The 67548-nt window shown below is 49.7% G+C and overlaps 1 protein-coding gene across 6 annotated transcripts; it reads left to right on the forward strand.

Moving 5' to 3' along the window:
• The first annotated feature begins 24903 nt into the window (after nucleotides 1–24903).
• On the forward strand, nucleotides 24904–45380 carry LOC132805487 (mothers against decapentaplegic homolog 6-like). 6 transcript variants are annotated; one of them, XM_060820593.1, is made up of 5 exons: nucleotides 24904–24958; nucleotides 31348–31807; nucleotides 38240–38299; nucleotides 39871–39945; nucleotides 41536–45380. In XM_060820593.1, the coding sequence occupies exons 2-5, from the start codon at nucleotides 31384–31386 to the stop codon at nucleotides 42072–42074; spliced, it is 1098 nt and encodes a 365-aa protein (XP_060676576.1). In that variant the 5' UTR covers nucleotides 24904–24958; nucleotides 31348–31383; the 3' UTR covers nucleotides 42075–45380. The 6 variants fall into 6 exon arrangements, with proteins under 6 accessions (XP_060676576.1, XP_060676573.1, XP_060676577.1 ...); XM_060820590.1 differs by lacking the exon at nucleotides 24904–24958 and adding an exon at nucleotides 29616–29713; XM_060820589.1 differs by lacking the exon at nucleotides 24904–24958 and adding an exon at nucleotides 29626–29820.
• The last annotated feature ends 22168 nt before the right edge of the window (nucleotides 45381–67548 follow it).

Consider the following 67548-nt stretch of genomic DNA (forward strand, 5'->3'; position numbering starts at 1 on the left):
CCACATGAGCCCGCGACTCAACTGTGTTCAATTCTCCCACCCTCCTCTTCCAATTCTCTGCAATACAGTGGTAGTGCCCCTGACTCTGAGACAGGAGATCTATGTTCAACTTCAGTCTGCTCCAGAGGGTTGTCATGATATCACACAATAGACTGATTCATATTCAGAATGTATCTCCACTCTTTTCACCTCCCCCTCCCTATCTCTGTCACCCCCTCCAGCCCCTACACCCCCTCCCTATCTCTGTCACCCCCTCCAGCCCCTACACCCCCTCCCTATCTCTGTCACCCCCTCCAGCCCTCTACTCCACCCTCCCTATCTCTGTCACCCCCTCCAGCCCCTACACCCCCTCCCTATCTCTGTCACCCCCTCCAGCCCTCTACTCCACCCTCCCTATCTCTGTCATCCCCTCCAGCCCCTGACACCCCCTCCCTATCTCTGTCACTCCCTCCAGCCCCTACTCCCCCTCCCTATCTCTGTCACCCCCTCCGGCCCCCTACACCCCCTCCCTATCTCTGTCACCCCCTCCGGCCCCCTACACCCCCTCCCTATCTCTGTCACCCCCTCCAGCCCCTACTCCCCCTCCCTATCTCTGTCACCCCCTCCGGCCCCCTACACCCCCTCCCTATCTCTGTCACCCCCTCCGGCCCCCTACACCCCCTCCCTATCTCTGTCACCCCCTCCAGCCCCTACACCCCCTCCCTATCTCTGGCACCCCCTCCAGCCCCCCACACCCCCTCCCTATCTCTGTCACCTCCTCCAGCCCCTACGCCCCCTCCAGCCCCCTACCCACTCCCTATCTCTGTCACACCCTCCAGCCCTCTACTCCACCCTCCCTATCTCTGTCACCCCCTCCGGCCCCCTACACCCCCTCCCTATCTCTCACCCCCTCCAGCCCCTACTCCCCCTCCCTATCTCTGTCACCCCCTCCGGCCCCCTACACCCCCTCCCTATCTCTGTCACCCCCTCCAGCCCCTACACCCCCTCCCTATCTCTGTCACCCCCTCCAGCCCCCCACACCCCCTCCCTATCTCTGTCACCCCCTCCAGCCCCTATACCTCCTCCCTATCTCTGTCACCCCCTCCAGCCCCTACACCCCCTCCCTATCTCTGTCACCCCCTCCGGCCCCCTACACCCCCTCCCTATCTCTGTCACCCCCTCCGGCCCCCTACACCCCCTCCCTATCTCTGTCACCCCCTCCAGCCCCCTACACCCCCTCCCTATCTCTGTCACGCCCTCCAGCCCCTACACCCCCTCCCTATCTCTGACCCCCCTCCAGCCCCTACACCCCCTCCCTATCTCTGTCACCCCCTCCAGCCCCCTACAACCCCTCCCTATCTCTGTCACCCCCTCCGGCCCCCTACACCCCCTCCCTATCTCTGTCACCCCCTCCAGCCTCTACACCCCCTCCCTATCTCTGTCACCCCCTCCAGCCCCTACACCCCCTCCCTATCTCTGTCACCCCCTCCAGCCCCCTACACCCCCTCCCTATCTCTGTCACCCCCTCCGGCCCCCTACACCCCCTCCCTATCTCTGTCACCCCCTCTGGCCCCCTACACCCCCTCCCTATCTCTGTCACCCCCTCCGGCCCCCTACACCCCCTCCCTATCTCTGTCAACCCCTCCGGCCCCTACACCCCCTCCCTATCTCTGTCACCCCCTCCAGCCCTCTACTCCACCCTCCCTATCTCTGTCATCCCCTCCAGCCCCTGACACCCCCTCCCTATCTCTGTCACTCCCTCCAGCCCCTACTCCCCCTCCCTATCTCTGTCACCACCTCCGGCCCCCTACACCCCCTCCCTATCTCTGTCACCCCCTCCCTCTCTCTGTCACCCCCTCCGGCCCCCTACACCCCCTCCCTATCTCTGTCACCTCCTCCAGTCCCTACGCCCCCTCCAGCCCCCTACCCACTCCCTATCTCTGTCACACCCTCCAGCCCTCTACTCCACCCTCCCTATCTCTGTCATCCCCTCCAGCCCCTGACACTCCCTCCCCATCTCTGTCACCTCCTCCAGCCCCTACACACCCTCCCTATCTCTGTCACCCCCTCCGGCCCCCTACACCCCCTCCCTATCTCTCACCCCCTCCAGCCCCTACTCCCCCTCCCTATCTCTGTCACCCCCTCCGGCCCCCTACACCCCCTCCCTATCTCTGTCACCCCCTCCAGCCCCTACACCCCCTCCCTATCTTCACCCCCTCCAGCCCCTACACCCCCTCCCTATCTCTGTCACCCCCTCCAGCCCCCCACACCCCCTCCCTATCTCTGTCACCTCCTCCAGCCCCTACGCCCCCTCCATATCTCTGTCACCCCCTCCAGCCCCCTACCCACTCCTTATCTCTGTCACACCCTCCAGCCCCTACACCCTCTCCCTATCTCTGTCACCCCCTCCAGCCCCTACACCCCCTCCTTATCTCTGTCCCCTCCTCCAGCCCCTCCCTATCTCTGTCACCCCCCTCCAGCCCCTACACCCCCTCCCTATCTCTGTCACCCCCTCCAGCCCCTATACCTCCTCCCTATCTCTGTCAACCCCTCCAGCCCCTACACCCCCTCCCTATCTCTGTCACCCCCTCCAGCCCCCTACACCCCCTCCCTATCTCTGTCACCCCCTCCAGCCCCTACACCCCCTCCCTATCTCTGTCACCCCCCTCCAGCCCCTACACCCCCTCCCTATCTCTGACCCCCCTCCAGCCCCTACACCCCCTCCCTATCTCTGTCACCCCCTCCAGCCCCTATACCTCCTCCCTATCTCTGTCACCCCCTCCAGCCCCTACACCCCCTCCCTATCTCTGTCACCCCCTCCGGCCCCCTACACCCCCTCCCTATCTCTGTCACCCCCTCCAGCCCCTACACCCCCTCCCTATCTCTGTCACCCCCTCCAGCCCCTACACCCCCTCCCTATCTCTGTCACCCCCTCCAGCCCCCTACACCCCCTCCCTATCTCTGTCACCCCCTCCAGCCCCCTACACCCCCTCCCTATCTCTGTCACCCCCTCCAGCCCCCTACACCCCCTCCCTATCTCTCACCCCCTCCAGCCCCTACACCCCCTCCCTATCTCTGTATATGAAATTAATCTAATCCCATTTACCAACATTTGGCCCATATCCTCATTCAGGGAGAATGGGGGACTCGCTCCCACGGGGGAGTGGGGGGAGAATGGGGGGGTTCGCTCCCACTGGGAGTGGGGGGAGAATGGGGGACTCGCTCCCACGGGGAGTGAGGAAAGGGGGGAGCTGGATAAACAGATGATGGCGAGAGGGTGAAGAAGGAAAGGGGAGGAACCTCAGAGAGGTTGACCGGAGTTGGGGGGACAAGGGGGGAGCGGTGGAGAGGATCCTTTATTGGAAGAATTTTGATCCAGTGTTTAAAAATGGTTGGGGGTGGGGTGCACAGATTTGAGACAGCAGTGAGGAGACATTCTCTAATCGCTCGAACGGATGAGGCGCTTTGGATGAAGAGGGGACTTTTGGAGGAGCAACTGGGGTGGGCTTAGGGGGGAGCACGTTTGCTGATGATACTAAGCTGGGTGGCAGGGTGAAATGTGAGGAGGATGTTAGGAGATTACAGGGTGACCTGGACAGGTTAGGTGAGTGGGCAGATGCATGGCAGATGCAGTTTAATGTGGATAAGTGTATGGTTATCCACTTTGGTGGCAAGAACAGGAAGGCAGATTACTATCTCAATGGAGTCAAGTTAGGTAAAGGGGCAGTACAGAGAGATCTGGGTGTTCTTGTACACCAGTCAATGAAGGTAAGCATGCAGGTACAGCAGGTAGTGAAGAAGGCTAATAGCATGCTGGCCTTCGTAACAAGAGGAATTGAGGATAGAAGCAAAGAGGTGCTTCTGCAGCTGTACAGGGCCCTGGTGAGACCACACCTGGAGTACTGTGTGCAGTTCTGGTCTCCAAATTTGAGGAAAGACATCCTGGCTATTGAGGGAGTGCAGCGTAGGTTCACGAGGTCAATTCCTGGAATGGTGGGATTACCTTACACTGAAAGACTGGAGCGACTGGGCTTGTATACCCTTGAGTTTAGAAGACTGAGAGGGGATCTGACTGAGACATATAAGATTATGAAAGGATTGGACACTCTGGAGGCAGGAAACATGTTCCCGCTGATGGGTGAGTGCCGAACCAGAGGACACAGCTTAAAAATACGGGGTAGACCATTTAGGACAGAGATGAGGAGAAACTTCTTCACCCAGAGAGTGGTGGCTGTGTGGAATGCTCTGCCCCAGAGGGCAGTGGAGGCCCAGTCTCTGGATTCATTTAAGAAAGAGTTGGATAGAGCTCTCAAGGATAGTGGGATCAAGGGTTATGGGGATAAGGCAGGGACAGGAGACTGATTAAGGATGATCAGCCATGATCATATTGAATGGCGGTGCAGGCTCGAAGGGCAGAATGGCCTACTCCTGCACCTATTGTCTATTCCACACATGCATCACCCTCTGCATGAGAAAACAGCCCCAGCCTGTTCAGCCTCTCCCTGTTGCTCAAACCCTCCACCATCCTTGTCAATCTTTTCTGAAACCTTTCAAGGTGCACAACATCTTTCCGATAGGAAGGAGACCAGAATTGAACACAGTATTCCAGAAATGTCCTGTCCAGCCACAACATGACCTCCCAACTCCTGTACTCAATACTCTGACCAATAAAGGAAAGCATACCAAATGCCGCCTTCACTATCCTATCGACCTGCAACTCCACTTCAAGGGGCAATGACTTACACTCCAAGGTCTCTCTCTGTTCAGTAACCCTTAACAGAATAAGAGATTATTTAATTATTGTTCCCCAATCTAGTTGCATCCCATAAACACGCCCTTAGCAAAGGCAGATTCAGCGAAACAGGTTGTCTCCCGGGTAATTTAGATTAGATTAGATTCCCTACAGTGTGGAAACAGGCCTTTCAGTCCAACAAGTCCACACCGACCCTCCGAAGAACAGCCCACCCAGACCCATTCCCCTACAATTACCCCTTTACCTAACACTATGGGCAATTTCCCATGGCCAATTCACCTGACCTGCACATCTTTGGACTGTGGGAGGAAACCGGAGCAAACCCACGCAGACACGGGGAGAACATGCAAACTCCACACAGACAGTCGCCTGAGGTGGGAATTGAAGCTGGGCCTCTGGCGCTGTGAAGCAGCAGTGCCAACCACTGTGCCGCCCAAATTCTCCAGCCCGGGTGGGAAATACTCAGAGAGAGAGAGACAGACAGAGAGAGAGAAGCAGGGAGAGATGTCTTGCAGTCTCTAAACTGTAAGACCCCAGCAACTGAACAACTAAAGCTAAAGATCCTGGTTCTGTGAGAGCTGACCCCACCCGGCCTGGCTGCTTCTATTGTTTCAAGTTTAAAGCACCAAGGCCACACTGCTCGGAGACGGCTTGTAGATTGCTTGGTGTCGACTCAACAGCAAACACCCGAGGTGCAGGAGACAGCTAAAGACACACGTCAGCATGTGATCCTCACGTGATGTTGTTAAAGAGGCTGGATGTCAGTGTGTACACCGCAATGGCCCGTAGCTTTGTGTGGTTATTTTTGCCCTGTTTTTGTTTTGAACAGAGATTGTAAGGCAGAGTCACCAAACAATCTATCCAAAGCCACTAGAGTAAAGAGCTTTTACAGGGTTGCCTCTCTGAAAAGTTGCTACAATACATGCAGCCTGAACGGGCGTGACCGACATTCTCAGTTTTTGATGGTTTGTTTTATTCAGTTCTTAGAGTTAGGTCTGAGAGATTGCTATTAGGGTCTGGAAGAAGCTGTTCCACCCTTCTCTCAATAGAAGGAGCCAATAGCTGGATTGTTGTGGGGTTGGGGGTAGGGGTTCTCTTCTGAGACCGCTGGATTCCCTGTGAGGCAACCATCAGGAGCAACTTTCTCTACACAGAGGGTGGTTTGTGGGTGAAATGAACTTCCAGAGGAAGGGTGGATGCAGGTACAGTTACAATGTTTAAAAGACATTTGAATAAGTCCGTGAACAGGAAGCGTTTGGGGTTGTCTGGGTCAGGAGCAGGCAGATAGGACAAGTTTATATTGGGATGATGGACTGTTTGGACCAAGGGTCTGTTTCCGTGCTGTATGACTCTATGACTGGTCTGTGACTGTCTGAATTTGCATTGGGGTGTGTTTATGAACTGTGATTACATTAGAACAGTCAATACTTCTACAGGTTAGGGTGGATTGGCCATGCTAAATTGTCCCATAGTGCTCAGGGATGTGCAGGTTAGGGTGGATTGGCCGTGCTAAATTGTCCTCTAGTGCCCAGGGATGTGCAGGTTAGGGTGGATTGGCCATGCTAAATTGTCCCGTAGTGCCCAGGGATGTGCAGGTTAGGGTGGATTGGCCATGCTAAATTGTCCTCTAGTGCCCAGGGATGTGCAGGTTAGGGTGGATTGGCCATGCTAAATTGTCCCATAGTGCCCAGGGATGTGCAGGTTAGGGTGGGTTGGCCATGCTAAATTGTCCGGCAGTACCCAGGGATGTGCAGGTTAGGGTGGATTGGCCATGCTAAATTGTCCCGAAGTGCCCAGGGATGTGCAGGTTAGGGTGGATTGGCCATGCTAAATTGTCCCATAGTGCCCAGGGATGTGCAGGTTAGGGTGGATTGGCCATGGGGAAATGCAGGGTTTCAGGGAGAGATGAGAGGCATGAGTCTGGATGGGATGCTCTTCGGGGGGATTGGCATAGACTCAATGGGCTGAATGGTCTGCTTCCACACTCTAGGGATTTTATTTTTAAAAAGTTAGTAAGAGTTACCGTATCGGTAGTTGTGTTTGCATTTTAATAGTTGAGTTATTCTAAACATCTCTTCTTTTGGTTTTGTGTTAACTCGCCAGCTTTCTTAAAATAAACATCTTCGTGTCCAGCAGTTTGACCCGTGAAGATTACGTGAGGGTCTTCCTCAAGTATTCTGGGGTTGGGCGGTGGGTCGGAGGGAATCTGGTCAGAGGGGTGGTCTCAAGAGTTTGTGACGGTCTCCCCTTTTCCGTTGTAGCCCGCTGGAATGTAAGTGACTCCCGTCCACCTTGTCAGCCCTTTCCCATCCAGGTCCCGGAGGAAGGGGGAGGGAGATCGCATCTGACGGAGCGACTTTGGCGATGCTGGAGAGGATGGTGTCCTTCTACGATAGTGGTGGAATAAAGCATTGCCGTGACTGACTGACTGTTTGTCTGTCTCTCTCTTTTAGCCCCTCTCCTTTGGCCGGTACTGCTCAGCGACGCGCTGCCCGCTCTGATTTACTCTGTCCCCACCTCCTCCAGGAGACTCAACACGGTCAGGAATGTCAGGGGGTGTGGGTGAATCCAAGTGGGACTTGAGTTCTGTGATGTCAGCCTCCCTGCTGGTCAGGCCTCAAGGGATTACCTGGTCTCAGGTGGGAAGGAGAGAGAGAGAGAGAGACCACGTAACCTGCAACGAGGAGGTGTCTGAAAGGAGCCCAAGATGATCTAGGATGTTGCCCGGCTCCATCGCTGGCCCGTCTCCGAGACAGTCAGGGTGACCACATTGGTTCCACGGTCCAACACAATTGTCCCACATATCCCACTCCCTCAGTGGTGACCCTCCCACAGCACCCACTCCCTCAGCACTCACTCCGTCAGCACTGACCCTCCCACAGCACCCGCTCCCTCAGCGCTGACCCTCCCACAGCGCCCGATCCCTCAGCACTGACCCTCCCAAAACAGTCACTCCATCAGCGCTGACCCTCTCACAGCGCCCACTCCCTCAGCACTGACCCTCTGACAGCACCCGCTCCCTCAGCACTGACCCGCCGCACCAACCGCTCCCTCAGCACTGACCCTCCCACAGCACCCACTCCCTCAGCACGGACCCTCCGACAGCGCCCGCTCCCTCAGCACTGACCCTCCCACAGCACCCGCTCCCTCAACACTGACCCTCCCACAGCGTCCACTCCCTCAACACTGACCCTCCCACAGCGCCCACTCCGTCAGCACTGACCCTCCCACAGCGCCCGCTCCCTCAGCGCTGACCCTCCCACAGCGCCCGCTCCCTCAGCGCTGACCCTCCCACAGCGCCCGCTCCCTCAGCACTGACCCTTCGACAGCACCCACTCCCTCAGCAGTGACCCTCCCACAGCGCCCACTCCCTCAGCGCTGACCCTCCCACAGCGCCCGCTACCTCAGCACTGACCCTCCCACAGCTCCCACTGCCTCGGCGCTGACCCTCCCACAGCGCCCACTCCCTCCGCACGGACCCTCCTACAGTGCCCACTCCCTCAGCAGTAACCCTCTGACAGCACCCACTCCCTCAGCACCAACTCCCTCAGCACTGACCCTCCCACACCACCCGCTCCCACAGCACTGACCCTCCCACAGCACCCACTCCCTCCGCACGGACCCTCCGACAGTGCCCGCTCCCTCAGCACTGACACTCCCACAGCGCCCGCTCCCTCAGCACTGACCCTCCGACAGCGCCCACTCCCTCAGCACTGACCCTCCCACAGCGCCCGCTCCCTCAGCACTGACCCTCCCACAGCACCCACTCCCTCAGCACTGACGCACCCACTCCCTCAGCACTGACCCTCCCACAGCACCCACTCCCTCAGCACTGCCCCCCCCACACCACCCACTCCCTCAGCACTGACCCTCCCACAGCGCCAGCTCCCTCAGCACTGCCCCTCCAACAGTGTCCACTCCCTCAGCACTGCCCCTCCAACAGTGTCCACTCCCTCAGCACTGACCGTCCGACAGCACCCACTCCCTCAGCACCGACTCCCTCCGCACTGACCCTCCAACAGCGCCCACTCCTTCAGCACTGACCCTCCGACAGAGCCCTCTCCCTCAGCACTGACCCTCCGACAGCGCCCACTCCCTCAGCACTGACCCTCCGACAGTGCCCGCTCCCTCCCTGAAAGACCTGGTGTTGCAGTATAAGAGCAGGGGAGGGGGGCTGAATGGCCACTGTCTCTTTGGCACTGTGTGCTGGGAACAGAGGAGAAACCGTCTGTCTCTGTCTCTGTCTCTTTCTCTTTCTGTCACTCTTCTCGTCCCCCACCCCACTCTCTGTCTTTCTGTTCATCTCTTTCTCAGTTTCTCTCTCTCTCTCTCCCTCTCTCTTCCTTTCTGTCTCTCTCTCTCTCTCTCTGTCTCTCTCTCTCTGTCTCTCTCTGTCTCTCTCTCTCTCTCTTTCTCTCTCTGTCTCTCTCTCTCTGTCTCTCTCTGTCTCTCTCTCTCTCTCTTTCTCTCTCTGTCTCTATCTCTCTCCCTTTCTCTGTCTCTGTCTCTCTCCCTCTCCCTCTCTGATTCTCTCCCCCCCTCTCTCTCTCTGTCTCTCTCTCCCTCTCTGTCTCTCTCTGTGTCTCTCTCTCTCCCTCTCTGTCTCCCTTTCTCTCTCTCTCTCTCTCTCTGTCTCTCTGTCTCTCTCTCTCTCTTTGTCTCTCCCTCTCCCTCTCTCTCACTCTGTCTCTCCCTCTCTCTCACTCTGTCTCTCCCTCTCTCTCTCTGTTTGTCTCTCTCTCTCCCTCACTCACTCTGTCTCTCCCTCTCTCTGTCTCTCTCTCTCTGCGTCTCTCTCTCTCTCTCATTCTCTGTCTCCCTCTCTGTCTCCCTTTCTCTCTCTCTCTCTCTCTCTCTCCCTCTCTCTCTCTCTCCGTGCTGGGGAGCTGGAGCTGCTGTGAGTCACAGACTTGGATTGCATTCAGCATCTCCCTCACCCATCCCCAGGACACAGCAGGCACCTCCCGTACAGTCACGTTCCCAAACACTGAGAGCACAGTCAGCTGCCCCTTTCTCTGAGCCGTCTGGCTCCAGAGCTTTCCTGCTGACTTCCAACTTTGTTTGGTTTGCTGCATTTATTTGTTCCTGGTCAATGGAAGCAGAGTTTCCCTTCTCCAGGGGTGGGGGGGAGCTGTGTTCCCAGGGAGAGAGATAGAGAGAGAGAGAGATAGTCTGCAGGCACACACCGGGATTAGATAGAGACAGAGGGAGGAGGACTGGGGACAGACAGTGACTCCTGTCTGGTATTTAATCTCCCCTCTCTCTCCCACCCCGGGGGTCGCTCAGTCAATCGCACACAGCCTCTGCGGCAGCACTCAATCCTCCCGCCCCTTGGGATGCAGCTGCATTTCAGTAGCGCCCCATTCAGCACATCCCTCAAGGTGACACAGTGATAGGGAAGGGGGTGCAGGGGGCTGGAGGGGGTGACAGGGATAGGGAAGGGGGTGTAGGGCGCTGGAGGGGGTGACGGAGATAGGGAGGGGGTGTAGGGGGCTGGAGGGGGTGATGGAGATAGGGAGGGGGCTGGAGGGAGTGACAGAGTTAGAGAGGGGGTGACGGAGATAGGGAGGAGGCTGGAGGAGGGGGACGGAGATAGGGTGGGGATGTAGGGGCTGGATGGGGGTGTAGGGGCTGGAGGGGGTGACAGAGATAGGGAGGAGGTGTAGGGGCTAGAGGGGGTGATGGAGATAGGGAGGGGGTGTAGAGGGCTAGAGGAGGGGGGTGACAGAGATAGGGAGGGGGTGTAGAGGGCTGGAGGAGGGGGGTGACAGAGATAGGGAGGGGGTGTAGAGGGCTGGAGGAGGGGGGTGACAGAGATAGGGAGGGGGTGTAGAGGGCTGGAGGAGGGGGGTGACAGAGATAGGGAGGGGGTGTAGAGGGCTGGAGGAGGGGGGTGACAGAGATAGGGAGGGGGTGTAGAGGGCTGGAGGAGGGGGGTGACAGAGATAGGGAGGGGGTGTAGAGGGCTGGAGGAGGGGGGTGACAGAGATAGGGAGGGGGTGTAGGGGGTTGGAGGAGGTGACAGAGATAGGGAGAGGGTGTAGGGGGTTGGAGGAGGTGACAGAGATAGGGAGGGGGTGTAGGGGGTTGGAGGAGATGACAGAGATAGGGAGGGGGTGTAGGGGCTGGAGGGGCTGACAGATAGGGAGGGAGTGTAGGGGGCCGGAGGAGATGACAGTGATAGGGAGGGGGTGGAGGGGCTGGAGGGGGTGACAGAGATAGGGAGGGGATGTAGGGGGTTGGAGGAGGTGACAGAGATAGGGGCGGGATGTAGGGGGCTGGAGGAGGTGACAGAGATAGGGAGGGGGTGTAGGGGGCTGGAGGAGGGGGTGACAGAGATAGGGAGGGGGTGTAGGGGCTGGAGGAGCTCCATGTTTCCTGAAAGTGAGAGACCCTCGATGTTCAGTTGGGTCCCTACTTCTTGGAAAGGGGGGGACGGGACAGCGTACGGTTTCTGTGCACCCGCTGTGACAGGACGGAAGTTCTCTCCTGCTCGGCCAGGACAGTCATCTTCAAAGATCGCTCTCCTCTGTCACTAATCTACCCCATCCACCCCCCCCCCCCCCAACCCCAGCTCTCTTCCGCCTCTCCCCTTACCCCCTGCTCCCTCACCCTGCCTCCGGTCACCCCTCCTGTTCTCTCCTCACTTTCCACACTCTCCCGCACATTAACATCACCCGCACATAAAGTCCGACAGAATAGAAACAGACCCTTCGGCCCATCACAACCTAACCTAATCTAGTCCCATTTGCCAGCGCTTGGCCCATATCCCTCTAAATCTTTCCTATCGTTGTCCCCATCCAGATGCCTTTTAAATGCTGTCATTGTACCAGCCCCCACCACTTCCTCTGGCAGCTCATTCCATACACGTACAACCCTCTGTGTGAAAAAGTTGCCCCTCGGGTCCCTTTCCCCTCTCACCCTAAACCTATGCCCCTCTAGTTCTGGACTCCCCCACCCCAGGGGAAAAGACCTTGCCTATTTACCCTATCCATGCCCCTCATGATTTTGTAAACCTCTATAAGGTCACCCCCTCAGCCTCCGACCCTCCAGGGAAAACAGCCCCAGCCTGTTCAGCCTCTCCCTGTAGCTCAAACCCTCCAACATCCTTGTCAATCTTTTCTGAACCCTTTCAAGTTTCACAACATCCTTCCTATAGCAGGGAGACCAGAATTGCACGCAATATTCCAACAGTGGCCTAACCAATGTCCTGTACAGCCGCAACATGACCTCCCAACTCCTGTACTCAATACTCTGACCAATAAAGGAAAGCATACCAAACACCACCTTCACTGTCCTATCTACCTGCGACTCCACTTTCAAGGAGCTATGAACCTGCACTCCAAGGTCTCTTTGTTCAGCAACACTCCCTGGGACCTTACCATTAAGTGTGTAAGTCCTGCTAAGATTTGCTTTCCCAAAATGCAGCACCTCGCATTTATCTGAATTAAACTCCATCTGCCACCCATTGGCCCATCTGGTCCAGATCCTGTTGTAATCTGATGAATTGTCTCAGTAAACCAGTCACCGTGTTGCGGAAATGTATTGTTACCCTCACCAAGTCCCACGGTGCTGTTCCCCAAGGGACACGGCAGTGACACGCCCATCCCTGCAGCGTCCCCGGCTGGCCTGTGCTCCAACAAAAGGCCATCTTGAGGGAAAAGAGTTCAAATCCTGGACGAATTCGATCCTTGGCCCGTTCTGTTCCATCTCTCCGTGAACCGATGCAGATGGAATGGTCACGTATCTCTCCTGCATACCCCTCACCGTCAAACCCAACAGATTAGAGCGTGCAAACGATTGGCTGTTACATTCCGGCGATGAAGGTAGTCTGGTCAATATTGAGGTGGGCTGTGTGCTCCTAATCAGATCCAACCAACACAGAGCCCAGCAGTTACCAGAAGATTGGTTTCTCTCAGTGAGCAGATCTGGGCAGCTCCACATTTCCCACGGGATTACACACCGTGATAATTCCCTCATGACCACCTCCCCCCACCACATACACTGGACACAAACACTTCCAGAGAGCCAGGCACCCCCTTTTAGTTTCACAGACCATCTCACAAGACAGAAAGACCCGGGATATCGGAGTTATTTCCTACATCTCGCAGTGCAGGGTCAGTGCTGAGGGAGTGGGTGCTGCGGGAGGGTCAGTGCTGAGGGAGCGGGTGCTGCGGGAGGGTCAGTGCTGAGGGAGCGGGTGCTGCGGGAGGGTCAGTGCTGAGGGAGCGGGTGCTGTCGGAGGGTCAGTGCTGAGGGAGCGGGTGCTGTCGGAGGTTCAGTGCTGAGGGAGTGGGTGCTGTGGGAGGGTCAGTGCTGAGGGAGTGGGCGCTGTCGGAGGGTCAGTGCTGAGGGAGCGGGCGCTGTGGGACGGTCAGTGCTGAGGGAGCGGGCGCTGTGGGAGGGTCAGTGCTGAGGGAGCGGGTGCTGCGGGAGGGTCAATGCTGAGGGAGTGGGTGCTGCGGGAGGGTCAGTGCTGAGGGAGCGGGCGCTGCGGGAGGGTCAGTGCTGAGGGAGTGGGTGCTGCGGGAGGGTCAGTGCTGAGGGAGCGGGTGCTGCGGGAGGGTCAGTGCTGACGGAGCGGGCGCTGCGGGAGGGTCAGTGCTGAGGGAGCGGGCGCTGTCGGAGGGTCAGTGCTGAGGGAGCGGGCGCTGTGGGAGGGTCAGTGCTGAGGGAGCGGGCGCTGTCGGAGGGTCAGTGCTGAGGGAGCGGGCGCTGTGGGAGGGTCAGTGCTGAGGGAGCGGGCGCTGTGGGAGGGTCAGTGCTGAGGGAGCGGGCGCTGTGGGAGGGTCAGTGCTGAGGGAGCGGGCGCTGTCGGAGGGTCAGTGCTGAGGCAGAGGGCGCTGTGGGAGGGTCAGTGCTGAGGGAGAGGGCGCTGTGGGAGGGTCAGCGCTGAGGGAGTGGGCACTGTCAGAGGGTCAGTGCTGAGGAAGCAGGCACTATTGGAAGGTGAGTGCTGAGGGAGTGGGCGCTGTCGGAGGGTCAGTGCTGAGGGAACGGGTGCTGTGGGAGGGTTAGTGCTGAGGGAGTGGGCGCTGTCGGAGGGTCAGTGCTGAGGGAGCGGGTGCTGTCGGAGGGTCAGTGCTGAGGGAGCGGGTGCTGTGGGAGGGTCAGCGCTGAGGGAGCGGGTGCTGTGGGAGGGTCAGCGCTGAGGGAGCGGGCACTGTGGGAGGATTCTATGACATTGGGACAGGCTGGGGGAGTGTCAGTGGTGGGTGGTAGAGGTGGCGAAACGAGGATACCCTGTGAGGCGGCCGTCAATCTACCCTGCGACCCTTGACCCAGCCATCTCTGCCCCCACAAGGCCAAGGGAAAGCCACCAGCGGTTTCACGTCTGGGACTTGGTGCCGGGCTGGAGAAGCAGACAGGAAGTGGCTGAGGCCGGAGATGGATCTGTTTACGACTGTAAAAAGAAAATAGATTGCTCCGTTGAGGAGAGAGATTGGAACACATTTTTCTCCGAGGTTCATCCGCCTGTCTGAGGTCATTCGCCAGAGATTGTCGCTGTTTGTAAGCTGATGGCGGGATGCCAGGGGGCACTCAGAGCTGCACGTCAGAGCCTCTGCCTGCTCCCTCGGCCAGAGACAACTAAAACAACGACCACCACGGCCGGGCACTCCTGCCCCTCACCCTCGGAGGCTGGAACCACCCCACTCTCTGCTCACCTCCCCCCCCACACCCCACACACACCGCCCCCACACCCACCAATTCCCCCCCCCCCCCCCAGGGCTTCCTCAACTCCTCGCCCGTGTCGGGAGGGACGTGGTGGCTCGATGGTCGGCACCGCTGCCTCACGGCGCCAGGGAGACGGGTTCGATTCCCTCCCCCACGCCGTGCAGTTGGCACATTCTCTCTCCACCCCCACCACTCTGCATGGTTTCCTCCCATAGTCCGAAGGTGTGTAGGTCAGGGTGGATTGGCCGTGCTAAATTGTCCCGTAGTGCCCAGGGATGTGCAGGTTAGGGTGGATTGGCCATGCTAAATTGTCCCATAGTGCCCCAGGGATGTGCAGGTTAGGGTGGATTGGCCATGCTAAATTGTCCCATAGTGCCCCAGGGATGTGCAGGTTAGGGTGGATCGGCCATGCTAAATTGTCCCGTAGTGCCCCAGGGATGTGCAGGTTAGGGTGGATCGGCCATGCTAAATTGTCCCGTAGTGCCCAGGGATGTGCAGGTTAGGGTGGATCGGCCATGCTAAATTGTCCCGTAGTGCCCAGGGATGTGCAGGTTAGGGTGGATTGGCCATGCTAAATTGTCCCAGAGTGCCCCAGGGATGTGCAGGTTAGGGTGGATTGGCCATGCTAAATTGTCCCATAGTGCCCAGGGATGTGCAGGTTAGGGTGGATTGGCCATGCTAAATTATCCCATAGTGCCCCAGGGATGTGCAGGTTAGGGTGGATTGGCCGTGCTAAATTGTCCCATAGTGCCCCAGGGATGTGCAGGTTAGGGTGGATTGGCCATGCTAAATTGTCCCATAGTGTCCAGGGATGTGCAGGTTAGGGTGGATTGGCCATGCTACATTGTCCCGTAGTGCCCAGGGATGTGTAGGTTAGGGTGGATTGGCCGTGCTAAATTGACCCATAGTGCCCAGGGATGTGCAGGTTTGGGTGGATTGGCCATGCTAAATTGTCCCGTAGTGCCCAGGGATGTGCAGGTTAGGGTGGATTGGCCATGCTAAATTGTCCCAATGATGCCCAGGGATATGCAGGTTAGGGTGGGTTGGCCATGCTAAATTGTCCCAGAGTGCCCCAGGGATGTGCAGGTTAGGGTGGATTGGCCATGCTAAATTGTCCCAATGATGCCCAGGGATGTGTAGGTTAGGGTGGATTGGCCATGCTAAATTGTCCCATAGTGCCCCAGGGATGTGCAGGTTAGGGTGGATTGGCCATGCTAAATTGTCCCGTAGTGCCCAGGGATGTGCAGGTTAGGGTGGATTGGCCATGCTAAATTGTCCCATAGTGCCCCAGGGATGTGCAGGTTAGGGTGGAGTGGCCATGCTAAATTGTCCCAATGATGCCCAGGGATATGCAGGTTAGGGTGGGTTGGCCATGCTAAATTGTCCCAATGATGCCCAGGGATGTGCAGGTTAGGGTGGGTTGGCCATGCTAAATTGTCCCAATGATGCCCAGGGATGTGCAGGTTAGGGTGGGTTGGCCATGCTAAATTGTCCCATAGTGCCCCAGGGATGTGCAGGTTAGGGTGGATTGGCCATGCTAAATTGTCCCATAGTGCCCAGGCTGTGTTCGGAACAGGAAGTGCTAGGTTGGGGGCGGTGAGTCTGGGTTGCACGCCCTTCGGAGGGGCTCGATGGGCCGAATAGCCTGCTTCCACGCTGTCGGGTCTCTGTCTCCAACATCTCCTCCCGAAACACTCGCAGTGATCCAACCCAGAGAGGTCCAGATGCTCATGACACTGCGGGAGAGGCGACATCTCCATCATTCCCCCCTCATCCCGGGGAAACAGCCCATCGGATCTCAGTTGAATTGGCCTCAGAGCTGGGGTGTCTTTTCTCGAACTCAAGGCACTGCCGGGCCAGCCTCACCAAAGCCCTCTACGCTGGCGAGTCCTTTGTCTGAGATTCCACTCCTTCACCGCCTGGGCCAAAATTCCGCTCGCTTTCCTATTGCAAGGATGCATGTGCCAGAAAAATTAGCCCGATGAATTAGAGCCTGCAAAGCACAGCTCAAAGTGAAATCGATAGTTTATGTAGAGTCATAGGGATGTACAGCATGGAAACAGACCCTTCGGTCCAACCTGCCCATGCTGACCAGATATCCCAACCCAATCTAGTCCCACCTGCCAGCACCCGGCCCATATCCCTCTAAACCCTTCCTATTCATATACCCATCCAAATGCCTCTTAAATGTTGTCATTGTACCAGCTTCCATCACTTCCTCTGGCAGCTCGTTCCACACACGTACCACCCTCTGTGTGTGTGTTTCTGTGTGTGTGTGTGTGTATAGATCTGTGTGAGTGTGCGTGAGTTTGTGTGTGTGTGAGAGAGAGAGTGTGTGTGTGAGAGAGAGAGTATGTCTGTATGTCGGTGTGTCTGTGTGTATGTGAGTGTGTCTGTGTGAAAGTGTGTGTGTGAGAGAGAGGGTGTGTGTGTGTGTGTCTGAATGAGTGTGTGCACCCACGCGTGTGTGTCTGTATCTGTGTATATGTGTGTGTGCATGGGTGTTGTGTGTGTGTATGTGTCTGTGTGTGTGAGTCTGTGTGTGTGTGAGTCAATGCATGTGTGGGTCTGTGAGTGTGAGTGTGTGTATCTGTGTCTGTGGGTGTGAGTCTGTGTGTGTGTGAGTCAATGCATGTGTATGTCTGTGGGTGTGAGTGTGAGTCTGTGTGTGTGTATGTGAGTGTATGTGTGAGTGTGTGTCTGTGGGTGTGTGAGTGTGTGTGCATCTGTGAGTGTGTGTGTGAGTGTGAGTGTGTGTGCATCTGTGAGTGTGTGTGTGTCTGAGTGTGAGTGTGTGTGTGTCTGTGAGTGTGTGTGTGTGTCTATGTCTGTGTGTGAATGTTTGTGTATGTGTGTGTGTGTGTCTGTGAGTGTGTCTGTCTGTCTGGGTCTTTGTGAGTGTGTGAGTGTGTGTCTGTGAGTATAAATGTGTGTGAATGTGAATATGTGTGAGTGTGTGTGAGTCAGTGTGTGAGTGTGTGTGTGTCTGTTGTATGAGTATGTGTGTGTATGTGTCTTTGCGTGTGTGTCTGTGAGTGTCTGTGAGTGTGTGAGTATGTGTGAGAGTGTGTGTGTATGTATGTCTGAATGAGTGTGTGTCTGTGAGTGTGTGTGTGTGTGAGTGTGTCTGTATGTGAGTGTGTGAGTGTGTGTCAGTGTGTGAGTGTGTGAGTGTGTGTCAGTGTGTGAGTGTGTGTGTCTGTGAGTGTGTGTGTCTGTTTGTGTCTGTGAGTGTGTGTGAGAGTGTGTGTGTCAGTGTGTGAGTGTGAGTGTGAGTGTGTGTGTCTGTGTGTGTGAGTGTGTGTGTGTCTGTGTGTGTGAGTGTCTGTGTGTGTGAGTGTGTGTGTGAGTGTGTGAGTGTGTGTGTGTGTGAGTGTGAGTATGTGTGTCACAGTCCCTTCCTGCAGCAGCCTCCCTCCCTCCCTCTGTGACCTGTTGCCGGTCTGCACTGTGCAGGGGCTGAGTGTCTGACCCTTGTGTTTCAAGCCTCTGCCCCACAACACATCCCCTGAGGAGCTGGGGGGGGTGGGTGGAGGGGGAGAGGCGCTGGTGCTTTCAGGAGCTGCTGCTACCCCTCCACCACCCCCCCAAGGGCCACAGCTGAGCCTTTGAACAATTTCAGTCCTTTCCAATCTCCCTCCATCTCTCCACTGGCGCCACACCAACAGCCCCGAACAATAAAACAAAATCTTTTGATTTCCACAACGCACATCTCTCCCAGACCCCGGCCAGCTCTCTCTCTCTCTCTCACACACACACAATTCAGAAATACAGAGACACAAGAGAGACACACAGACAGTTTCCACCCTCCTGTCGGTACGCATTGTTAAAAAAGTAATCCTTCTGACCTTCCAGAGTTCGGTGCTTCCTGAAAGTGAGAGACCCTCGATGTTCAGTTGGCTCCCTGCTTCTTGGAAAGGGGGGGCCGGGACAGCGTACGGTTTCTGTGCACCCGCTGTGACAGGACGGAAGTTCTCTCCTGCTCGGCCAGGACAGTCATCTTCAAGGATTGCTCTCCTCTGTCACTAATCTACCCCATCCGCCCCCCCCCCCCCCCCCCTTCACCCCAGCTCTCTTCCGCCTCTCCCCTTTACCCCACCCCACTCCCTCAGCGCTGAAAATGTGTGGCTGGAAAAGCGCAGCATCCAAAGGGGCCGGAGAATCGACGTTTCGGGCAAGAGCCCTTCTCCATGCCCGGAACGTCGACCCTCCTGCTCCTCGGATGCTGCCTGGCCTGATGCTGCGACACATTTTTCAGCTCCGACCGCCAGCATCTGCAGTCCTCACTTTCTCCCCCTGCTCCCTCGCCCTGCCTCCGGTCACCCCTCCTTTTCCCCCCGCGCGCTCTCTCCCCCTCCACACTATCGATGGTTGACCCAGACGACGTTCCAGGGACCTGGGCAAATGTCTGGAATGAACAGTCCGATGATCCCATTGTCAGAAAACCCCCCCATCTGGGTCACTGAGGGAAGGATACCTGCCCTCCTTACCTGGTCTGGCCTACACGTGACTCCAGACCCACAGCGATAGGGTTGGTTCTCAGTTGCCCTCTGGGGCAGTTCGGGATGGGGCGGTAAATGCCAGGCCTGGCCATTGATAACCTCATCCAGTGAATGAATGAAAATCTCCCCCATGATTCCACCTCCACTCAGAGTCATACCGCCCAGATATAGACCCATCTGGTCCACGCTAACACAGATATCCCAAACCAATCTAGTCCCATTTGCCAGCACTTGGCCCATCTCCCTCCAAACCCTTCCTACCCATGTCCCCATCCAGATGCCTCTTAAATGCTGTCATTGTACCAGCCTCCACCACTTCCTCTGGCAGCTCATTCCACACACGTACCACCCTCTGTGTGAAAAAGTTGCCCCTCAGGTCCCTTTCCCCTCTCACCCTAAACCTATGCCCCTCTAGTTCTGGACTCCCCCCACCCCAGGGGGAAAAGACCTTGTCTATTTACCCTATCCATGCCCCTCATGATTTTATAAACCTCTATAAGGTCACCCCTCAGCCTCCGATGCTCCAGGGAAAACAGCCCCAGCCTGTTCAGCCTCTCCCTGTAGCTCAAACCCCCCAACATCCTGGTAAATCTTTTCTGAACCCTTTCAAGTTTCACAATGTCTTTCCGATAGGAAGGAGACTAGAATTGCACACAATATTCCAACAGTGGCCTCACCAATGTCCTGTACAGCCGCAACATGACCTCCCAACTCCTGTACTCAATACTCTGACCAATGAAGGAAAGCATACCAAACGCTGCCTTCACTATCCTATCTACCTGCGACTCCACTTTCAAGGAGCTATGAACCTGCACTCCAAGGTCTCTTTGTTCAGCAACACTCCCCAGGACTCATTCACTCACTCACACACTCACTCTCTCTCTCTCTGTCTCTCTCTCTCTCTCTCTCTCTCTCATATTGCTATTCTAATTGAATGAGCAGTCCTGACGAGCCTTTCTTGTATCATGTAATCAAACAGTGCAGAAGAGACCCTTTGGCCCATCAAATCTGTGCAACCCACTCTAGATATTCTACTCTTGACGTTCAATGGTGTTACCGTCACTGTATCCCCCCACTATCAACATCCTGGGGTTCCCATTGAGAGAGAATCTAACCATCGCCCCCTTGACGTTCAATGGTGTTACCATCACTGAATCCCCCCACTATCAACATCCTGGGGGTTCCCATTGGGAGAGAATCTAACCATCGCCCCCTTGATGTTCAATGGTGTTACCGTCACTGAATCCCCCCACTATCAACATCCTGGGGGTTCCCATTGACCAGAAACTGAACTGGACCCAGCCCCATATAAACCCAGCGGCTCCAAGAGCAGGGTGAGCGTTTGTAAATCCTGCAGCGAGTAACTCCCCTCCTGACTCCCTCCTCCCCAAAGCCTGTCCCACCATCGACGAGGCAGGAGTCAGGAGGGTGAGGGAATACTCCCCACTCGCCCCTGGACGGGGGGCAGCTCAGACAACACTCGAGAAGCTCGACACCGTCCAGGGACAAAGCAGCCCCACCCCCCCTCGATTGGCACCACACCCACCAACACCCCCCACCTTCCCTCCCACCCCCTCAGTCACAGCAGGGTGTACCGTCTACAAGACCCACTGCAGCCAGGCTCCTTAGACAGCACTTTCCCCAAACCCTGTCACCTCTACCCCCCCCCAGAGGGGGGATCAACAGATACATGGGGAACACCAGAGCCTACGTGCCCCCACCCCCCACACACCATGCCAAAATATATTGGCCACTCCTTCGGGGTCAGAATCCTGGAATGCCCTCCCTCAGGGCCATTGTGCGTCAACCCACAGCAGATGGAGTGCAGCGGTTCAAGATGGCGGCTATTCCCCTCCCCCCACCATCACCCCCATCTTCTCAATGGGGGCAACCAGGGACTAGGCAGTGAATGCCGGGCCCAGTCAACAACACCCACGCACCGGGAATGAATTGGAGAAAAGAATTCAGGAAAGCCCACCCCAATCCAACACCCGGCACCTCCCCCATCCTACACGGACGGGATTATAGTTGTCGACGGTTGTAATCCAACTGGTTTCTTTGGAAGCACTAGCTTTCGGAGCGCTGCCCCCTTCCTCAGTGGGGCAGGAGCCCAGGGCAAAAGATCACAGTGTTAACCAACGGGGTGTGACCTATTGACCAATCCAAGATGGCTGCCGAGTCTTAGTTAGCAAAGTGAGCCGGATTGGGGCGGAATTGACGAGCTGTTTATTCCGAGCGATGTCACCGGAAGAGAAATTGGCGAGGCAGACATAGAACTGGCAGTCTGCGTAGCTAGATCAAGGGCTCTCCTCCTTGAGCTGAGAATCAAGACAGATTTTACAGGCATTTAAGAGGCATCTGGATGGGGATGTGGATAGGAAGGGTTTGGAGGGAAGTGGGCCGGGTGCTGGCAGGTGGGACTAGATTGGGTTGGGATATCTGGTCAGCATGGACGGGTTGGACCGAAGGGTCTGTTTCCGTGCTGTACATCTCTATAACGGGTTGGGCTGAAGGGTCTGTTTCCATGCTGTACGTCTCTATAACGGGTCGGGCCGAAGGGTCTGTTTCCGTGCTGTACATCTCTATGACGGGTTGGGCCGAAGGGTCTGTTTCCGAGCTGTACGTCTCTATGACTATGAATACTGCGCAATGATGGGAATTATAAATGGTGAAAATAGAATGGTCTTGATCGTCAAGTAATTAAGTGGCGATGGGGATAATCACGAAGCAGTTCATAGAACATAGAAAAGTCCAGCACAGAGCAGGTCCTTAGGCCCACACTGTTGTGCTGAGGATTAATCCAAACGTAAAATATAGTAACTTAACCTACGCACCCCTCAACTCACTGCTATCCATGTGCATGTCCAGCAGTTACTTAAATGTCCCCAATGACTCTGACTCCACCAACACAGCTGGCAACGCATTCTATGTATTCACGACTCTCTGCCTAAAGAACCTACCTGTGACGTCCCCTCTATACCTTCCTCCTAATATCTCCAAACTATGACTCCTCGTACCTGTCAATCCTGCCCTGGGGGAAAAGTCTCTGGCTATTGACTCTATCTATTCCTCTCATTACCTTGTACACCTCGGTCAGGTCTCCTCTCTCCCTGGAGAACGTGAGGTCTGCAGAAGGAGGGCTTATGCCCGAAACGTCGCATCCCCTGTTCCTTGGACGCTGCCTGACCTGCTGCGCTTTTCCAGCAACACATTTTCAGCTCTCCTCTCTCCCTCCCTCACTCCAGAGAGCAAAGTCCGAGCTCTCTTCACAAGGCAAGCCCTCCAGTCCAGGCCGCATCCTGGTAAACCTTCCTTGCACCCTCTCCAAAGTCTCTGCACTATTCCTACAGTAGGGTGACCAGAACTGGACACAGTATTCCGAGTGTGGTCTCACCAGGGCCTTGCAGAGCTGCAGCAAAACCTCGCGGCTCTGAAAACTCGATTCTCCCTGTTAATGAAAGCCGAAACGCCAGGATTTGGAGGTGCTGGTGTCGGACACAACACCAGGTTATAGTCCGACTGGTTTAATTGGAAGCACTAGCTTCCAAAATACCATGTGCTTTCTTAACAGCCCTATCCACTTTGAGGGATCTTGAATCCTTTGTCCTTGTCAGAAGGATGTGTTGAATGTGGACCAAGTAAAGCACCTATCAGTTTTTGAGGGGCTTAGGAGATTCGTCGAGGGGAGGTGACGATGTCTTTTTTAAAGCAAATGGGTGTTTCCAACATTTCTCTCCCGTGAGCGAAGTATTTTGGTGCCTCTCCGTCTGACCTGTCCTTTGTGCGGTTTTGGTATCACTGGGGGTAAGAGACTGCCCTTAACGCTGTGTTCTTCAGGTCCAGGGAGCTCACCGTGAGATTGTCTTGAGAAATGTACTCCCTGGTCTGCGAGTGACTGTGGGACAGCGAGGCGCTGGAGATCAGGGTCGAGAGGGTGGCGCTGGAAAAGCACAGCAGGTCGGGCAGGGGAGTCGACGTTTCGGGCAAAAGCCCTTCGTCAGCTGGGAGTCTCTGGGCGGTGGAGAGGTGAATGCGAGGGGCCGGGATGGGGCTGGGGCGGGGGGGGGGGGGCAGGTAGCTGAGGGTGCGATTGTGGATGGAGGTGGGGTTAAAGGTGATAGGTCGGAGGGGAGGGCGGAGCGGATGGGTGGGACGGATCATGAGCTCGGTGCTGAGCTGAGCTGGGGAGGGGGGGCAGGAAATGATGCCATGGAAGATGAAGCGTTCTTCCTCCAGGCGTTGGGTGGTGAGGGAGTGGCGGTGGAGGAGGCCCAGGACCTGCATGCCCTCGACAGGACAGGGAGGGGGGAGTTGAAATATTGGGCCACGGGGCGATGGGGTTGATTGGTGCGGGTGTCCCGGGGATGTTCCCTAAAGCGCTCTGCTAGGAGGCGCCCAGTCTCCCCAATGTAGAGGAGACCGCATCGGGAGCAACGGATACAATAAATGCGAGTGACTGCGGTGATGTCTGGTCTCCCTCGTCAGCCTGTTTGGTCAATTCTGAGGCATTCTGGGTATTCCTTGTATGGTTTGGATTTCTATGTTCTGTGTGGGCTATGCTGTGGGTAGGCAGATCTTTCCCCACAGTCTTTAATCACTTGGAACAGGGGTATGACTGATTAATAGGTAAATCCCAGAATTTATTTCAAGTCAGTTACCTCCCACAGTCCAAAGATGTGCAGCTCAGGGTGAATCGGCCATGCTAAATTGCCCATAGTGTTCGGTGCATTAGTCAGAGGGAAATGGGTCTGGGTGTGTTACTCTTCAGAGGGTCAGTATGGACTGGTTGGGCCGAAGGGCATGTTTCTACACTGTAGGGAGTCTAAACAAAAGTACCAAAGTTTTATTAAAAAAAAGCTCAGACAACGCATTAAAGGTGTGAGGTTAGAGTCTATCTGTATCCCAGTCTTGAGTCAGACTGGTTCTAGTTCCAAAGCGGGCATTTATCAAGGTTAGATTAGTATAGATTCCCTACAGTGGGGAAACAGGCCCTTCGGCCAAACCATTCCACACCGACCCTCCAAAGAGTATCCCACCCAGACCCATTTCCCTCTGACTAATGCAGCTAACACTATGAGGCAATTTCCCACGGCCAAGTCACCCTGACCTGCACATCTTTGGACTGTGGGATGAAACCGGAGCACCCGGAGGAAACCCACGCAAACACAGGGGGGAGAATGTGCAAACTCCACACAGACAGTCGCCCCGAGGCTGGAATCGAACCCGGGACCCTGGTGCTGTGAGGCAGCGGTGCTAACCGCTGAGCCACCGTGCCGCCCCCTAAAACGTCAGTTTGAAGGAGCAGCGCTCCGAAAGCTAGTGCTTCGAACAAAACCTGTCGGACTATATCTTGGAGTGGTGCGTTTTTTTTTTAACTTGGCCTGCAGATTGTGCGCTTTTTGAACAAAACAGAACGCGTCTGCAAATGCAGATCTCTGTAAACGCACGGTGAACATGTCGCGATGTTTTTATAAATAGAACCACAACACCTCCCCCCTCCCCACTTCCCCCCCGGTGCCACGTGTGAGGTGAAAATATCTCGGTGAATGAAAGGCCGCTCCATGAATGGCTTCGGAAATGCGCGGAGTTGAATGGCGGACAGTTTTTCTTCAATCGGCCGTAAATAATTCAGAAAAGGAGGCCCTCAGAAAGGGAACAAACAAAGGAAGTCTGACTCATTCAAATCCAGAAAGGCCCACGCTCCGATAGCATTGTGACGCTAAGTACTGAGGGGGAATTACATCAGCTTCCTGAAGGATTGTTTCCGAACCTTTCGGTAAACATCAGGGGGGAGGGGAGAAAGACACGGGCAAAGTTCAGCAGGTCAGGCAGCACCCGAGGAGCGGGAGAATCGAGGTTTCGGGCCTACTCCCTTCATCAGGAATGAGGCTTGTGGGCCGGGGGGGCGAGAGTGCGGCACTGGAAAAGAACAGCAGGTCAGGCAGCATCTGAGGAGAGGGAAAATCGAGGTTTCGGGCCTACTCCCTTCATCAGGAATGAGGCTTGTGGGCCGGGGGGGCGAGAGTGCGGCACTGGAAAAGAACAGCAGGTCAGGCAGCATCTGAGGAGAGGGAAAATCGAGGTTTCGGGCCTACTCCCTTCATCAGGAATGAGGCTTGTGGGCCGGGGGCGAGAGTGCGGCACTGGGAAAGAACAGCAGGTCAGGCAGCATCTGAGGAGCGAGAGAATCGAGGTTTCGGGCCTACTCCCCTCGTCAGGAATGAGGCTTGTGGGCCGGGGCGGGAGTGCGGCACTGGAAAAGAACAGCAGGTCAGGCAGCATCCGAGGAGCGAGAGAATTGAGGTTTCGGGCCTACTCCCCTCGTCAGGAATGAGGCTTGTGGGCCGGGGGCGAGAGTGCGGCACTGGGAAAGAACAGCAGGTCAGGCAGCATCCGAGGAGCGAGAGAATTGAGGTTTCGGGCCTACTCCCCTCGTCAGGAATGAGGCTTGTGGGCCGGGGGCGAGAGTGCGGCACTGGGAAAGAACAGCAGATCAGGCAGCATCCGAGGAGCGAGAGAATTGAGGTTTCGGGCCTACTCCCCTCGTCAGGAATGAGGCTTGTGGGCCGGGTGGGTGTGTGCTGAGAGATAAGTGGGAGATGGGGTGGGGTTTGCGGAGAATGTGAAGGTGAGGGAGAAGGTGGCAGGTCGGAGAGGAGGCTGGAGCAGATAGATGGGAAAGGCGACGGACAGGTCAGGAGGGCGGTGCCGGGTTGGAGGTTCGGGGTTGGGATAAGGTGGGGGAGGAGGGTGGAGGGGAGATGAGGAAACTGGTGAAGTCCACATTGAGGGGTTGGAGGGTCCAGAGGCGGAAGATGAGGTGATCTTTCTCCAGCCATCGGGTGGTGAGGGAGCGGTGACGGAGGAGGCTCAGGACCTGCATGTGGAGTGGGAGGGGGGAGTTAAAGTGGGTTGGGTTGGTGCGGGTGTCCCAGAGACGTTCTCCACCTCCATCTACCTTCCCCCGCACCAGCCCCACACCCCACCTCTCATTTATCTCTCCACTCAAGCCTGTTATGGACTAGACCAAGCCACTCAAACTATTCTGAAGAATGCCTCCTAGGCCATAACTTTGTTTCGCTAAGTATCTGGTGGAAATTACCTGGGGTAAGTTAGCTCGGCTGACCACCAGGTTTTAAAACAGACAAACGTTTATTCACAGAATTACACAAGGAAAAGAATTAAGAGAACCTCCAGAATTCAGCCCATCTTAATTATGCTGTCCCAAATAAGCCAACCCTCTTAAAAACCAGTAAAAATTGGAACCACCGGGGTTGGAGGATTTGGAGAGGCTGGACAGGCTGGGGCTGTTTTCCCTGGAGCGTCGGAGGCCGAGGGAGTGTTTCTGTGCTGTACATCTCTCTGACTCCCTGTTAGAATCCCCTGCTAAATCCCAACTAATTCTGGACTGAACTGCTCAGCGAGAGAGCTGACCACTCCCCTTCCATTATACAGGTCACTTCTGAAACATGACCGCTTTAGGTCGAAGGTATATCTGTTTGCTGACAAACGAAACGGTCTGTCAAGGTCCTTTCTCATCTCTTTTGTGTTAATCGGAGCCCGGCCTGTTTACTAGCCCTCTGAACACACACAAAAATAAAAATCTAGGGCCCAGCACGCTTGGGAAAGGACCAGCCTTTAGGGGAAAAAAGGATTGGTTCTGTGACAAGCCTCATTCCCGATGAAGGGAGTAGGCCCGAAACCTCGATTCTCCTGCTCCTCGGATGCTGCCTGAACTGCTGCGCTTTTCCAGCGCCCGCACTCTTGCCCCCGGCCCACAAGCCTCATTCCTGATGAAGGGAGTAGGCCCGAAACCTCGATTCTCCTGCTCCTCGGATGCTGCCTGACATGCTGCGCTTTTCCAGCGCCACACTCTCGACTCTGATCTCCAGCGACCGCAGTCCCTCGCTTTCCCCACAGGCGGAACTCACCCAATGCACCGAGTCCCCTGCCCTCCATGTCTGACAACAACAACCTACCTTCCACAAGCACCCACAACTTTCCCGAACGCATTCCAGGAAGGAAGCCAAGTCTCACCCTACCCCGATTCGCCGCCACGGGGATTTCAGGAGATTTGAGGAAGGAGGGAGAGAGAGAGAGAGGGAGGGGGGAGAGAGAGAGAGAGGAGGAGGAGAGCTATAGCGAGGGGATTCATGGGGTCTTCCAACTCCCTCACCTACCCCAGACATAACAAGAACACACCACATCCCCCAATGGCAGAGCGATGGGGGTCAAGGGAGAATCAGACAGGACGGTGGTGCAGAGATCTCATTGGAAGTCACAGGGATAGGGAGGGGTTGTAGGGGCTGGAGGGGGCGACAGAGATGGGGGGGGTGTCGGGGCTGGAGGGGGTGACAGAGATAGGGAGGGGGTGTAGGGGGCTGAAGAGGGTGTCAGAGATAAGGAAGGGGTGTAGTGGACGGAGGGGGTGACTGAGATAGGGAGGGGGTGTGGGGGGCGGAGGGGGGTGACAGAGATAGGGAGGGGTGTTGTGGTAGTCTGCAGTTTCCGCACTCACAAACACTGTCTCTAACATCCTGCCTCCATCTTTATCAGTTCCCATCTGGTTCACTAACACCAAGCTGTGGAGGTCTGCCTGAGGGTGACATCAGATAGCTCAGTTGGCAGGATGGCTGGTTGGCAGCGCAGTGCGATGCCAACAGTGTGGGTTCAATCCATGTACCGACTGAGGTGACTAAAGAAGAACTCTCCTTCTCAACCTCTCCCCTCACCCCATGGTGACCCCATGGTTAAACCACCACCAGTCACACACCCCCGCCCCCCTACTGTCCCTCTCTCTCTCTCTCTCCCTCCCTCTCTCTCTCTGTCTCACTCCCTCCCTCTCTCTCTCTCCCTCTGTCTGTCACTCTTTATCTCTCTCCCTGTCTCTCTCTTTCTGTCTCTCTCTCTCCCTCTGTCTCCCTCTCTCTGTCTCCCTCTCTCTGTCACTCTCTCTCTGTCTCTCTCTCTCTGTCTCTCTCCCTCTCTCTGTCTCTCTCTCCCTCTCTCTTTCTCTCTCCCTCCCTCTCTCTCTCTCCCACTGTCTCCCTCTCTCTGTCACTCTCTATCTCTGTCTCTCCCTCTCTCTCTCTGTCTCTCACTCTCTGTCTCTCTCTCTCTCCCTCTGTCTCCCTCTCTCTGTCACTCTCTCTCTGTCTCTCTCTCTCCCTCCCTCTCTCTCTCTCTCTCTGTCTCTCTCCCTCTTTCTCTCTCTGTCTCTCCCTCTCTCTCTCTCTGTCACTCTCTCTGTGTCTCTCTGTGTGTCTCTCTCTCTCCCTCCCTCTCTCTCTCTCTGTCTCTCTCCCTCTTTCTCTCTCTCTCTCTCTCTCTGTCTCTCTCCCTCTCTTTCTCCCATTCTCTCTCACACATACACATGAGGGTCTCTCATTGCATCAGGGGGTGCGGGGAAAGAGCATGGCTAATGGCAGTGAGATCCACAGTCAGCTGAGGAGGGGCTGAATGGCCTCCCCCATTTGAAACAAGCTAGCAGGGTGAGGAGGGACGCCAACCCGACAGCGCGGAAAGAGGACATTCGGCCCATTGGGTCTACACCCACCCACCTAAGAACTTGCTGCACAACTCCATCCCCACTGCACCCTGGGTAACCCATCTACCCTATACATCCCTGGGGCACTATGGGACAATTTAGCATGGCCAATCCACCCTAACCTGCACATCCCTGGGCACTACAGGACAATTTAGCACGGCCAACCCACCCTAACCTGCACATCCCTGGACACTATGGGACAGTTTAGCACGGCCAATCCACCCTAACCTGCACATCCCTGGGCACTATGGGACAATTTAGCATGGCCAATCCACCCTAACCTGCACATCCCTGGGCACTACAGGACAATTTAGCACGGCCAACCCACCCTAACCTGCACATCCCTGGACACTATGGGACAGTTTAGCACGGCCAATCCACCCTAACCTGCACATCCCTGGGCACTATGGGACAATTTAGCATGGCCAATCCACCCTAACCTGCACATCCCTGGGCACTACGGGACAATTTAGCATGGCCAATCCACCCTAACCTGCACATCCCTGGGCACTACAGGACAATTTAGCACGGCCAATCCACCCTAACCTGCACATCCCTGGGGCACTACAGGACAATTTAGCACGACCAATCCACCCTCACCTGCACATCCCTGGGGCACTACGGGGCAATTTAGCACGGCCAATCCACCCTAACCTGCACATCCCTGGGCACTATGGGACAATTTAGCATGGCCAATCCACCCTAACCTGCACATCCCTGGGCACTACAGGACAATTTAGCACGGCCAATCCACCCTAACCTGCACATCCCTGGGGCACTACGGGGCAATTTAGCATGGCCAATCCACCCTAACCTGCACATCCCTGGGGCACTACGGGACAATTTAGCATGGCCAATCCACCCTAACCTGCACATCCCTGGGCACTACGGGACAATTTAGCATGGCCAATCCACCCTAACCTGCACATCCCTGGGCACTTACAGGACAATTTAGCACGGCCAATCCACCCTAACCTGCACATCCCTGGGGCACTACGGGGCAATTTCCCATGCATCTGGTCAGATGAACTTCCCAGAGCCTTGTGACGTGCGACGGTTCGAGGGCAAAGTCGTGGCCTCCATTGAGTTGCGTGTTAGCCACCCAGAGGCTGGGTCTGACCAGTCAGTCGGTCACAGGACAGATCTGGGAGGAGGGGTGAAGCTGCTGTGCGAGAGGAGGGGCTCACATCCATAAGGAAGGGGGCTCCTTTTTAATATCCACTGCCAGCCTGACACAGCCCAGAGGATAAGCCAGAGGTGAGGGGCAAGATGATCTCACAGGCTTGTTAAGTCAGAGTGACATTCATGAAAGTGGAAAAGCAATTTAGTCACATTCTTTTCTAATGTGTGACCCTGGAAAAAAGGTCGGTGGGGGGCGAGTGGGCTTGTTTCTAAGTATTTGTTTTCAGAGTCTCTGGAAAATCTCCACGGGTCACTTCCACTTTCTAGAAAATCTCTCTCAAAAGAACGTTTTGCCGTTTGGAAGGACTGAGTACGTTGGGAGCAATTTTGACAGAAGTTCCAAAACCGATACCGAGAGAGGGAGAGAGAGAGAGAGAAAGATTTGTGCTAAGGTTTATCTTTGTTAAGATAGTTTAGAACTTCTGCAGAAAACGTTTTTTAAAAGCGTTGAACAACTTGTGGAAATAGATGGAATGTCATTTGAAAGAATCTTGTGTACCATTTGATAATCTGCAAGACGGTTTGGAAGTTTATGTTTTAGAAGTTTTGGGGGGGATAAAAACTTGCAAGGAAGTTTTTGGAACTTTCGTGAAATGTAGCTTGAAGGAAATTCGTGAGATGTCTGTGAGAAAGTTTGGAAATTGATCAAAAAAAAGTTTGAGAAAACTTTTGGAAGAAATTTTTTGAAACTTTCTAAAGTGGAACTTGAAAGGGCCAAAACTCTTCTAAAGAAGTTTTATAATGTTTATGAAATATGGTTTGTAAGAATTTTGAACTAAGTTTTTTTTAACAGTTTAGAAAGTTCATGAAATATGTTTTGAAAGAATTTAGTTGAAAATTATTACAAAGTTTTTGCCAAGTTCATGAAATATATTTTGTAAGAATTTAGTTGAAAATGATTACAAAGTTCATGAAATATATTTTGCAAGAATTTAGTTGAAAATGATTACAAAGTTTTTACAAAGTTCATGAAATATATTTTGTAAGACTTTAGTTGAAAATGATTACAAAGTTTTTACAAAGTTCATGAAATATATTTTGTAAGAATTTAGTTGAAAATGATTACAAAGTTCATGAAATATATTTTGCAAGAATTTAGTTGAAAATGATTACAAAGTTTTTACAAAGTTCATGAAATATATTTTGTAAGACTTTAGTTGAAAATGATTACAAAGTTTTTACAAAGTTCATGAAATATGTTTTGTAAGAATTTAGTTGAAAATTATTACAAACTACATTTTATAAACATTGTAAACTTGCTTCAAAAACTTCAAACTTCTGACAAAATTCTTTCAACCTACATTTTAGTAAGTTCCAAAAACTTTCTTCTGAAGTTCTTTCAAACTTTTTTTTTTGGGAAATTTCCAAACTTTCTTACAAACAAGCAGCTTTTCTTTAGGAGTTTAGAAAGTTAATGAAACACTCTTTGCAAGAACTCAGTTCAAACCTTTTGCAAAATTCTTACGAACCCTCGTTCCCAACCATCTCGGTCCAAAGTTTTCAAAGAAAGTTTTTAACTTTAAAGATTTGGCAGGAATTTGTCAGAAAGTATAGATTTTGAAGAAGAAAATGCTGTAAGAATGAAGAGACTACGTTCGGTTAATTCTTTCCCTGATTGCTCGTTTGTTTAACTGAGCCATTTTCCCCACCCTACCCCCAACCCAGTTCACGCTCCCGTTCCTCAATGTGCTCTCTATCTCTCCCTTCAGGTTAAGCCCCCCCTTTCCTGAGCTTGGGCACATCGTATGTTCAGGTCGAGACGCTCGGTTGTTGTGCGGAGACTGTGGCGGAGTCGTTGCCCGTCAGCGACGGGTCCCAAGCCCGGAGGGGAGAATGCGGATCAGGAGGCACTGAGTGTCTTGAAACTTGCCACGCACTCCCTCTTCAAGCGGCTGAGGGACGAGCAGCTGGAGCTGCTCGCCCGGGCGCTGGAAGCCCGGGACACCGACGACCGCACCGACTGCGTCCGCTTCCCCAGGAGCGAGCTGCGGATCGGGAAGCAGCGCTACTGGCCCCAGCTGCTGACCTGCAAGCTGTTCCGCTGGCCCGAGCTGAAGCACCTTTACCAGCTCAAGCGCCTGTGCGTCTGCGACTGCTGCTGGAGGGCTTCTGAGGACAGCGCCACAGTCTGCTGTAACCCTTACCACTTCAGCAGGCTGAGTGAGCCAGGTAACTGCCTGGGCGCCGGGGAATTGGACTTGGATTCGATTCACGGCCGTCACATAGAGCTGGACGGCACAGAACCAGACCCTTCGGCCCCTCTCATCCATGCCCACCAAATAGCCCAAATAAATCTAGTCCCGTTTAGAGACATACAGCACGGAAACAGACCCTTCGGCCCATCTCGTCCATGCTGACCAGATAGCCCAAATAAATCTAGTCCATTTTGAGTCATACAGCACGGAAACAGACCCTTCGGCCCATCTCGTCCATGCCCACCAGATTTCCCACATTAATCTAGTCCCGTTTAGAGACACACAGCATGGAAACAGACCCTTCGGCCCATCTCGTCCATGCCCACCAGATATCCTACATTAATCTAGTCCCGTTTAGAGACATACAGCATGGAAACAGACCCTTCGGCCCATCTCGTCCATGCCCACCAGATATCCTACATTAATCTAGTCCCATTTAGAGACATACAGCACGGAAACAGACCCTTTGGCCCATCTCATCCATGCCCACCAGATATCCTGCATTAATCTAGTCCAATTTAGAATCATAGAGCACAGAAACAGACCCTTCAGCCCATCTCATCCATGCCAACTGGATATCTTAAATTAGTCTAGTCCCGTTTAAAGTCATACAGCACAGGATCGGACCCTTCGGCCCATCTCGTCCATGCCGATCAGATATCCCACATTAATCTAGTCCCATTTAGAGTCATACAGGACAGAAGCAGGGGCAGGAAAATTGACGTTTCGGGCAAAAGCCCTTCGTCAGGGACCTTCCTGATGAAGAGCTTTTGCCCGAAATATCGATTCTCCTGCTCCTCGGATGCTGCCTGACCTGCTGTGCTTTTCCAGCACCACTCTGATCTAAACTGTGGTTTCCAGCATCTGCAGTCCTCACTTTTTGCCCAGCACAGAAACAGACCCTTCAGCCCATCTTGTCCATGCTGACCGGATATCCCAAATTAATCTTGTCCCGTTTAGAGTCAAACTGCACGGAAACAGACCCTTCGGCCCATCTCGTCCATGCTGACCGGATATCCCAAATAAATCTAGTCCCATTTAGAGTCGTACAGCACAGAAACAGACTCTTCGGCCCATCTTGTCCATGCTGACCGCATATCCCACATTAATCTAGTCCTAAAGACCTTGGTAGCGATGCTCTCGCCTAAAGTACTCCAGCATACCTCTGTCTCAGGCTATCTGATCCATACTTCCTTGCTGAACCATGACCTGTCCATACTGCTTGTAAACAAAGCTTTTCACTGTATCTCAGCTCACGTGACAATCAATCATAAGACCATAAGACATAGGAGTGGAAGTAAGGCCATTCGGCCCATCGAGTCCACTCCGCCATTCAATCATGGCTGATGGGTATTTCAACTCCACTTACCCCCATTCTCCCCGTAGCCCTTAATTCCTCGTGACATCAAGAATTTATCAATCTCTGCCTTGAAGACATTTAGCGTCCCGGCCTCCACTGCACTCTGCGGCAATGAATTCCACAGGCCCACCACTCTCTGGCTGAAGAAATGTCTCCGCATTTCTGTTCTGAATTGACCCCCTCTAATTCTCAGGCTGTGTCCACGGGTCCTAGTCTCCTCGCCTAACGGAAAACATTTCCTAGCTTCCACCCTTTCCAAGCCGTGTATTATCTTGTAAGTTTCTATTAGATCTCCCCTTAATCTTCTAAACTCCAATGAATACAATCCCAGGATCCTCAGCCGTTCCTCGTATGTTCGACCTCCATTCCAGGGATCATCTGTGTGAATCTCCGCTGGACACGCTCCAGCGCCAGTATGTCCTTCCTGAGGTGTGGGGACCAAAACTGGACACAGTACTCCAAATGGGGCCTAACCAGAGCTTTATAAAGTCTCAGTAGCACATCGCTGCTTTTATATTCCAACCCTCTTGAGATAAGCGACAACATTGCATTCGCTTTCTTAATCACGGACTCAACCTGCATGTTTACCTTTAGAGAATCCTCGACTAGCACTCCCAGATCCCTTTGTACTTTGAATCAGTAAATCAACCAGATGTCCAGCATAGAAACAGACCCCTCAGCCCCATTTCCCAGCACTTGGCCCATCTCCCTCCAAACCCTTCCTATCCATGTCCCCATCCAGATGCCTTTTAAATGTTGTCATTGTACCAGCCCCCACCACTTCCTCTGGCAGCTCATTCCACACACGTACCACCCTCTGTGTGAAAAAGTTGCCCCTGAGGTCCCTTTCCCCCCTCTCCTTAAACCTATGCCCCTCTAGCTTTTGATTCCCCCACCCCAGGGAAAAGACCTTGTCTATTTACCCTACCCGTAACCCTCATGACCCCTCAGCCTCCAACACTCCAGGGGAAAACAGACCCGACCTCTTTAACCCCTCCCTCTAGCTCAAAACCTCCGATGTCTTTTTCTGGACCCTTTCAAGTTTCGCAACATCCTTCCATCTCCCAGGCCCGATGTCAAGGAAAGGCCACCAGCATTCTCACAGATGCCCCCCCACCCTGGCAATGTTTCTCTACAGCCTCTCCCATCGGGGAGAAGGGACAGAGGCCTGAACACATGCACAGGCCGGTTTCGAAACAGCTTCTACCCTCCTGTCGTTAGAATACTGAATGAACTCACAAACTCTTAACATTCGCCTGTCCCTGTGTTTTTTACTGCTGTTTACCTATTATTTACTTATCTACATGACTTAACACTGTGATCTGCTCGCAAAACAAAGCTTTTCACTGTACACGGGGACAATAAACTCAATTCAATTCGACGTACCTGAGTACAGTGAAAAGCTTTGTTTTGCAAGCAGTTTCGAGCGAGGACACACAGCTCACGGAGTGCTTAGACAGAGCGAGGGATACAGCCGCACAGCAGCTGAATGAAGCTAGATCAACGTTATCTGAAGTGATTGAGGTCCGTGCAGCAATCTCACAATGGCACCTAAACACACAGAAAAGAATCGCCCCGCGTCTTAATCTGTTAAAATTCGAGAGACAAGCAACCATCCCAGAGGTCGCTATTTGAACAAATTTATTCTTCAGGGAGAAAGGGACGACTGCAGATGCTGGAGTTGAGAGTTGAGAGGGCGGCGCTGGAAAAGCACAGCAGGTCAGACAGCGTCCGAGGAGCAGGAGAATCGACGTTCCCTGATGCAGGCCTTGTGCCCCGAAACGTCGATTCTCCCGCCCCTCGGGGCGCTGCCTGACCTGCTGCGCTTTTCCAGCACCACCCTCTCGCCTTTATTCCTGAATCCCAACACAGGATATGAAAACCAACAGCCACTTACAACCCCTTTCTCTTCAAACTAATCTTTTACCTCCCACTCTACAATACTAGTCCGATTTTTAAAAGAAAAAATTCCGGATTAAGGTTTCCAGGAAAACAACACATAATCATGTGCCAAAACCAGTCAGCTTTGCTGATTCCTCCCTGTCGATTGTCCTATGTGGATTTTCTCAATGTTCTGCTGTGCTAACCCCCCTTCAAATCCTTCTGCCCCACCAACCTGTCATCACTAAACTAGCCCCATGTCTGCCTGCTCATAGCCCATATCCCCTTCCTATCATCCGAATGCCTTTTAAGCCTTGTAAATGCACCCACGTCCACCACTTCCTCTGGGAGTTCATTCCACGCACGCACCGTCCTCTTTGCAAAAGAAATTGCCCCTCATTTTAGCAGTTGTTGGTCTTTGGCAGTTCTCCCCCTAACTGTTCAAAATGCCAAATTGTTTTATACCCCAAAACATTGCATCGTTTTAATATTATCACAGTACTAACTTCCAGTTTGATTGGATTTTGGTATCTTGGGGCATAATTTAAACCGATGGGATTTTGGTACCATGGGGCATAATTTAAATCGATTGGATTTTGGTATCTTGGGGCAGAATTTAAATCAATTGGATTTTGGTATCTTGGGGCAGAATTTAAACTGATTGGATTTTGGTATCTTGGGGCATAATTTTCACCAAATGGATTTTGATGTCTTGGGGCATAATATAAACTGATTGGATTTTGGTATCTTGGAGCATAATTTTCACCGATTGGAGTTTGGAATCTTGGGGCATAATTTTCACCGATTGGCCGAATTTGAATTTTGTTTTTGTTTCATGGCAACCCAGCTGCTGCTATATGTTTCGATCAACATTGTTACCTTGCTCAGGGCTCTCTGTGCTGTATCAGTCTGTGTCGAACCTTCTCGGCTCTCCCCAAGGTACAGTACACCTCCGCACCTTCATAAGCAATGGATGGAAGGTCGGTTTGCGAGAGGGACTGGGCTGGGTTCACAATTCTCTGTAGTTTCTCACGGTCCTGGGCGGTGCGGTTGCTGTACCAAGCCATGATGTGCCTGGAGAGGATCCTTTCTCTGGTGCATCTGTGAGGGTCCTTTATGGATGGGCCGAATGTTCGTCAGCCCCTGAGGAACAAGAGACGTGGTTGCAACCCCTTGACTGCCCCGTCGAGGGAGGTGGGTGGGGTGGATCAGGACAGTTCGTTCTGGGCGTGCCCCCCCCACCCCCCACTCTCTTTCCTTCCTGAAGTTGATGATTGGCTCTCTAGATGTTGGATATCTGACTGACCCTGGTGGTGTCATCGGCGAACCCTGTAGATGGCATCCGCTCGGAATTTGGTCCTGCACTCTGGGTGCACAGTAGGGGGCTAAGAATGAAGGAGAGCTGCAGCGTTGGGGGTTATTATGGAGGAGGTTGCAGTTCCCGATTGGAGGTTGGAATGGGGGGGAGGAGCAATTACTTCCAATCACAGTACAGGATGGAAACAGACCCTTCTGCCCAACCAGCCCGTCATCACTAACCTAGCCCCACGTCTCTCTGCTCCTGGTCCGGATCCCCTTCCTATCATCCGAATGCCTTTCAAACCTTGTAACTCTACCCACATCCACCACTTCCTCAGGAAGTTCATCCCACACATGAACCATCCTCTCTGCAAAAGAGATTGCCCCTCATTATGGTTGTCTTAAGATCTTTTTTCCTCTCGCCCTAAAAATTATGCCCCTCTAGTTCTGAAATCCCCCAACCTAGGGAAAACAAAACATCTACCACTCACCTCCTCTACATCCCTCTCATCTTAAACCTACGCCTCCCCTCTCCCATTATTTGACACTTTCACTCTGGGGAAATGCATCCCTATCGCTATGCATCCCTATCCATGCCTCTCTGTCAGACTGCCTTAGATCAGAACAATCCTTTTGAAGTAATGACAAAGAAGATTGATGAGGGCAGAGCAGTAGATGTGATCTATATGGACTACAGTAAGGCGTTCGACAAGGTTCCCCATGGGAGACTGGTTAGCAAGGTTAGATCTCATGGAATACAGGGAGAACTAGCCATTTGGATACAGAACTGGCTCAAAGGTAGAAGACAGAGGGTGGTGGTGGAGGGTTGTTTTTCAGACTGGAGGCCTGTGACCATTGGAGTGCCACAAGGATCGGTGCTGGGTTCTCATCATTTATATAAATGATTTGGATGTGACCATAAGAGGTACAGTTAGTAAGTTTGCAGATGACACCAAAATTGGAGGTGTAGTGGACAGCGAAGAGGGTTACCTCAGATTACAACAGGATCTGGACCAGATGGGCCAATGGGCTGAGGAGTGGCAGATGGAGTTTAATTCAGATAAATGTGAGGTGCTGCATTTTGGGAAAGCAAATCTTAGCAGGACTTATACACTTAATGGTCAGGTCCTAGGGAGTGTTGTTGAACAAAGAGACCTTGGAGTGCAGGCTCATAGCTCCTTGAAAGTGGAGTCACAGGTAGATAGGATAGTGAAGGCGGCATTAGGTATGCTTTCCTTTATTGGTCAGAGTATTGAGTACCGGAGTTGGGAGGTCATGTTGCGGCTGTACAGGACATTGGTTAGGCCACTGTTGGAATATTGTGTGCAATTCTGGTCTCCTTCCTATCGGAAAGATGTTGTGAAACTTGAAAGGGTTCGAAAAGATTTACAAGGACATTGAGTGGTTTGACAGGGAGAGGCTGGATAGGCTGGGGCTATTGTCGCTGGAAAAACCATTTGGTGTCTTTATTGGTGTTCACGTCAAGCAGAGGAATCATATCGAGTTTGAAATAACCTCCCTTGCTCCATTTCAGTCGATCCCAAGGCAGTGTGGCGGTCTGGAGTCACGTGTAGGCCCAGACTAGGGAGAGGGCGGCAGATCTCTTCGTCCCCTCAGTCGTCATGGTTACCCTCCCCGAGATTGGCCCCAGTGAATTGTGGGGGGGGGGGCAAATGGGATGGAGTCACATGTTCCCCCATCCCAAGAGTAGGCCAATTAGCCTCTGGATCGCTAGGTTGGTGTCATTCCCAGCATGCACCTCTGCTAGGCCCAGCTGACATTTATGTCGACGGCTCAGGGTGTTTTATTTTAACGGTCAGGTCTAACCTCCCTTTCTTTCTCTCCACTCCCTCCACCCTCTTACAGAAACCCCTCCACCTCCGTACTCAAAACTGTTGCCAGGCAACCATAGGAAGAGCATCGAAGGTAGGTTCACCTTCCGGTTTCCATGATAGCCCCCCAGCCCGTGAGGGGGGTGGAGCAGGGAGAGGGGTTGTTTTGGGGAGGGTTGGTGCTGGGGAAGGATTGGGGCAGACAGTGATATTTCGGAGAGTTTTCACTGAAGACCGAGATGTTTAATCAGGAAGGGAATCCTGCGTAGAATGCCAACAGTGTGGAAGCAGGCCATTCGGCCCATCCCAACCCCTCCCGACATCATCCCGCCCAATCCACCCGGCAACCATGCATTTCCCATTGTCAATCCATCCTCACCTGCACATCCCTGGGCACTATGGGACAATTTAGCATGGCCAATCCATCCTAACCTGCACATCCCTGGGCACTATGAGACAATTTAGCATGGCCAATCCACCCTAACCTGCACATCCCTGGGCACTATGGGACAATTTAGCATGGCCAATCCACCCTAACCTGCACATCCCTGGGCACTGTGGGACAATTTAGCATGGCCAATCCACCCTAACCTGCACATCCCTGGGCACTATGGGACAATTTAGCATGGCCAATCCACCCTAACCTGCACATCCCTGGGCACTGTGGGACAATTTAGCATGGCCAATCCACCCTAACCTGCACATCCCTGGGCACTATGGGACAATTTAGCATGGCCAATCCACCCTAACCTGCACATCCCTGGGGCACTATGGGACAATTTAGCATGGCCAACCCTCCCTATGTTAACCTCACTGCAGACCAAGATGCTTGCAGAGGTAGAGGTCAGAGGGCAAAGTGGAAGGAGTAAACCATAAATAGAGGAGGTGAGAGTGGGCACAGTTTTGTAGGAGAGATCAACCATTCGAGACTCAGATAGAGTCATACAGCACGGAAACAGACCTTTCGGCCCAACCTGTCCAGGCTGTCCCAATATCCTAATCAAATCTACTCCCCTTTCCAGCACTTGGCCCATCTCCCTCCAAACCCTTCCTATCCATGTCCCCATCCAGATGCCTTTTAAATGTTGTCATTGTACCAGCCCCCACCACTTCCTCTGGCAGCTCATTCCACACACGTACCACCCTCTGTGTGAAAAAGTTGCCCACTTTCCCCTCACTCTCCTTAAACCTACGCCCATCTGGTTTTGGACTCGCTTATTCTGGGGGGGGAAAATTGACCGGCAGTGTCTTCTCTCTGGGCGCGTGAGTCTGAGGAATACTCCCCTTTCCTACCGGAGCCCGAGGGAGATGTTCCATGGTTGAGGACTGAGATAGTGAGGCGAAGGCTACTAAAACTATGAGAGGACCGAATGGGTGAGCAGATTCAATGGGCCGAATGGCCAATTTCTCGCCATGTGTATTTCTTCCGAAGAGGATTTCAAAATTTCACACACACCCCGAGCGCTGGGTGAAGTGAGGGGCTCAGGGTGGAGGACTCACGGGATCTGAGGCTTGGTGGAAGGTAGCAGGAGGGAATTCAGCCCTTGCGATTCTAGCCAGGTCCCTGTGAGCCCCACTCCCTCTCCCTGAAACAGGGGGCTTTCAGAGCAGTGTCTGAAGACTGGAAAGGTGAGGTAATTGTTTGTTCCTCTCTGCTGTCCCTAGACCCAACTGAACATGACGCCACACACCAACTCAGGAGGAATGAACCTACCAACCACCAGAATCCAGACTGGCCGGGTAAGATTAGACAGCTGTCTTCACACGGGGAGAGGGCCAGAGATTGGCTGAGGGAGCTGGTGCCATCGGAGGGTCAGCGCTGAGGGAGTGGGCGCTGTGGGTGGGTCAGTGCTGAGGGAGTGTGTGCTGTGGGAGGGTCAGTGCAGAGGGAGCAGGCACTGTCCGAGGGTCAGTGCTGAGGGAGCAGGCACTGTCCGAGGGTCAGTGCTGAGTGAGCGGGTGCTGTCAGAGGGTCAGTGCTGAGGGAGCAGGCGCTGTCAGAGGGTCAGTACTGAGGGAGCGGGCACTGTCGGAGGGTCAGTACTGAGGGAGCGGGCGCTGAGGGAGGGTCTGTGCTGAGGGAGTGGCACTGTCAGAGGGTCAGTGCTGAGGGAGCTAGCCCTATCCGAGGGTCAGTGCTGAGGGAGTGGGCGCTGTGGGAGGTTCAGTGCTGAGGGAGAGGGCGCTGTCGGGTCAGTGCTGAGGGAGTGTGCGCTGTGGGAGGGTCAGTGCTGAGGGAGTGGGCGCTGTCAGAGGGTCAGTGCTGAGGGAGTGGGTGCTGTCGGAGGGTCAGCGCTGAGGGAGTGGGTGCTGTGGGAGGGTCAGTGCTGAGGGAGCGGGTGCTGTCAGAGGGTCAGTGCTGATGGAGTGGGCGCTGTCAGAGGGTCAGTGCTGAGGGAGTGGGTGCTGTTGGAGGGTCAGCGCTGAGGGAGCGGGTGCTGTGGGAGGGTCAGTGCTGAGGGAGTGGGTGCTGTCGGAAGGTCAGCGCTGAGGGAGTGGGCGCTGTGGGAGGGTCAGTGCTGAGGGAGTGGGCGCTGTGGGAGGGTCAGTGCTGAGGGAGTGGGCGCTGTTGGAAGGTCAGTGTTGAGGGTGTGCTACAAAGTCAGAGGTGCTGTCTTTCAGACTTGTGTGTGTTTGGTTTCAAATGTATCGAGATAATGGTTCAGCTGGCATTGGGGGAGGTATGTGGCACCTTTGGGGTTGGGAGGTGAGAAGAGGATTTCCCTCCACGGTACAATGGCCCGGAAGGGTCTCCTCAGAAAGATGGCAGCTTCGTCTGTCCACCCTCTGACTGTGACCGCCCTCGGGCAGCAGCGGTTCGCCGTGGGGTGTTCCTTGGCTGCCACTGCTTTCCAGCGGGGTTCGGGCCGGTGCTGGTGATGTGGAACGGGAGGCAACCGTGCCGATGAAGCCTGCGGGCTAGGCCTCGTCTCCTCTCTGGGGAGCCATTCACCTCCTTCCGAGCTGAGGTGCCGCCGGGGTCTTCCTTGCCTTATTCCCTGTCAAGTAAAGGGCCCGAGGGTGGAGACGGGGACAACTCTTGGCGGCCGGGCTGCATTCAGGAACCTCCTGTGCCCTTCCCATCCTGCCCTCAGGAGACAGCTGGCTGGTACAGGAACTGGGCCTTACCTGGTGGTGGGATTTGAACCCAGCGACATTTCCAACAGGCCGCAGCCTCACTGCCAAAGCTTCGAGTGAGGGGAGAGGCCTGGTTCTGCAGAGAGAGAGAGGGTTCTGTCATAATGAAATGAAATAGCTCGGCCGAGATGTTGGGTTGCTCTGTACTGAACCCCCCACCTCCCCACCCCCCCACCCCCTCTGCTGTTTCAGATTCCAGCTCGTTGCCCGTGGCGACCAGGGACGAGCACTGGTGCAGTGTGGCCTACTGGGAGTACCGACGCAGGGTAGGCCGCATGTATGTCGTCCGCGAGACCTCCGTCAGCGTCTTCTGTGACCTGCCGCGCGGGACGGGCTTCTGCCTGGGGCACCTCCACGCCGATGGGAGGCACGAGCTAGTGAGGAGGACCCGGGGCAAGATTGGCGGCGGGATCCTGCTGAGCAAGGAGGGCGATGGGGTCTGGGCCTACAACCGCAGTGAGCACCCCGTCTTCGCCAGCTCACCCACACTGCTGAGGGGCCGGGCCCGGGGCCCCTCTGTGCACAAGGTGTTGCCCGGCTACTCCCTGAAGGTCTTTGACTACCAACCGGGCCGGGCCCTGCAGCGGTCACTGAGCCCTGAGCTCTCTGATGGCCCCTTCGATCCCCACAGTGTCCGCATCAGCTTCGCCAAAGGCTGGGGGCCGTCCTACTCCAGGCAGTTCATCACCTCGTGTCCCTGCTGGTTAGAGATCCTGCTGAACCACTCCTAATGGGGAGTCCGACCCCCACAGACACACACTCACACACACTCACACACACACACACACACACACACACACACACACTCACACACACACACACACACACACACACTCACACACACACACACACACACACACTCACACACACACACACACACACACACTCGCACACACACACACTCACTCACACTCACACACACTCACACTCACACACACACTCACACTCACACACACTCACACACACACACACTCTCACACACACACTCACACACACACACACGCACACACACACACACACACTCACACACTCACACACACACACACACACACACACACACACACACACACACACTCTCTCTCTCTGACAGGCAGACACTCACACGGACACACATGCACACATTTACACACTAACACTGACACATCACACGCTCATAGAGAGATACAACCTCACAGACAGGCACAGTTACACGACCACACTAACACACACTTATAGACACACCCCGCACTCACAGACAGACACAGAAGAGAATCCCACCCAGACCCATACCCACCTCTATCCGAGTAACCCTGCATTTCCCATGGCCAATCCACCCTAACCTGCACATCCCTGGGCACTATGGGACAATTTAGCATGGCCAATCCACCCTAACCTGCACATCCCTGGGCACTATGGGACAATTTAGCATGGCCAATCCACCCTAACCTGCACATCCCTGGGCACTATGGGACAATTTAGCATGGCCAATCCACCCTAACCTGCACATCTTCGGACTGCGGGAGGAAACCCACACACACACGGTGGGGGGAGAATGTGCAAACTTCACACAGACAGTCGCCCTGAGGCTGGAATCGAACCTGGGTCCCTGGCGCCGTGAGGCAGCGGTGCCAGCCACTGGGCCACTGTATCCCCCCTTTCTCTCCGGTCTCAATTCCCGCTCCTTCAAATCCAACCCACGAGCGTGCCCACCTCCCGGGATCACGGTGTCTCTGTGGATGCCACATCACTGGATTGTATTTGGAGGGGTGGGGGGGGCAGGATGCGTTGTGCCCCTCCCTCAGGCTGGTGAAAGGAGCTGCTTTCATACCCACCTCGTACACCCTGGCATTGATTGTTGTATAGACCCTTCCAGCACAGTACAGGCCCTTCGGCCCTCCATGCTGTGCTGATCCATGGAACCAACCTGAAGCCCATCTAACCTACACTATTCCATTCTCGCCCATATGTCTATCCAATGCCCAGTTAAATGCCCTTAAAGTTGGTGAGTCTCCTCCTGTTACAGGCAGTGCGTTCCATGTCCTACTACTCACTGAGTAAAGAAACTACCTCTGACAGCTCTCCTATATCCATCTCCTCTCAATTTAAAGCTATCTCCCCCTGTGCTAGCCATCACCATCTGAGGGAATATGGCTCTCACTGCCCACCCTTTCTAACCCTCTGATGATCTTATATGTCTCCATTAAGTCATCTCTCAGCCTTCCTCTCTGTAACAGTCCCAAACTTTCCTCGTGATACCTTCCCTCTGTCCCAGGCCACATCCTGGTAAATCTCCTCTGCACCCTTCCCAAAGCTCCCACATCCTTCCTATAAACGCGGTGACCAGAACTGTACACAATACTCCAAGTGCGGCCGCCCCCAGAGTTGTGTACAGCTGCAGCATGACCCCGTGGCTCCGAAACTCAAACTGTGGGACTTTGTGGGTGTGTGTCTGTATGTGTCAGTGAGAGTGTGTGTGTGTGTCTGTATGTGTCAGTGAGTGTGTGTGTCTGTGAGTATGTGTCTGTCTGTCTGTGATTTTGTGTGTGTCTGTATGCGTGTGTGTCTGTATGTGTGCATTCATGTCTGTATGTGATTGTGTGTGTGTCTATGTGTGTGTGTGTCTGTATGTGTGTGTGACTGTATGCGTGTGTGCGTCTATATGTGTGCGTGCGTGTCGTATGTTATTGTGTGTGTGTGTCTGTCTGTGATTGTGTGTTTGTCTGTAATTTTGTGTGTGTGTCTGTATATCTGTGATTGTGTGTGTCTGTGTGTGTGTGTCTGTGTGCGTATGTGTGTGTGTCTGTCTGTGATTGTGTGTATCTGTGTGTGTGTCTTCGTGTGTGTGCATCTGTCTGTCTATAATTGTGTGTGTCTGTGTGTGTGTGTGTGTGTCTGTGTGTGTATGTGTGTGTGTCTGTGATTGTGTGTATCTGTGTGTGTCTTTGTGTGTGTGCATCTGTCTGTCTATAATTGTGTGTGTCTGTGTCTGTCTGTGTGTGTGTGTATGTGTGCGTGCGTGTCTGTATGTGACTGTGTGTGTGTCTGTCTGTGAATTTGTATATGTGTTTGTGATTGTATGTGAGTCTGTCTGTGATTGTGTGTGTGTGTCTCTGTCTGTGAATTTGTGTATGTGTGTGCATGTGTCTGTGATTGTGTGTGTGTCTGTATGTGTGTGTGTCTGTATGTGATTGTGTGTTTGTGTGTGTGTGCGCGTCTGTCTGTGATTGTGTGCGTCTGTGTGTGTGTGTCTGTGTGTGTGTCTGTGTGTATGTGTGTGTGTCTGTGATTGTGTGTATCTGTGTGTGTCTTCGTGTGTGTGCATCTGTCTGTCTATAATTGTGTGTGTCTGTGTCTGTCTGTGTGTGTGTGTGTGTATGTGTGCGTGCGTGTCTGTATGTGACTGTGTGTGTGTCTGTCTGTGAATTTGTATATGTGTTTGTGATTGTATGTGAGTCTGTCTGTGATTGTGTGTGTGTCTCTGTCTGTGAATTTGTGTATGTGTGTGCATGTGTCTGTGATTGTGTGTGTGTGTCTGTATGTGATTGTGTGTTTGTGTGTGTGTGTGCGCGTCTGTCTGTGATTGTGTGCGTGTGCCTGTCTGTGATTGTGTGTCTGTGTGTGTGTGTGTGTGTGTGTGTGCGCGCGCCTGTCTGTGATTGTGTGTGTCTCTGTGTGTGTGTCTCCGTGCGTGTGTCTGTCTGTGATTGTGTGTGTGTGTGTCTGTGTGTGTGTGTGTGTCTGTGTGTGTGTGTCTGTGTGTGTGTGTGTCTGTGTATGTGGTGGATCTGTGACACTGGAACCATTGAGAGGTTGACATTTAGGCACTCCAGTGACAATTATTAAAAAGAGAGTCTTATATGCTATATATCGCTATATTTGCTCAGAAAATTAATATAAAGTTTTGTATGTTAAAAACACTACGACTGTAAATAGGGGGAGGATTTTATTTGTATGCTTTGTGAGGATACTGCAATGACTAATGCACTTGGTTGTATGTCACCACGTTAATTTTTAGCTATTCTTGGAGGTATGCGTCAATAAAATGGCATTGGCTCCTACATCTCCTACTGAGAGGGCTTCTGTCTCCTACACAGAAATGGATAATGGACTTCAGTTTGAAAGGAGCGAGGGGAGTTCATCGGGAGCTGCCTCCTCTCTGATAACTGGCGGTGGTGAAGGCTCTTGCTGCACCTTCATTCATGGCCTCTGTCTCCCTCTTCCTCAACCAACACCCCCCTCTCCCCGTTCCCTCCCTCCCCTCCAAACCCCGGCCTCTCCCACAGCCTCCCCTCCACTCCTCAGAGACCTTCTGCACCCGACTGCGCCGTGAGGTGGGGGGGGGTGCCAGGGTTGGAGCAGGGCGGGCAAAGTGAGAGCCCGCGCAAGGCCAGGCCACGGTCTAATGGGTTTGTTTGCCATCAGTAGCCTTCGAGGGCAGGTCCTTGGTCGGGCGAACTCAGGACTGAGAGGGGGTGATGGCAAGAGAGGGGGGGGCAGGGCATGTGCGTGTGGAAGGAGTTGCCAGGAGAGGTGCAGGGGACAGCTACCAGTGACAACATTTAGCGGGCATCTGGATGGTGACATGAACAGGAGGGTGTTAGAGTCGAGTGGGACCCAGACTGAGGTAAGGACGGCAGATATTCACCCCCCCCCCCATTAGTGACACCCCCACCCCAAAGATCTTCACCACAATTGATGATGAGATTTCCAAATCCAAATTTTATTCAATGAACTCGGAGCTGTGGTAGGAATTGAACCCGCGCTCTGGGGATTTAGCCTATATTATTAGCCCAGTGACCACCATCTCCCCCAGGTTTATAACTGGTTTCTCGCCCTGGCTCAGCGGTTAGCGCTGCTACCTCAGGGACCCAGGTTTGAACCCAACATCGGGTGATGGACTGTGTGGAGTTTGCACATTCACCCCCGCTGTGTCTGTGTGGGTTTCCTCCGGGTGCTCCGGTTTCCTCCCACAGTCCAAAGATGTACAGGTTGTGTGTGTCTGTCTGTCTGTGATTGTGTCTGTGTGTGTCTGTATGTGATTGTGTGTCTGTCTGTCTGTGATTGGCCATGCTAAATTGTCCCATAGTGCCCAGGGATGTGCAGGTTAGGGTGGATTGGCAGTGCTAAACTGTCCCATAGTGCCCAGGGATGTGCAGGTTAGGGTGGATTGGCCATGCTAAATTGTCCCATAGTGCCCAGGGATGTGCAGGTTAGGGTGGATTAGCAGTGCTAAACTGTCCCATAGTGCCCAGGGATGTGCAGGTTAGGGTGGATTGGCCGTGCTAAATTGTCCCATAGTGCCCAGGGATGTGTAGGTTAGGGTGGATTGGCCATGCTAAATTGTCCCGTAGTGCCTAGTGATGTACAGGTTAGGGTGGATTGGCCATGCTAAATTGTCCCGTAGTGCCCAGTGATGTACAGGTTAGGGTGGATTGGCCATGCTAAATTGTCCCGTAGTGCCCAGGGATGTGCAGGTTAGGGTGGATTGGCCATGCTAAATTGTCCCATAGTGCCCAGGGATGTGCAGGTTAGGGTGGATTGGCTATGCTAAATTGTCCCATAGGGCCCAGGGATGTGCAGGTTAGGGTGGGTTGGCCATGCTAAATTGTCCCATAGTGCCCAGGGATGTGCAGGTTAGGGTGGATTGACCATGGGAAATGCGGGGTTACAGGAATAGTACTGGGGCGAGCCCCTCTTCGGAGGGTGAGCGTGAATTCATTGGGCAGATTGGCCTGCTTACATTCTGTTGGGATTTTATCCCCACGATAATCGTGCATGGCAGAACGCATGGACTGAAACATGGGGAAAGGCCGCCACTCTGTGGACATCCAGGGGAGATGCTGCTGGGGAACAACAGCTTTTTCAGATCAAATGTTGGGCAACGGGGACGGCTATTCTCTATAATACACACAGGGACTGCTATTCTCTATAATATACACAGGGACTGCTATTCTTTACAATACACACAGGGGCTGCTATTCTCTACAATACACACAGGGACTGCTATTCTCTATAATACACACAGGGGCTGCTATTCTCCATAATACACACAGGGACTGCTATTCTCTATAATACACACAGGGACTGCTATTCTCCATAATACACACAGGGACTGCTATTCTCCATAATACACACAGGGGCTACTATTCTCCATAATACACACAGGGACTGCTATTCTCTATAATACACACAGGGACTGCTATTCTCCATAATACACACAGGGACTGCTATTCTCTATAACACACACAGGGACTGCTATTCTCTATAATACACACAGGGACTGCTATTCTCTATAATACACACAGGGACTAGTATTCTCCATGATACACACAGGGGCTGCAATTCTCTACAATATACACAGGGACTGCTATTCTCTATAATACACACAGGGACTGCTATTCTCCTCAATACACACAGGGACTGTTATTCTCTATAATTTACACAGGGACTGCTATTCTCTACAATACACACAGAGACTGCTATTCTCTACAATACACACAGGGACTGCTATTCTATATAATACATACAGGGACTGCTATTCTATATAATACATACAGGGACTGCTATTCTCTATAATACACACAGGGACTGCTATTCTCTACAATATACACAGGGACTGCTATTCTATATAATACATACAGGGACTGCTATTCTCTATAATACACACAGGGACTGCTATTCTGTACAATATACACAGGGACTGCTATTCTATATAATACACACAGGGGCTGCTATTCTCTATAATACACACAGGGACTGCTATTCTCCATAAAACACACAGGGACTGCTATTCTCTCCCAATACACACAGGGACTGCTATTCTCTACAATACACACAGGGACTGCTATTTTCTATAATACACACAGGGACTGGTATTCTCTACAATACACACAGGGACTGCTATTCTCTACAATACACACAGGGACTGGTATTCTCTACAATACACACAGGGACTGCTATTCTCTACAATACACACAGGGACTGCAATTCTCTACAGTATACACAGGGACTGCTATTCTCCTCAATACACACAGGGACTGTTATTCTCTATAATATACACAGGGACTGCTATTCTCTACAATACACACAGGGACTGCTATTCTCTATAATACACACAGGGACTGCTATTCTCTACAATACACACAGGGACTGCTATTCTCTATAATACACACAGGGACTAGTATTCTCCATAATACACACAGGGACTGCTATTCTATATAATACACACCGGGACTGCTATTCTATATAATACATACAGGGACTGCTATTCTCTATAATACACACAGGGACTGCTATTCTCTACAATATACACAGGGACTGCTATTCTATATAATACATACAGGGACTGCTATTCTCTATAATACACACAGGGACTGCTATTCTATATAATACATACAGGGACTGCTATTCTCTATAATACACACAGGGACTGCTATTCTCTACAATATACACAGGGACTGCTATTCTATATAATACATACAGGGACTGCTATTCTCTATAATACACACAGGGACTGCTATTCTGTACAATATACACAGGGACTGCTATTCTATATAATACACACAGGGGCTGCTATTCTCTATAATACACACAGGGACTGCTATTCTCCATAATACACACAGGGACTGCTATTCTCCATAATACACACAGGGGCTGCTATTCTCTATAATACACACAGGGACTGCTATTCTCTATAATACACACAGGGACTGCTATTCTCTCCAATATATACAGGGACTGCTATTCTCTATAATACACACAGGGACTGCTATTTTCTACAATACACACAGGGACTGTTATGCTCTATAATACACACAGGGGCTGTTATTGTCTACAATACACTCAGGGACTGCTATTCTCTGTAATACACACAGGGACTGCTATTCTCTTAACATACAGAGGGACTGTTATTCTCTACAATACACTCAGCGACTGTTATTCTCTACAATACACAGAGGGACTGTTATTCTCTGCAATACACACAGGGACTGCTATTCTCTATAATACACACAGGGACTAGTATTCTCCATGATACACACAGGGGCTGCAATTCTCTACAATATACACAGGGACTGCTATTCTCCTCAATACACACAGGGACTGTTATTCTCTATAATTTACACAGGGACTGCTATTCTCTACAATACACACAGGGACTGCTATTCTCTCCCAATACACACAGGGACTGCTATTCTCTACAATACACACAGGGACTGCTATTCTCTACAATACACACAGGGACTGCAATTCTCTACAGTATACACAGGGACTGCTATTCTCCTCAATACACACAGGGATTGTTATTCTCTATAATATACACAGGGACTGCTATTCTCTACAGTATACACAGGGACTGCTATTCTCTATAATACACACAGGGACTGCTATTCTCTACAATACACACAGGGACTGCTTTTCTCTATAATACACACAGGGACTAGTATTCTCCATAATACACACAGGGACTGCTATTCTATATAATACACACCGGGACTGCTATTCTATATAATACATACAGGGACTGCTATTCTCTATAATACACACAGGGACTGCTATTCTCTACAATATACACAGGGACTGCTATTCTCTATAATACACACAGGGACTAGTATTCTCCATGATACACACAGGGGCTGCAATTCTCTACAATATACACAGGGACTGCTATTCTCCTCAATACACACAGGGACTGTTATTCTCTATAATTTACACAGGGACTGCTATTCTCTACAATACACACAGGGACTGCTATTCTCTACAATACACACAGGGACTGCTATTCTCTCCCAATACACACAGGGACTGCTATTCTCTACAATACACACAGGGACTGCTATTCTCTACAATACACACAGTGACTGCTATTCTCCTCAATACACACAGGGACTGTTATTCTCTATAATATACACAGGGACTGCTATTCTCTACAATACACACAGGGACTGCTATTCTCTATAATACACACAGGGACTGCTATTCTCTCCAATATATACAGGGACTGCTATTCTCTATAATACACACAGGGACTGCTATTTTCTACAATACACACAGGGACTGCTATTCTCTATAATACACACAGGGACTGCTATTCTCTATAATACACACAGGGACTGTTATGCTCTATAATACACACAGGGGCTGTTATTGTCTACAATACACTCAGGGACTGCTATTCTCTGTAATACACACAGGGACTGCTATTCTCTACAATACACACAGAGACTGCTATTCTCTACAATACACACAGGGACTGCTATTCTATATAATACATACAGGGACTGCTATTCTATATAATACATACAGGGACTGCTATTCTCTATAATACACACAGGGACTGCTATTCTGTACAATATACACAGGGACTGCTATTCTATATAATACACACAGGGGCTGCTATTCTCTATAATACACACAGGGACTGCTATTCTCCATAATACACACAGGGACTGCTATTCTCTCCCAATACACACAGGGACTGCTATTCTCTACAATACACACAGGGACTGCTATTTTCTATAATACACACAGGGACTGGTATTCTCTACAATACACACAGGGACTGCTATTCTCTACAATACACACAGGGACTGGTATTCTCTACAATACACACAGGGACTGCTATTCTCTACAATACACACAGGGACTGCAATTCTCTACAGTATACACAGGGACTGCTATTCTCCTCAATACACACAGGGACTGTTATTCTCTATAATTTACACAGGGGCTGCTATTCTCTACAATACACACAGGGACTGCTATTCTCTATAATACACACAGGGACTGCTATTCTCTACAATACACACAGGGACTGCTATTCTCTATAATACACACAGGGACTAGTATTCTCCATAATACACACAGGGACTGCTATTCTATATAATACACACCGGGACTGCTATTCTATATAATACATACAGGGACTGCTATTCTCTATAATACACACAGGGACTGCTATTCTCTACAATATACACAGGGACTGCTATTCTATATAATACATACAGGGACTGCTATTCTCTATAATACACACAGGGACTGCTATTCTCTACAATATACACAGGGACTGCTATTCTATATAATACATACAGGGACTGCTATTCTCTACAATACACACAGGGACTGCTATTCTCTCCAATACACACAGGGACTGCTATTCTCTACAATACACACAGGGACTGCTATTCTCTACAATACACACAGTGACTGCTATTCTCCTCAATACACACAGGGACTGTTATTCTCTATAATATACACAGGGACTGCTATTCTCTACAATACACACAGGGACTGCTATTCTCTATAATACACACAGGGACTGCTATTCTCTCCAATATATACAGGGACTGCTATTCTCTATAATACACACAGGGACTGCTATTTTCTACAATACACACAGGGACTGCTATTCTCTATAATACACACAGGGACTGCTATTCTCTATAATACACACAGGGACTGTTATGCTCTATAATACACACAGGGGCTGTTATTGTCTACAATACACTCAGGGACTGCTATTCTCTGTAATACACACAGGGACTGCTATTCTCTACAATACACACAGAGACTGCTATTCTCTACAATACACACAGGGACTGCTATTCTATATAATACATACAGGGACTGCTATTCTATATAATACATACAGGGACTGCTATTCTCTATAATACACACAGGGACTGCTATTCTGTACAATATACACAGGGACTGCTATTCTATATAATACACACAGGGGCTGCTATTCTCTATAATACACACAGGGACTGCTATTCTCCATAATACACACAGGGACTGCTATTCTCTCCCAATACACACAGGGACTGCTATTCTCTACAATACACACAGGGACTGCTATTTTCTATAATACACACAGGGACTGGTATTCTCTACAATACACACAGGGACTGCTATTCTCTACAATACACACAGGGACTGGTATTCTCTACAATACACACAGGGACTGCTATTCTCTACAATACACACAGGGACTGCAATTCTCTACAGTATACACAGGGACTGCTATTCTCCTCAATACACACAGGGACTGTTATTCTCTATAATTTACACAGGGGCTGCTATTCTCTACAATACACACAGGGAATGCTATTCTCTATAATACACACAGGGACTGCTATTCTCTACAATACACACAGGGACTGCTATTCTCTATAATACACACAGGGACTAGTATTCTCCATAATACACACAGGGACTGCTATTCTATATAATACACACCGGGACTGCTATTCTATATAATACATACAGGGACTGCTATTCTCTATAATACACACAGGGACTGCTATTCTCTACAATATACACAGGGACTGCTATTCTATATAATACATACAGGGACTGCTATTCTCTATAATACACACAGGGACTGCTATTCTCTACAATATACACAGGGACTGCTATTCTATATAATACACACAGGGGCTGCTATTCTCTATAATACACACAGGGACTGCTATTCTCCATAATACACACAGGGACTGCTATTCTCCATAATACACACAGGGGCTGCTATTCTCTATAATACACACAGGGACTGCTATTCTCTATAATACACACAGGGACTGCTATTCTCTCCAATATATACAGGGACTGCTATTCTCTATAATACACACAGGGACTGCTATTCTCCATAATACACACAGGGGCTGCTATTCTCTATAATACACACAGGGACTGCTATTCTCTATAATACACACAGGGACTGCTATTCTCTCCAATATATACAGGGACTGCTATTCTCTATAATACACACAGGGACTGCTATTTTCTACAATACACACAGGGACTGTTATGCTCTATAATACACACAGGGGCTGTTATTGTCTACAATACACTCAGGGACTGCTATTCTCTGTAATACACACAGGGACTGCTATTCTCTTAACATACAGAGGGACTGTTATTCTCTACAATACACTCAGCGACTGTTATTCTCTACAATACACAGAGGGACTGTTATTCTCTGCAATACACACAGGGACTGCTATTCTCTATAATGCACACAGGGACTAGTATTCTCCATGATACACACAGGGGCTGCAATTCTCTACAATATACACAGGGACTGCTATTCTCCTCAATACACACAGGGACTGTTATTCTCTATAATTTACACAGGGACTGCTATTCTCTACAATACACACAGGGACTGCTATTCTCTCCCAATACACACAGGGACTGCTATTCTCTACAATACACACAGGGACTGCTATTCTCTACAATACACACAGGGACTGCAATTCTCTACAGTATACACAGGGACTGCTATTCTCCTCAATACACACAGGGATTGTTATTCTCTATAATATACACAGGGACTGCTATTCTCTACAGTATACACAGGGACTGCTATTCTCTATAATACACACAGGGACTGCTATTCTCTACAATACACTCAGGGACTGCTTTTCTCTATAATACACACAGGGTCTAGTATTCTCCATAATACACACAGGGACTGCTATTCTATATAATACACACCGGGACTGCTATTCTATATAATACATACAGGGACTGCTATTCTCTATAATACACACAGGGACTGCTATTCTCTACAATATACACAGGGACTGCTATTCTCTATAATACACACAGGGACTAGTATTCTCCATGATACACACAGGGGCTGCAATTCTCTACAATATACACAGGGACTGCTATTCTCCTCAATACACACAGGGACTGTTATTCTCTATAATTTACACAGGGACTGCTATTCTCTACAATACACACAGGGACTGCTATTCTCTACAATACACACAGGGACTGCTATTCTCTCCCAATACACACAGGGACTGCTATTCTCTACAATACACACAGGGACTGCTATTCTCTACAATACACACAGTGACTGCTATTCTCCTCAATACACACAGGGACTGTTATTCTCTATAATATACACAGGGACTGCTATTCTCTATAATACACACAGGGACTAGTATTCTCCATAATACACACAGGGACTGCTATTCTATATAATACACACCGGGACTGCTATTCTATATAATACATACAGGGACTGCTATTCTCTATAATACACACAGGGACTGCTATTCTCTACAATATACACAGGGACTGTTATTCTCTATAATACACACAGGGACTGCTATTCTCTCCAATATATACAGGGACTGCTATTCTCTATAATACACACAGGGACTGCTATTTTCTACAATACACACAGGGACTGCTATTCTCTATAATACACACAGGGACTGCTATTCTCTATAATACACACAGGGACTGTTATGCTCTATAATACACACAGGGGCTGTTATTGTCTACAATACACTCAGGGACTGCTATTCTCTGTAATACACACAGGGACTGCTATTCTCTTAATATACAGAGGGACTGTTATTCTCTACAATACACTCAGCGACTGTTATTCTCTACAATACACAGAGGGACTGTTATTCTCTGCAATACACACAGGGACTGCTATTCTCTATAATACACACAGGGACTGCTATTCTCTACAATACACACAGGGACTGCTATTCTCTCCCAATACACACAGGGACTGCTATTCTCTACAATACACACAGGGACTGCTATTTTCTATAATACACACAGGGACTGGTATTCTCTACAATACACACAGGGACTGCTATTCTCTACAATACACACAGGGACTGCAATTCTCTACAGTATACACAGGGACTGCTATTCTCCTCAATACACACAGGGACTGTTATTCTCTATAATATACACAGGGACTGCTATTCTCTACAATACACACAGGGACTGCTATTCTCTATAATACACACAGGGACTAGTATTCTCCATAATACACACAGGGACTGCTATTCTATATAATACACACCGGGACTGCTATTCTATATAATACATACAGGGACTGCTATTCTCTATAATACACACAGGGACTGCTATTCTCTATAATACACACAGGGACTGCTATTCTCTACAATATACACAGGGACTGCTATTCTATATAATACATACAGGGACTGCTATTCTCTATAATACACACAGGGACTGCTATTCTGTACAATATACACAGGGACTGCTATTCTATATAATACACACAGGGGCTGCTATTCTCTATAATACACACAGGGACTGCTATTCTCCATAATACACACAGGGACTGCTATTCTCTACAATACACACAGGGACTGCTATTCTCCATAATACACACAGGGACTGCTATTCTCTATAATACACACAGGGACTGCTATTCTCTACAATATACACAGGGACTGTTATTCTCTATAATACACACAGGGACTGCTATTCTCTCCAATATACACAGGGACTGCTATTCTCTATAATACACACAGGGACTGCTATTTTCTACAATACACACAGGGACTGCTATTCTCTATAATACACACAGGGACTGCTATTCTCTATAATACACACAGGGACTGTTATGCTCTATAATACACACAGGGGCTGTTATTGTCTACAATACACACAGGGACTGCTATTCTCTGTAATACACACAGGGACTGCTATTCTCTTAATATACAGAGGGACTGTTATTCTCTACAATACACTCAGCGACTGTTATTCTCTACAATACACAGAGGGACTGTTATTCTCTGCAATACACACAGGGACTGCTATTCTCTATAATACACACAGGGACTGCTATTCTCTCCCAATACACACAGGGACTGCTATTCTCTACAATACACACAGGGACTGCTATTTTCTATAATACACACAGGGACTGGTATTCTCTACAATACACACAGGGACTGCTATTCTCTACAATACACACAGGGACTGCAATTCTCTACAGTATACACAGGGACTGCTATTCTCCTCAATACACACAGGGACTGTTATTCTCTATAATATACACAGGGACTGCTATTCTCTACAATACACACAGGGACTGCTATTCTCTATAATATACACAGGGACTGCTATTCTCTACAATACACACAGGGACTGCTATTCTCGATAATACACACAGGGACTAGTATTCTCCATAATACACACAGGGACTGCTATTCTATATAATACACACCGGGACTGCTATTCTATATAATACATACAGGGACTGCTATTCTCTATAATACACACAGGGACTGCTATTCTCTACAATATACACAGGGACTGCTATTCTATATAATACATACAGGGACTGCTATTCTCTATAATACACACAGGGACTGCTATTCTCTACAATACACACAGGGACTTCTATTCTCTATAATACACACAGGGACTGCTATTCTCTATAATACATACAGGGACTGCTATTCCCTACAATATGCACAGGGACTGCTATTCTATATAATACACACCGGGACTGTTATTCTCTACAATATACACAGGGACTGTTATTCTCTATAATACACACAGGGACTGCTATTCTATATAATACACACAGGGTCTGCTATTCTATATAATACATACAGGGACTGCTATTCTCTATAATACACACAGGGACTGCTATTCTCTACAATATACACAGGGACTGCTATTCTCTATAATACACACAGGGACTAGTATTCTCCATGATACACACAGGGGCTGCAATTCTCTACAATATACACAGGGACTGCTATTCTCCTCAATACACACAGGGACTGTTATTCTCTATAATTTACACAGGGACTGCTATTCTCTATAATACACACAGGGACTAGTATTCTCCATAATACACACAGGGACTGCTATTCTATATAATACACACCAGGACTGCTATTCTATATAATACATACAGGGACTGCTATTCTCTATAATACACACAGGGACTGCTATTCTGTACAATATACACAGGGACTGCTATTCTATATAATACACACAGGGGCTGCTATTCTCTACAATACACACAGGGACTGCTATTCTCTCCCAATACACACAGGGACTGCTATTCTCTACAATACACACAGGGACTGCTATTTTCTATAATACACACAGGGACTGGTATTCTCTACAATACACACAGGGACTGCTATTCTCTACAATACACACAGGGACTGCTATTCTCTACAGTATACACAGGGACTGCTATTCTCTATAATACACACAGGGACTGCTATTCTCCTCAATACACACAGGGACTGTTATTCTCTATAATATACACAGGGACTGCTATTCTCTACAATACACACAGGGACTGCTATTCTCTATAATACACACAGGGACTGCTATTCTCTACAATACACACAGGGACTGCTATTCTCTATAATACACACAGGGACTAGTATTCTCCATAATACACACAGGGACTGCTATTCTATATAATACACACCAGGACTGCTATTCTATATAATACATACAGGGACTGCTATTCTCTATAATACACACAGGGACTGCTATTCTGTACAATATACACAGGGACTGCTATTCTATATAATACACACAGGGGCTGCTATTCTCTATAATACACACAGGGACTGCTATTCTCCATAATACACACAGGGACTGCTATTCTCTACAATACACACAGGGACTGCTATTCTCATAATACACACAGGGACTGCTATTCTCTACAATACACACAGGGACTGCTATTCTCCATAATACACACAGGGGCTGCTATTCTCTATAATACACACAGGGACTGCTATTCTCTATAATACACACAGGGACTGCTATTCTCTACAATATACACAGGGACTGTTATTCTCTATAATACACACAGGGACTGCTATTCTCTATAATACACACAGGGACTGTTATGCTCTATAATACACACAGGGGCTGTTATTGTCTACAATACACTCAGGGACTGCTATTCTCTGTAATACACACACCGACTGCTATTCTCTTAATATACAGAGGGACTGTTATTCTCTACAATACACTCAGCGACTGTTATTCTCTACAATACACAGAGGGACTGTTATTCTCTGCAATACACACAGGGACTGCTATTCTCTATAATACACACAGGGACTGCTATTCTCTATAATACACACAGGGACTAGTATTCTCCATGATACACACAGGGGCTGCAATTCTCTACAATATACACAGGGACTGGTATTCTCCTCAATACACACAGGGACTGTTATTCTCTATAATTTACATAGGGACTGCTATTCTCTACAATACACACAGGGACTGCTATTCTCTCCCAATACACACAGGGACTGCTATTCTCTACAATACACACAGGGACTGCTATTTTCTATAATACACACAGGGACTGGAATTCTCTATAATACACACAGGGACTGCTATTCTCTACAATACACACAGGGACTGCTATTCTCTACAATACACACAGGGACTGCTATTCTCTACAGTATACACAGGGACTGCTATTCTCCTCAATACACACAGGGACTGTTATTCTCTATAATATACACAGGGACTGCTATTCTCTACAATACACACAGGGACTGCTATTCTCTATAATACACACAGGGACTGCTATTCTCTACAATACACACAGAGACTGCTATTCTCTACAGTATACACAGGGACTGCTATTCTCCTCAATACACACAGGGACTGTTATCCTCTATAATATACACAGGGACTGCTATTCTCTACAATACACACAGGGACTGCTATTCTCTATAATACACACAGGGACTGCTATTCTCTACAATACACACAGGGACTGCTATTCTCTATAATACACACAGGGACTAGTATTCTCCATCATACACACAGGGACTGCTATTCTATATAATACACACCGGGACTGCTATTCTATATAATACATACAGGGACTGCTATTCTCTGTAATACACACAGGGACTGCTATTCTCTATAATACACACAGGGACTGCTATTCTCTACAATATACACAGGGACTGCTATTCTATATAATACATACAGGGACTGCTATTCTCTATAATACACACAGGGACTGCTATTCTATATAATACACACCGGGACTGCTATTCTATATAATACATACAGGGACTGCTATTCTCTATAATACACACAGGGACTGCTATTCTCTACAATATACACAGGGACTGCTATTCTATATAATACATACAGGGACTGTTATTCTCTATAATACACACAGGGACTGCTATTCTCTACAATACACACAGGGACTGCTATTCTCTATAATACACACAGGGACTGCTATTCTCTATAATACATACAGGGACTGCTATTCCCTACAATATGCACAGGGACTGCTATTCTATATAATACACACCGGGACTGTTATTCTCTACAATATACTCAGGGACTGTTATTCTCTATAATACACACAGGGACTGCTATTCTATATAATACACACAGGGACTGCTATTCTATATAATACATACAGGGACTGCTATTCTCTATAATACACACAGGGACTGCGATTCTCTACAATATACACAGGGACTGCTATTCTCTATAATACACACAGGGACTAGTATTCTCCATGATACACACAGGGGCTGCAATTCTCTACAATATACACAGGGACTGCTATTCTCCTCAATACACACAGGGACTGTTATTCTCTATAATTTACACAGGGACTGCTATTCTCTACAATACACACAGGGACTGCTATTCTCTACAATACACACAGGGACTGCTATTCTCTCCCAATACACACAGGGACTGCTATTCTCTACAATACACACAGGGACTGCTATTTTCTATAATACACACAGGGACTGGTATTCTCTACAATACACACAGGGACTGCTATTCTCTACAATACACACAGGGACTGCAATTCTCTACAGTATACACAGGGACTGCTATTCTCTATAATACACACAGGGACTAGTATTCTCCATGATACACACAGGGGCTGCAATTCTCTACAATATACACAGGGACTGCTATTCTCCTCAATACACACAGGGATTGTTATTCTCTATAATTTACACAGGGACTGCAATTCTCTACAATACACACAGGGACTGCTATTCTCTACAATACACACAGGGACTGCTATTCTCTCCCAATACACACAGGGACTGCTATTCTCTACAATACACACAGGGACTGCTATTTTCTATAATACACACAGGGACTGGTATTCTCTACAATACACACAGGGACTGCTATTCTCTACAATACACACAGGGACTGCAATTCTCTACAGTATACACAGGGACTGCTATTCTCTATAATACACACAGGGACTGCTATTCTCCTCAATACACACAGGGACTGTTATTCTCTATAATATACACAGGGACTGCTATTCTCTACAATACACACAGGGACTGCTATTCTCTATTCTACACACAGGGACTGCTATTCTCTATAATACACACAGGGACTAGTATTCTCCATAATACACACAGGGACTGCTATTCTATATAATACACACCAGGACTGCTATTCTATATAATACATACAGGGACTGCTATTCTGTACAATATACACAGGGACTGCTATTCTATATAATACACACAGGGCTGCTATTCTCTATAATACACACAGGGACTGCTATTCTCCATAATACACACAGGGACTGCTATTCTCTACAATACACACAGGGACTGCTATTCTCCATAATACACACAGGGACTGCTATTCTCTACAATACACACAGGGACTGCTATTCTCCATAATACACACAGGGGCTGCTATTCTCTATAATACACACAGGGACTGCTATTCTCTATAATACACACAGGGACTGCTATTCTCTACAATATACACAGGGACTGTTATTCTCTATAATACACACAGGGACTGCAATTCTCTACAATACACACAGGGACTGCTATTCTCTATAATACACACAGGGACTAGTATTCTCCATGATACACACAGGGGCTGCAATTCTCTACAATATACACAGGGACTGCTATTCTCCTCAATACACACAGGGACTGCTATTCTCTATAATACACACAGGGACTGCTATTCTCTACAATATACACAGGGACTGTTATTCTCTATAATACACACAGGGACTGCTATTCTCTCCAATATATACAGGGACTGCTATTCTCTATAATACACACAGGGACTGCTATTTTCTACAATACACACAGGGACTGCTATTCTCTATAATACACACAGGGACTGCTATTCTCTATAATACACACAGGGACTGTTATGCTCTATAATACACACAGGGGCTGTTATTGTCTACAATACACTCAGGGACTGCTATTCTCTGTAATACACACAGGGACTGCTATTCTCTTAATATACAGAGGGACTGTTATTCTCTACAATACACTCAGCGACTGTTATTCTCTACAATACACAGAGGGACTGTTATTCTCTGCAATACACACAGGGACTGCTATTCTCTATAATACACACAGGGACTGCTATTCTCTATAATACACACAGGGACTAGTATTCTCCATGATACACACAGGGGCTGCAATTCTCTACAATATACACAGGGACTGGTATTCTCCTCAATACACACAGGGACTGTTATTCTCTATAATTTACACAGGGACTGCTATTCTCTACAATACACACAGGGACTGCTATTCTCTCCCAATACACACAGGGACTGCTATTCTCTACAATACACACAGGGACTGCTATTTTCTATAATACACACAGGGACTGGAATTCTCTATAATACACACAGGGACTGCTATTCTCTACAATACACACAGGGACTGCTATTCTCTACAATACACACAGGGACTGCTATTCTCTACAGAATACACAGGGACTGCTATTCTCTCAATACACACAGGGACTGTTATTCTCTATAATATACACAGGGACTGCTATTCTCTACAATACACACAGGGACTGCTATTCTCTATAATACACACAGGGACTGCTATTCTCTACAATACACACAGGGACTGCTATTCTCTACAATACACACAGAGACTGCTATTCTCTACAGTATACACAAGGACTGCTATTCTCCCCAATACACACAGGGACTGTTATCCTCTATAATATACACAGGGACTGCTATTCTCTACAATACACACAGGGACTGCTATTCTCTATAATACACACAGGGACTGCTATTCTCTACAATACACACAGGGACTGCTATTCTCTATAATACACACAGGGACTAGTATTCTCCATAATACACACAGGGACTGCTATTCTATATAATACACACCGGGACTGCTATTCTATATAATACATACAGGGACTGCTATTCTCTATAATACACACAGGGACTGCTATTCTCTACAATATACACAGGGACTGCTATTCTATATAATACATACAGGGACTGCTATTCTCTATAATACACACAGGGACTGCTATTCTATATAATACATACAGGGACTGCTATTCCCTACAATATGCACAGGGACTGCTATTCTATATAATACACACAGGGACTGTTATTCTCTAGAATATACTCAGGGACTGTTATTCTCTATAATACACACAGGGACTGCTATTCTATATAATACATACAGGGACTGCTATTCTCTATAATACACACAGGGACTGCTATTCTCTACAATATACACAGGGACTGCTATTCTATATAATACATACAGGGACTGCTATTCTCTATAATACACACAGGGACTGCTATTCTATATAATACATACAGGGACTGCTATTCTCTACAATACACACAGGGACTGCTATTCTCTATAATACATACAGGGACTGCTATTCCCTACAACATGCACAGGGACTGCTATTCTATATAATACACACCGGGACTGCTATTCTATATAATACATACAGGGACTGCTATTCTCTATAATACACACAGGGACTGCTATTCTCTACAATATACACAGGGACTGCTATTCTATATAATACATACAGGGACTGCTATTCTCTATAATACACACAGGGACTGCTATTCTATATAATACATACAGGGACTGCTATTCTCTACAATACACACAGGGACTGCTATTCTCTATAATACACACAGGGACTGCTATTCTCTATAATACATACAGGGACTGCTATTCCCTACAATATGCACAGGGACTGCTATTCTATATAATACACACCGGGACTGTTATTCTCTAGAATATACTCAGGGACTGTTATTCTCTATAATACACACAGGGACTGCTATTCTATATAATACACACAGGGACTGCTATTCTATATAATACATACAGGGACTGCTATTCTCTATAATACACACAGGGACTGCTATTCTCTACAATCTACACAGGGACTGCTATTCTCTATAATACACACAGGGACTGCTATTCTCTATAATACATACAGGGACTGCTATTCCCTACAATATGCACAGGGACTGCTATTCTATATAATACACACCGGGACTGTTATTCTCTACAATACACTCAGCGACTGTTATTCTCTACAATACACAGAGGGACTGTTATTCTCTGCAATACACACAGGGACTGCTATTCTCTATAATACACACAGGGACTGCTATTATCTCCCAATACACACAGGGACTGCTATTCTCTACAATACACACAGGGACTGCTATTTTCTATAATACACACAGGGACTGGTATTCTCTACAATACACACAGGGACTGCTATTCTCTACAATACACACAGGGACTGCAATTCTCTACAGTATACACAGGGACTGCTATTCTCTCAATACACACAGGGACTGTTATTCTCTATAATATACACAGGGACTGCTATTCTCTACAATACACACAGGGACTGCTATTCTCTATAATACACACAGGACTGCTATTCTCTACAATACACACAGGGACTGCTATTCTCGATAATACACACAGGGACTAGTATTCTCCATAATACACACAGGGACTGCTATTCTATATAATACACACCGGGACTGCTATTCTATATAATACATACAGGGACTGCTATTCTCTATAATACACACAGGGACTGCTATTCTCTACAATATACACAGGGACTGCTATTCTATATAATACATACAGGGACTGCTATTCTCTATAATACACACAGGGACTGCTATTCTCTATAATACACACAGGGACTTCTATTCTCTATAATACACACAGGGACTGCTATTCTCTATAATACATACAGGGACTGCTATTCCCTACAATATGCACAGGGACTGCTATTCTATATAATACACACCGGGACTGTTATTCTCTACAATATACTCAGGGACTGTTATTCTCTATAATACACACAGGGACTGCTATTCTATATAATACACACAGGGTCTGCTATTCTATATAATACATACAGGGACTGCTATTCTCTATAATACACACAGGGACTGCTATTCTCTACAATATACACAGGGACTGCTATTCTCTATAATACACACAGGGACTAGTATTCTCCATGATACACACAGGGGCTGCAATTCTCTACAATATACACAGGGACTGCTATTCTCCTCAATACACACAGGGACTGTTATTCTCTATAATTTACACAGGGACTGCTATTCTCTATAATACACACAGGGACTAGTATTCTCCATAATACACACAGGGACTGCTATTCTATATAATACACACCGGGACTGCTATTCTATATAATACATACAGGGACTGCTATTCTCTATAATACACACAGGGACTGCTATTCTGTACAATATACACAGGGACTGCTATTCTATATAATACACACAGGGGCTGCTATTCTCTACAATACACACAGGGACTGCTATTCTCTCCCAATACACACAGGGACTGCTATTCTCTACAATACACACAGGGACTGCTATTTTCTATAATACACACAGGGACTGGTATTCTCTACAATACACACAGGGACTGCTATTCTCTACAATACACACAGGGACTGCAATTCTCTACAGTATACACAGGGACTGCTATTCTCTATAATACACACAGGGACTGCTATTCTCCTCAATACACACAGGGACTGTTATTCTCTATAATATACACAGGGACTGCTATTCTCTACAATACACACAGGGACTGCTATTCTCTATAATACACACAGGGACTGCTATTCTCTACAATACACACAGGGACTGCTATTCTCTATAATACACACAGGGACTTGTATTCTCCATAATACACACAGGGACTGCTATTCTATATAATACACACCAGGACTGCTATTCTATATAATACATACAGGGACTGCTATTCTCTATACTACACACAGGGACTGCTATTCTGTACAATATACACAGGGACTGCTATTCTATATAATACACACAGGGGCTGCTATTCTCTATAATACACACAGGGACTGCTATTCTCCATAATACACACAGGGACTGCTATTCTCTACAATACACACAGGGACTGCTATTCTCATAATACACACAGGGACTGCTATTCTCTACAATACACACAGGGACTGCTATTCTCCATAATACACACAGGGGCTGCTATTCTCTATAATACACACAGGGACTGCTATTCTCTATAATACACACAGGGACTGCTATTCTCTACAATATACACAGGGACTGTTATTCTCTATAATACACACAGGGACTGCTATTCTCTATAATACACACAGGGACTGTTATGCTCTATAATACACACAGGGGCTGTTATTGTCTACAATACACACAGGGACTGTTATTCTCTGTAATACACACACCGACTGCTATTCTCTTAATATACAGAGGGACTGTTATTCTCTACAATACACTCAGCGACTGTTATTCTCTACAATACACAGAGGGACTGTTATTCTCTGCAATACACACAGGGACTGCTATTCTCTATAATACACACAGGGACTGCTATTCTCTATAATACACACAGGGACTAGTATTCTCCATGATACACACAGGGGCTGCAATTCTCTACAATATACACAGGGACTGGTATTCTCCTCAATACACACAGGGACTGTTATTCTCTATAATTTACATAGGGACTGCTATTCTCTACAATACACACAGGGACTGCTATTCTCTCCCAATACACACAGGGACTGCTATTCTCTACAATACACACAGGGACTGCTATTTTCTATAATACACACAGGGACTGGAATTCTCTATAATACACACAGGGACTGCTATTCTCTACAATACACACAGGGACTGCTATTCTCTACAATACACACAGGGACTGCTATTCTCTACAGTATACACAGGGACTGCTATTCTCCTCAATACACACAGGGACTGTTATTCTCTATAATATACACAGGGACTGCTATTCTCTACAATACACACAGGGACTGCTATTCTCTATAATACACACAGGGACTGCTATTCTCTACAATACACACAGAGACTGCTATTCTCTACAGTATACACAGGGACTGCTATTCTCCTCAATACACACAGGGACTGTTATCCTCTATAATATACACAGGGACTGCTATTCTCTACAATACACACAGGGACTGCTATTCTCTATAATACACACAGGGACTGCTATTCTCTACAATACACACAGGGACTGCTATTCTCTATAATACACACAGGGACTAGTATTCTCCATCATACACACAGGGACTGCTATTCTATATAATACACACCGGGACTGCTATTCTATATAATACATACAGGGACTGCTATTCTCTATAATACACACAGGGACTGCTATTCTCTATAATACACACAGGGACTGCTATTCTCTACAATATACACAGGGACTGCTATTCTATATAATACATACAGGGACTGCTATTCTCTATAATACACACAGGGACTGCTATTCTATATAATACACACCGGGACTGCTATTCTATATAATACATACAGGGACTGCTATTCTCTATAATACACACAGGGACTGCTATTCTCTACAATATACACAGGGACTGCTATTCTATATAATACATACAGGGACTGTTATTCTCTATAATACACACAGGGACTGCTATTCTCTACAATACACACAGGGACTGCTATTCTCTATAATACACACAGGGACTGCTATTCTCTATAATACATACAGGGACTGCTATTCCCTACAATATGCACAGGGACTGCTATTCTATATAATACACACCGGGACTGTTATTCTCTACAATATACTCAGGGACTGTTATTCTCTATAATACACACAGGGACTGCTATTCTATATAATACACACAGGGACTGCTATTCTATATAATACATACAGGGACTGCTATTCTCTATAATACACACAGGGACTGCGATTCTCTACAATATACACAGGGACTGCTATTCTCTATAATACACACAGGGACTAGTATTCTCCATGATACACACAGGGGCTGCAATTCTCTACAATATACACAGGGACTGCTATTCTCCTCAATACACACAGGGACTGTTATTCTCTATAATTTACACAGGGACTGCTATTCTCTACAATACACACAGGGACTGCTATTCTCTACAATACACACAGGGACTGCTATTCTCTCCCAATACACACAGGGACTGCTATTCTCTACAATACACACAGGGACTGCTATTTTCTATAATACACACAGGGACTGGTATTCTCTACAATACACACAGGGACTGCT

The sequence above is a fragment of the Hemiscyllium ocellatum genome, chromosome 50 (assembly GCF_020745735.1).
Source record: "Hemiscyllium ocellatum isolate sHemOce1 chromosome 50, sHemOce1.pat.X.cur, whole genome shotgun sequence".
In the NCBI taxonomy this organism is placed as follows: domain Eukaryota; kingdom Metazoa; phylum Chordata; class Chondrichthyes; order Orectolobiformes; family Hemiscylliidae; genus Hemiscyllium; species Hemiscyllium ocellatum.

Excerpts from the sequence above, each read along its gene's own strand:
- LOC132805487 (XM_060820593.1), top strand. The coding sequence starts at position 31,384 with ATGTTCAGGTCGAGACGCTCGGTTGTTGTGCGGAGACTGTGGCGGAGT. Across the intron at positions 38,300-39,870 it reads CCATAGGAAGAGCATCGAAG|ACCCAACTGAACATGACGCC; the intron begins GTAGGTTCACCT and ends TGCTGTCCCTAG. Across the intron at positions 39,946-41,535 it reads CCAGAATCCAGACTGGCCGG|ATTCCAGCTCGTTGCCCGTG; the intron begins GTAAGATTAGAC and ends CTGCTGTTTCAG.